We start from the raw sequence: 72,089 nt of genomic DNA on the forward strand, positions 1-72,089 counted from the left end.
ATCGGAGAACATGTATTGGTGGGGGGAAGAGAAAAAAATGTGTCTGTTCTGCAAGGAAGGAAGAGATAATTTGAAGCACCATGTAGAGGAGTGCAGCAGTATAAAGAATCGGTTTATAGAACTAGGGAGGGATAACAGGGAAAGAATAGATAGACTATGGAACGATAAACTAGATACAACCAAAGAAAGAATATTAAGGAAGTTGTATAGGGATAGGAAAAAGATAGAAGCGGAGATGAGAAAAGATAGGCGAGAGCAGTAGCGATAAATAATGGCGAATTTTAGCGTGAGAAAGATCCCGTCAAAAATTGTGATTGACGGGCGATGTGCGGATGGATGAATGTGTTAAGGAACCTATTGTAAACCAAGTCCACTTCTTGGCAGCAGCCGAAGTTAAATAAATATTATTATTAATATTACAAAGAATCATTTTAATCACAAAGAATTAAAGAGATAACAGTACAAAATAAAAATATTTAATTAAAATAAAATAAATAAATTTTTCTTGTAAAAAAACTTGGCGCTGCTAGACCTCGAAATTTAATACAATACTAAAATTTTGATTGAATTTAATAAAGTACCAAATTTTTGATTGAATAAAAAAGCAATAAACATAATTTAGGGAAGTATGCGGCGGGAGTAAAAAAGCAGCGCCAAGTTTTTTTACAAGAAGAATGTATTTATTTTATTTTAATTAAATATTTGACCGAAGTTGGTGGTCATTATAAGTTATAAACAAAAAAGTTATGAACAAAAAAGTTTGGTAATACTGAAGAAGAGCTCACTCCTCTGACTAATATATCTTATATAATATATCAAAGTACCTACATTGATATATTGACAATAACATATGTCAAGGTTAAGGTTATTGAGGGGGGGGGGGGGGGGCTCTGAAGTGCATAATTACGCAAATAGATGATAAATAAGTTATTTAAAATTTCTTTTCAGGAAATAAGAAATGATTCTGTGTAAAAATACTATGCAACATTTGTTTTTATTTAATTCTTTTACATTATAATAAAAAATATAGAAAAAATCCGCTTAACTACAATAAAGAATGTAGAGAAACGCATGAATTGTATGCTTACGTGTAACATATGATTATCAAGATATAAATATAAGTTAATAATATAAAGTTTTTGATCTACTAGATCTATTTCCTTCCATGTTTCTTGAAAGTATGCAAATTAGTGCACATTGTTTTCTCATCATTTTATTTCGCTCATAAAGCTTCCTCTATGAAGAAGCCATACTATTTTATGTTAATAATTATGTTGCTGTAATTTAAAAACAAATTGGGTTTGAAAAGGAGCAATGGTAGCGATTTGTAATGATGAGGAAGCAATGTGCTAGTTTTTAATTTGCACATTTTTTTACCAATTTTCCTTTAATGATACTCTATCCATCAAATAAAAATTATACATTTTTAAGCAGAAATCGGTGACTTCTTCACCGATTGTCGCCAAATTCAAAACAACCTTTCTTTAATAATACTCTACATAAGATTATATGTATAACTTGTACACTTTTTAGGCAAAAATTGGCAACCCTTTCACCAATCCTCGTCAAATTCAATACCAACCTACTTTTAATGATACTCTTTCCATAAAAAAATTTTTCAGTTGAATATCTCAAAATTTACGGAAATTAGAGCAATCACGTAGATTTCTGTCTAAAAATCGGTAATCCTTTTATTATTAACAATTTTTCTAATTTTATTATATTTTTTAGTCTTTTCAACTCCTATTTTACATATAATTCTTTAAGGGGTAACGCCACTCTAGAGTACCAAAAAAAAGCCAATTTTTGATAATTTTTTTCAGAAATACAATAATCATAAATAAAAATCGGTTTAATTCTATTTATTATCTATATATTAAAGTATAAAAAAAAATTTTTATTAATTTTTTATTGACAAAATGGCGGCGCCAGAGCCATTGATCCAAAGTGCCTTTTTGCGGAAGTCGTCCAACGGGCGGAATCGAAGCTCCTATAATTTCTGAGCTGGTATAAAAATTCAAAGATTTTTGAAAAATATATAAGATTTTCTATAGAAGTACGTATGGAAATTGCGAAATATCATTTTTTGTAAGAATGGTGCATGTTGAAAAAAAATGTTTCATTTTTCGCTAAAAAATTTCGCACAAAATTGTTTATAAAAAAAGTTTTGTTCAACTTATCGCAAAATCCATACGTATTTCTAAAGATAATGTTATTGTAAAGTTTCACTCAAAATTTCAAGTCAATCGGATAAAAGGTGTTCGAGTTCTGATTCCGCCCGATTTTAAAAAAGCGATTTCGAGAAAAACGCGTTTAAAGTTTCAGTTAACATTCACAGATGCATTCCGCGCCGGCAGACGGATTACGAAAAAGGGATAATAGAGATTTTTCTGAGCTTTGAAACCAACCTTATTTCTAAGACCTTAAAGCATCGTTTAAGCAAAAAGAAATCGATTTTTTGAAAATTCTAGAGTGGCGTTACCCCTTAAGATTTGATCTATTAGTTCTTGAGTTATAGATAAATCTGTACATAACACACACACACACACACACACACACACACACACACACACACACACACACACACACACACACACACACACACACACACACACACACACACACACACACACACACACACGCACGCACGCACGCACGCACACGCGCGCGCGCGCGGACATTTTTTTAATGCGATTTTGATGTTTTAGAACATTCTGAACACATTGGCATCAAAAACTAAAAAACAATTTTTTCTTTGATCTTTTCTACTAGCTCTTATTTCATATACATATAATTGTTTAAGATTTGGTTGATTAGACCTAATTTTATCCGTAATTAAAGGTCCATATGCGAGGTTTACAAAAACAAAGCTTTCTCTATGAGGAAGCAATACTTTAATTAAATTTAGATATTAATTATTTAGTAATCGATGCAACCACAGTTGCATCGATAATTCAATGTACTGGTTTCTTGTGATTTTACCTACATTTTACAACTTTTGATTTCAATCGTTAAGTAAAAAAAAATATTATTTTTAATGCATTTAAATAATCAGCAAGAGTCCTATCAATGTTTAAATTTAATATTTATATCTGTGGCTTACTTGTCACTTTATACATAAAAATGAAATTTATTGTAAAATTTATTCTATTTATAGATATAGTAGAAAAGAAATTCACGACCTGATTAATATGAGTAATGAAACGCTTAATACATGTGAATATTTTATATAACACGATATAGATTACACTTACATAGAACAAACAATGTCTAATTCATAAAATTCAATTACATGTAGTATGTAATAAATGCAGAGCAAGTTATTATTTGTTAAAAACTTGTTCCTTTACTTGTCTCTTTTTTTGTTCCTTCTATCTTTTTGTACATATTCTTAGATGATGCTTCTGAGTCCTCTTAACGTTTCGCTTCTCTCATAGGCGTATCCATCTCTGTATCATTGTCCGTCTGTATCATTGTCCATCTCTGTATCACTCGTATCACTGCTTGAACTTGGATCAGTTTTCCTACATTTATATGCAGAATGTAAAGATAAAGTAAGAAATGCAAGGATATTAGTTTTCATTATTCATGCTATGCCGTTGGAAGTTAAGACTATCGTTTTAAGAATCTAATTATTCATTTATTTAGAAGGTAGTACGTCCGTAAACTCATTTTCTTAGGAATCTTGTAAAATTTAAACAGTATATTAATGTAAACACATTTTATACACATGTGCAAATAGAAAAAGATTGACCGAAGTTGCAATAACGGAAGTCAAAGTTAGCACTTTTGACATGTATCGCAGGTATGAAAACAACTTCCGATAGCACACGTTTCTAATTGTAGCGATCAAACTATTCTTACGGTTTTAATGAAAAACAAGAAGAGACTTGCAAAAATATTCTTACAAAAATACAAGATCTTCGACCGTCTATACTCTATAGTTTCGAAGTAATTGATACGTAAAGTACACAATTTCTGATAGCGGTGGACGTATATGACAGCTAATCTATGAAGATCTAATAGTACACATTAGTATCTATGTATCTGTACATATGAGATTCTTATACACACATGCATAACGCAGATTCCAGCCAAATACTTTATGTCATATGTCTATCATTAGTTTTTGACAGCATTGTCACGGATGAACTACCTTAAGTGTCTAGACTTAAATATTACATAGAATTACAGACGGAATTGCGACTAAAAACACAATTTCGATCATAATACAAATAATTATTATATAAGAGTGCTTGTCATTTGTGTGTATAATATTTTCTTTAATTACCTATTGTACATTTTAACAATTTTATGTTAATGTGTACTTACTCATGAGTTTTCAAGTGATCGGTCAAAAATGCAGGTGTTAGTGCATAAAACTGTATATTACATTTGTGGCATTTTGCATACGCTTTGTCATTTATTGTGAAGTAATCCCAGAACCAATGGAAGTTTGTGTCATTTTTCTCTATTTCTGTTAATTTGTCTTTATGTTTACACTTCAAGTGTTCATGTAAAATATTATGTGCATTTTTGTAACAAATTACTATAAAGCAATAATTGCATTTTGCCGCATCTCCTTTTAATTTTGAATAATGCCCTCGTATGAAGCGACGTACTGGAATCTTCTTTTTATTTACGTCATATTCTATATCATGTACGAAATCTTGTTTTATATTATGTTCACAGACTAAATGCTCTTCTAATTTTGTTAATGTTTCTTTATATGATGAAGAACAAGTTTTATTATTCAAGAAAGGATCGTGACATTCTTGACACATTAATGTGGGAATATAATATTGCAACATCCACTCATCTCCTGCTTCCTGCTCTGCCATTATATCCGTTCTATGTCGCAGTTCTTTGTCTTCTTGATATATCGCTTCCTTTGTAGGCATATTCATGTCTGTATCGCTGTTCGTGTCATTGCTTGAACTTGGTACGGTTTTCCTACATTTATATTTAGAGTGATTATATAAAAGTAAGAAATGCGATAAAAAAATTAGTTTCAATAGTGCACACTATTCCGTTGGAAATCACTAGGTTGCCGTTTTAAGAATCTCATTATTTAACTATTTTGAAACGATTAGATGTCTAGACTTAAATATTACATAGAATCACTGACGGAATTGCGACTAAAAACACAATTTCGATCGTAATACGAATAATTGTTATACATATACACTACCGTTTATGTGCTAATACCTACTTTAAAAGAAAAATGTCATATGAGAAACTTTACTATCTGTTTTATCTATTCAACACAGTATTATTTGTTTCTAATCATTTTCCAGGGAAGTACTTTATTTAAAGAATTTTATCGAGTAAACGCGTTATTGTTCTGTTATAAGGAAAGAACAAGTTTTCATAGTTTAAGTGAAGTACAACAAATATGAAACTAAAAGTTATTATATTTTACTCAAACCATGAAAACTTGGTCTTTCTTCATAACGGAACAATGCCATAGCATATTCACTCGATAAAATTCTTTAAATAAAATATTTCCCTGGAAAATTATTAGAAACAAATAATACTGTATTGAATAGTTAAAACAGACAGTAAAGTTTCTCATGTAACATTTTTCTCTTAAAATATTAGTACCACTTTTTTTCTTAAAAAAGTAGTGCTTCCAAACTTTTGAACAGTAGTGTATGTGCTTTGATAACTTGTATCTGTTTCATTTTCTTTAGCTATTCAATATTTCATTACTATCTACTTTATATTCTTCAATGTTTTAATAAATTATTTTATGTATACTTACTCATGAGTTCTCACGTGATCAGTAAAAAATGCAGGTGTTAATGCATAAAATGTCAGGTTACAAATGTTGCATTTTGCGAGCGATGTGTCATTTATTGTGAAGTAATCCCAGAACCAAAGGAATTTTGTTTCATTCTTCTCTATTTCCGTTAATTTGTCTTTATGTTTACGTATTAAGTGTTCATGTAAAATACTATAATTCCTGTTTTTGTAACTAATTAGTGCAAAGCAATGATTGCATTCTGCCACATCTTCTTTTAATTTTGAATAATGTTCTTGTATGAAGCGACGTACTGGAATCTTCTCTTTATTTAGGTCATATTCTATATTATGTACGGAATCTTGTTTTATATTATGTTCACAGACTAAATGCTCTCCTAATTTTGTTAATGTTTCTTTAAACGATAAAGTACTAGCTTTATCATTCAAGAAATGATCGTGACATTCTTGACACATTAATGTGGGAATATAATATTTCAGCAGCCCCTCATCTTCTGCTTCTTGCTCTGCCATTATATCCGTTCTTAATGGCGGAGAGTTCGTGCCTTCTCGATGTTCCGCTTCTTTTGTAAGCGTATCCATGTCTGTATCACTGCACTGCAAATCCAAGTGTGTTATTTTAGCCAAAGCTCTTCTTATACATTTTTTGCCGTTTTAAATCACGTCATTTAACACGATTATTAAACGTATTAATTTTTAATTTAATACGATTAAACGTGTTAAATGACGTAATTTAATACATAAAAAACACTTTGAAAAGCTTTAAAAAAGAGCTTTTGTTTAATGTATCATTTTTATACATTTATACGTGTATAAATAACATACTTGGATTTGCAGTGCATTTGTATCATCCGTATCACTGTTCGCATCATCCGTATCACTGTTCGTATCATCCGTATCACTGTTCGCATCATCCGTATCACTGTTCGTACCATCCGGATCACTGCTTGAACTTGGAACTTCATGGGTTTCCCTACATTGATATAAAGTGATTAAAGAAGCAAGAAATGCTATGAAAAACTAGCTTTAATATTCAAGAAAGAATTGTGACATTATTCTTGACACATTAATGTGAGAATATAATATTGCAACACCTACTTATCTTCTGCTTCCTGCTCTACCATTACATCCGTTCTTGGTCGCGGAGAATGCGTGTCTTTTTGATGTTCTGCTTCTTTTGTAAGCGTATCCATGTTTGTACCATTGTTCTTATCATTTGTGTTACTGTTCGGATCATCCGTATCACTATTCGGATCATCGATATCACTGCTTGAATTTGGCACTTCATGGGTTTCCCTACATTGATATTTAGAGTGATTAAAGAAGCAAGAAATACGATGAAAAAATTAGTTCCTATAATACACGCTACTCCGTTGGGAGTCGAGGCTACCGTTTTAAAAATCTCATTATTTAGATATTTTTAAACGATTAAATATCTAGATTCAAATATTACACATGATACACATCTAATCTGATTACAGATCTAATTTTTATCTAACTATTCAAATATAATATTATTATTAATGACTATTATTATTTGGACATGAAACATGGTAATGGTAAATTTGTTTTTCTCGATGGATATATATTTACTATGTAACGTGAACACTTATAAGAATTGTATCACGTAAATGTTAAATATCTGCTTCTAATTTTTGAAACATGTAGGTACGTTAAGCAGGTTGTAAGAAGAATTATAAATGTTAAAAATTGCATAAGATTTAAATATAAACTCTTTTATAAATAATGTCACAATTTGAATCATTTTTTTTTGTTCTTTCAACGGTTATAGTTTTGAGCAAAAGTGTAGCAAAAATCATGATTTTGATAAAATGATTTTTTATGTTCCACAGTGTAGAAGTTATCTACAATTATATTTATATGATTGAATTTTTATTAAATTATATTTATGTATGATATGTAGGGGAGACCGGGGCTAAACCGCCAGTTTTTTTTCGGTGCCGATTTTTAACAACAAAATAAATAATTTTGGTTAAATGTGGTATACCACTGTAAAGAGTGAACCTTTAGCTACAAAATTTATATAGGAAATTTTTATCTATGTTGCTTTGTTTAACCGGTATAGAGCAAAAACGACAACGGTGGAAAAATTGAAATCTAAAAAATGCCGGGGTTGAACCGCCACCCCCCCGGAATAAATCAGTTTCAGGTTTGATCGCCCATGAAATATTAGATATCTACACTGGATTCGTGTTCAGCATGCATTACTCTTTATAATCAGCATGCATTTATAATCACGTACCTCGAGATTTGGAGAGCAAATATTATTGCAGATATTACAAAATTTCCACGCGCAGAAAATTTCATTTTTCACCACGAAAACACGTTTGCCTCCGTAAAAATCATAACACGGCAGGTAACCTGCCGAAACTCCGTTGGGGTCACATGGGTACCATAAGCAGCGTTTACAATGTTAATAGCGAGTTCGCACAATATACAGGTTCCGAGATATTTGATTTGGCGGTTCAACCCCGTTGGCGGTTTAGCCCCGGTCTCCCCTATGTGTATATTTACCTAAATGTGGGAAAAACCGATTTTGCACATATTTCGATAAGATTCATAAAACCATTCACAACCCAAATACTCAGACGGAATTGCGATTGGAGAATCGCAATTTCGATTATATAATATAAATAATTAACACAGTACAACAAATTTTCAAAAATTTGATTATTTCTCAAGTTTTTTACTAGAAGCGATACATGCAGCTCAGTCTTCTGAGTAACATATGACATACGTGATTTACTCAGGTCACCGTCATTTTTTTCTTTTTTTTTTTTAGTTATACTTGGTTGAAGCTTTGGAGTTCTATTAGGTTATAAAATAGAAAAAAATAAAAAAATTTTACTAAAAATATGTTTTATATATCGTTGGAAAAATATTTAAGTTTGAAAAAATTTGAAAAAAAAATGTAAACGCAATTTCTTCAGAAAGCATTTTTTTTATTAAATAAAAGGCTTAAAATTCTGAACTTAATGCTTAATTATAGTGTATTTTGCTTGCCGTTTATACTCATCTTCTTCGGTTTCTCTGCGATAATTAAGATTTCAGCAGTAATCAGTCAACATACTTGTTATTGACTTCTTTGAACTTTTCTTTGAACTTTTTTCGAATCTTTGGTGAAAACATTCATCACTCACAACTTCCAAGTTTTGTGGAAAGAAATTAAGATGTGAATGCAAAAAATGTGCTTTGAGAGACATCGCAACTTTTATAGTATGAAATGCATCTAATATTTCTTTAACAATAATCTCATAATTTGGAGATCGGGAATTCCCAAGGAATTATAACCGTTTAAGACTGTCCATGTTCCTTTTTCTTCGTCGTTGAGAAATTGATGAGTAGGGGAGACCGGGGCTAAAACGTCTACGGGGTAAATACGTCTAATCAAATATCTCGGAACCTGTTTATTGTGCGAACTCGCTATTAACATTGTAAACGCTGCTTATAGTACCCATGTGACCAACGGAGTTTCGGCAGGTTACCTGCCGTGTTATGATTTTTACGAAGGCAAACGTGTTTTCGGAAGGTGAAAGTTACATTTTCTGCGCGTGGAAATTTTGTAATATCTGCAATAATATTTGCTCTCCAAATCTCGAGGTACGTGATTATAAAGAGTAATGCATGCTGAACACAAATCCAGTGTAGTTTTTTCATTATCGTTGATGTCTAATATTTCGTGGGCGATCAAACCTGAAACTTGTGTTTGGGGCTAATCGGTCAGTAAGCAGTCCGGGTGCATTTCCAAGGCATTTTCGGGCTCACTGCATATGGAATATGGATGAGACGGGAATTACAACCGTTCAGACACCGAATAGAGTCATCGGACGTCGAGGAGTGAAACAAGTCGGGCGAGTGACTTCTGCGGAAAGAGGAACCCTCGTAACTATTTTTTAATAATGTTTCGCATAAAAATTTTAAATAAATTTTTATATTTTTCTCTTAAAAACAATTATTGCATGTATCCTATTATTTTTTAGGATTAGATGTACGTATATGTATTGAAAATGCAGTGCAGACTGTTATACCCCGGCATTTTTGAAATTTCAATTTTTCCACCGTTGTCGTTTTTGCTCTATACCGGTTAAACAAAGCGACGTAGACAAAAATTTCCTATATAAATTTTGTAGCTAAAGGTTCACTCTTTACAGTGGTATACCACATTTAACTACAATTATTTATTTTGTTGTTAAAAATCGGCACCGAAAAAAAACGGACTGTTTAGCCCCGGTCTCCCCTACAATTAGCAAGCAAAATAAACATTAAGTCCAGAATTTTGGATATAGTTTTATGTTATGGAGAACATTTAAGCCTTTCATTTAATTAAAAAAATCTCCCCCAAAAAATTTCGTTTATATTTTTTCAAATTCTACTCTTAAATATCTTTTCAGCGATACATATATTAAACATATTTTTAGCAGAATTTTTTCATTTAAAAATTTTTTTTCTATTTTATAACTTCATTGAACTTCAAATCTTTAATCAAGTATAACTCTAAAAAATGAGAGTAACTTGAATAAATCACGTATGTCACGTTACTCAGGAGAGTAGGAGACTGAGCTGAATAACTCCCACTAAAGAAACTTGAGAAATTATGAGGCATGTTGTAAGTTGTATACAGTGTAATTATTATATATATAAGTGCTTTGACACTTATATCCGTATTACATTTTCTTTAGCTATTGAATATTTTATTACTATTTTTTATATTCTTTTCATTAGAGAAGAAGGTGGTAATATGAAACGCCACTTTGTTTTTAAGCAATTTCTTGTAAACTATAAGCTTAATTCTTTCATTCCTGGTATGCTTAGGTTCCTTATTCTATTGGCAACCCCATTTTTAACATTCAATTTATTCTCCACTTATAAAAAAAGCTGTATAATGATATCGAAAAGTGAGCAATTGAGTCATAAGTCGTAACATGCTGGTAATATGAACCCCACTATTTTTTGGATGCATAAAATTAAAAAAAATCACAAAACGTTGAACGCCTTTAAAATAATCTGTTTTAAAAAAGTTATTGTAAAAGAAATACATAATAAAAAATATATTGTTTTATCAAAACAAATTTCTAATAAAAAAATAACTTAAAGAAAAAAATTTTTTTTTTCATTTATCGGCATAAATCACACACGTATTCTTCTTTCTCTGCTCTTGCACACTCAATGTGAGTCCAAAAACTACATTGGATTCACAGACATTGATCCAGCATCTTGGGGGTCCATAGTACAAACATTGCCATCAATAACAAATGAAAAACAATAGCAGTTACAGCAAAACGAAAAGAACTAAATATTCTTAAACACGTGGAAATGTTTATAGTGTTAGATAACATCATATACTGTATAAGTGTCTGGCTATAAACGTTAGCCGTTAATCACGAACAGTTACAAATAAATAAAGTTCTACCTACCTTTTAAACGTTCAGAAATCGACAAAAGAGAAATAGGTTTCTTACTTTATTTGTTATTGCCAACTAGTAAATCTAGCGCTCTTACGGCCCAAAGGGTAACCTAATAAACAAGTTCTAGCTGTCACCTATAAAATGCAGCTCAAAGTTTTTAAGATATTGAGGGGTTCCATATTATCACCTTCTACTCTACTATATTTTATATTCTTTAATATTTTAATAAATTTTCTAATGTATACTTACTTATGAGTTTTCATGTGATTAGCAATACCGCCCAAAGATATACCTCTGTTACAAATGGTGCATATCCCATTCCTTTCGCCCTTTTTGAAGTAATCCCAATACCAACTTATTTTTGTTTCATTCTTATCTATTACCGTTAATTTGTCTTCATGTTTACACAACAAGTGTTTATGTAAAAAATTATAATTCTTGTTTTTGAAACTAATTACTCCAAAGCAATAATTGCAACTTGCTAAATCTCCTTTTAATTTTAAATAACGCTTTCGTATGAAGCGACGTATTGGAATCTTCTCTTTTAAATTATATTCTATATTAGGTATGAAATCTTGTTTTATATTATGTTCTTCGAATAAATGCTCTCTTAACTTTGTTAATGTTTCTTTAAACGATGAAGAACTAGCTTTATCATTCAAGAAATGATCGTGACATTCTTGACACATTAATGTGGGAATATAATATTGCAACACCCACTTATCTTCTGCTTCCTGCTCTGCCATTATATCTGTTCTTGATCGCAGAGAATTTGTGTCTTCTTGATGCTTCATGCCTGTATTGCCGTCCGTATCATCTGTATCACTGTACGAACGTGGATCGGTTTTCCTAAATTTATATTTAGAGTGATTAAAGAAGTAAGAAATGCAACGATATTAGTTCTAATTTTGCACGCTATTCCATTGCAGGCTAAGGCTACATTTTAGGAATTTTATTATTCGGATATTTTAAAGCGATTAAATATCGAATCAAATGTTTTTTATAGATCTGATAATTTTTATCCGACTATTCAAATATAATATTTTCATTAATGACTAATTATTTGAATGTGGAACACGGTAAATTTGTTTCTCTCGATGCGTATATATATTTACCATATAACATGATCTTATAAGAATTGTATCACGCAAATGTTAAATATCTGATTCAAGTGCTTGTAATATGTACGTTAAGCAGACTGTAAGAAGAATTAGAAATATTAAGAATTGCATAAAATTTAAATAAAAACTCCTTTATAAGTAATGCCACAATGTAAACCTTTCTTTGGTTTTTTAACGGTTAGCTTTCAGAAAATATATGATAAAGTTCATGATTTTTTAATGTTCTACAGAGTAGAAGTTATCTACAATTATTGTAATATGATTGAATTTTCATTAAATATGGTACGGAATAATACGTATTGTTATATATACGTGTATTTTTGTGTCATATTTGCTGAAGCACGCAAAGAATTGATTTTGTACATAAAGATTTATAATATCCCGGTCAAAAGTAGGCGAAATTGCGACTGAAATCACAATTTCGATTATAATACAAATAATTATTATATAAGCCTTAATGAACACGTACTTGTATGCGCTACATTTTCTTTAGCTATTGAATATTTCACATTACTATCAGTTTTATATTCTTCAGTATTTTAGTCATTTTTTAAATGTATACTTACTTATGTACGCTTATGTGATGAGGTAAATTTCTAAGTGAATTTATTTTGTATGCTGCATTACAATAGTTGCATATCGCAAGCATTTCGTCCTTTATTGTCACGTAATCCCAGTACCAAAGCACTCTCTCTTCATTCCTCTCTGTTTCCGTTAATTTTTCTTTATGTTTATGTTTCAAGTGTTTATGTAAAACACTATGTAGTACTGTATAATTAATTACTCTAAAGCAATGATTGCATTTTGCCGCATATCCCTTTAATTTTGAATAATGTTTTCGTATAAAGCTACGTACTGGAATCATGTCTTTAATTACATCATGTTCTATATTATGTACAGAATCATGGTCTATCTTGTGTTCATGGATTAAATGTTCTTTTAACTTTGTTAATGTTTCTTTATACAATGAAGAACTAGCTTTATTATTCAAGATAGGTTCGTGACATTCTTGACACATTAATGTCGGAATATAATATTGCAACATCCACTCATCTTCTGAGGGACAATTCGCCTCTGCCATTATATCCATTCTATGTCGCGGAGAATCCGTGTCTTCTAGTTGTTTCGCTTCTTTTGTAGGCGTACCCATGTCTATATTGTTGTCCGTATCACTGATTGAATTTGGAACGGTTTTCCTACATTTATATTTAGAGTGATTAAAGAAATAAAAAATGCTACAATATTAGTTTTAATTTTAGCACGCTAATCCGTTGGGAGTCAAGGCTACCGTTTTAGGAATCTAATTATCCGTGGGGGTTATAGTAGATTTGATAATTTTTTCCGACTATACAAATATAATAACATTTCCATGCTATGTAACGTAAATACTTATAAGAATTACAGCATGAAAGTGTTAAATATCTGATTCAAAATTTTGTAATATGTAAAGGAATTAACGAGAATTAGAAATACTATAAGAATTGCATAAGATTTAAATATGAGCTTTTTTATAAATAATGTAAAAAGTTGGGGTAATTTGAAACACGTGGGCAAGTTGGACCATCATGATATCGAGATTATTAAGTGTTACAAGCGGACAGCAATGGAATTACAATTACTAGCTGCTGGTCCCCTAATCTAACGTACAAAGCGGCAGCGTGGCACAACGTGTCATAATGTTAAAAAATTAAAACTGAGGATTTGGTGTGTATCGCTTAGCGTAAGGTTTATTATATAAACCTTTATTTTACAGTCAATCTACTTCACAGCTTCTCAGTTTTTTGTTGCATGTAAAACTATAAAACTAAGATAGTACTTTAGTGTAGTCTATTTAGCAAGTATCATATGGTGTATATTTCTATTCTGTACGATAAAAAGGTGAAAATTGCGATATCGGATAATTTTGAGATAGTTTGTATGATGCTTTTTATAAGTAGGTATTGCATTTTATTTCTATTGTTTTTTTCTTTCAGGAGTAATATATTATGATGAGTATACGTTATAAGTATATATTACTGTGAGTAAAAGTTTTAAACATATATTTGTATGACATTGTTACAAGGAGCACAAGAATTAGAGTTTTAAATAAATTAGAATATAATAAATATGTAATATAATAATTATTATAGACTATTTTAATAATTAATATGCCTTAAAATACGATAAAAATAATTTTTTTGCAAAATTAATAAAGTGTTTTACCTTACCCAACATAGTTCAAATTACCCTACAAAAATCTACCTTCGAAAAATTTGTTATAACATTAAACTCACTATAAATAAACGAAATTTGTTAGGAACACGTTGTAAAAAACATTTGGCATTACAACTCAGCAAAAACAAAGTTCAGTTATTTTTAATAATTTTCAAGTTATCTTGAAAAAGGCTTGGGGTGGTTTAAATTACATCAACTTCTTCTATTATATGTGTATTGTAAGAATTGAAATCAAATGTTTTTTTTTTAATTGAAGTCAAGAAACTAGTAAAAGAAAATTATATATTTATATTTAATTCTTTGTAATCGTAACATGTTTAGACATGAGTATTTTGATTTAGATTGTGATGTTTAAATTCTAATATCTGCATTTACGTTCTTAATATTTTTAGACAATGTATGTAGATTTTAAAATACTAAACAAAATTATTAAAGTCACGAAAATTTGTATCTATGTTATGTAAAAAAAATAAAAAACAATTTTTTCTTTAAAAAAAGATAATTTTTGAATTACTGTAAATAGTTGCCATGCATCTTCTTAAGAACCACATAAAGCTATATGAAAAATACTATTTGGTTTAAATGTGGTTTCTAAAATAAGGACAAAGTTTTATCCTATGCAAATGTAATGCAAATATCTTTTGCATTTAAACGCTATTCAAAAACGAATCTTCGATTATGATAAACTAATTATTTAGGTATGTTAATGCATCGATATGAAAATGTATATAAGATGTCTATGGTGTATATGTACAGGGTGTCCGTGGACTCAATGCCAAAACTGATACAGCGACTTTCGCACATAAAAACAAGTTAAAAATGTCTAATAAACATATGTCTAAATCCAAACGGTTCTTTTTTCGGAACTATAGGGTATTGAAGTTGTTTTCATAAGAAAATATTGAATTGAAATATTGTTTAATAGTATATTGTGCACCAAGGGGCGAAAGTAGCGTTTTTCAGACGAGTGTGAAGTTTGCCGCCCGAGCCTTCGGCTCGGGCGGCAAATCACACGAGTCTGAAAAAGCTTTCAACCCGAGGTGCACACGATATTTTTCACAACACCTTTACGGAAATGTTCGACTTTTGAATGCCTGTAGAGTGTATGCGTTTGATGTTCCATTCGTACAGTTTGTACGCGCGTGTAGTTAAATAGAAAGAGAAAAAGAGAGTGATGCGGGGTCCAGGGGCAAAGCCCCTGGTAGGGGGTGTGAGGGGCGAAGCCCCCCACATAACACAAAATTAAAATGACAATAAAATTAAAAAAAAAATATAAATAATTTTAATTATTGCACTAAATCTGATTGATTTGGGATTTTATTTAAGGATATTATGTAAATAGTTATAATTAGTTATCTCATTATTTAGTGATATTATTAAGAAAAAACAATTCCAAATCAGTAGTTTTAATACAAGTAATTTTTGAAATAGTAATTATTTTTTTATTTACTGAAATTAATATCTATAATTTCTGCGTACGTTGTACGTTTCTCTCTCGCACAATGTTGGACTCGATGCTCAATTTCCCTTCCATTTATGAGAGCTTTCCAGCAAGCGACACAAGTCGACACAAATGTCGTTTTATCTTTCTTTTTTAGCAATGAGTAACAAAGACAAAACGACACTTGTGTCGACTTGTGTCATTTGCTGGAAAGCTCCCTATATATGTTCTAAGATTTGCCCGTTACTTTACTTTCTGCCCGCTATACGGAACAGAAAGTGCCAATTTTCTTCCCTAGGGAGGAAAGTAACAACTTTCCTCCCTGGCGTGAAATTGGCCACTTTCGCCCCTCTCTACAGGCATGGAAAGTCGGACTAATAAATTGTTTCGACCTTTTTGAAAAATATTTGGTTTCGCGGATAATATCGGCAGCATTAAGTGTCAGTTACCATAGTTGTTCTAAATTTTTTAGCACCTTTTGTATGGTTGTTTAATTTTTGTAAAACTTTAAACAGAATAAAGAAAAAAAGAGGTTTCTCCACCTTTTTCTCCCTATCAACTACACAATTAAACAAAGAAAGCTTCCCAGCAAGCATATATCTATGCCCTTCTGATCTTTCGGACAGCTCTCCAATGGCAAAGTTTAGTCTATTATATATGTACGTCCATGGTTGTTTAATGTTCTTTATTCTGTTTTGTCTCAAGTGTCGTTTTGTCTTTGTTATTCTTTGCCAAAAAAGAGAGATAGAACGACGTTTGTGTCGACTTGTGTCGCTTGCTGGAAAGCTCCCTATGTAAACAACATTTACTTCAATTTATCTTTTCTTACGAAAGCAACTTCAATACCCTATATTGCTCTATAACTTTGAAACCGTTCGGATTCGGACATATGTTTATTAGACATTTTCGACTTGTTTTCATGTGCTAAAGCCGCTGTACCAGTTTTGGCACTGACAATGCGTCCAGGGACACTATATTTTAGTGCTCTTAGTTCATGTTAGTAATAGATAATAAATAAGTTATCTAAAATTTCTTGTCAAGATACAAGAAATGATTCTATGCAAAAAAAACTATGCCATTTTTGTTTTTATTTCTTTTACATTATAATAAAAAATATAGAAAGAATCCGTTTAATATAATAAAAAATATAGAGAAATGCATGAACTGTATGCTTACGTGTAACATACGATAATCAAGATATAAATATAAGTTAATAATATTAAGATAAAATCACAAAACAGAACAAGGAATTGATACTTTAATTAAACTTATTGATTATTTAATAAGTTAATTATAGTCAATGCAATCGTAGGTACATCGATGATCTAATGTACTCGTCTTTTTGTAATTTTATTTAAATTTTACATTATTTTTAACTCGATTATTTTTAACTCGATTATTAAGCAAAAAATGTTATTTTAATGGATTTAAATGATCAATAACAGTCTCCCCGTGATGATCAAGAAACATTGCAGCAACGTTACACGTAAGCATACAGTTGAAATGTTCTTTTATGTTTCTTGCATACTGAGCCATTAATGTTTAAATTTAATATTTATACCTATGGTTTATTTGCCGCTTTATACATAAAAATAAATTTTTTTGTTAAATTTATTTCATTTATAGATATAGTAGAAGAGAATTTTGCGACCTAATTAATATATAGATTATAGATATAGTTAATGAAACGCTTACATATACAGATGCGAATACTTTATATAACGCGATATAGATTATACTTGTATAAAACATGCAATATCTAATCTAATTCATAAAATTCAATTACATGCACTGTGTATTAAATGCAAAGCGTGTAATTACTTATTAGAACTTGTTCCTTGACTTGTTCCTTGACTTGTTCCTTGACTTGTCCCTTGACTTGTTCCTTGACTTGTTTCTTGTGTCATTTCGTACATGTTCTTAGATGATGCTTCTTGACGTATCGCTTCTACTGCAGGTGTAACCATATCTATATCGCTGTCCATATCATCCATATCACTGCTTGAACTTCGACCGGTTATCCTATATTTATATTTAAAGTATGTATGTAAGGAAGTAAGAAATGCGATTATATATGTTATGGTCAAAGCCCGAAACGCGGGCATTTCTAGTATTGACTGGTCAATTCTGCGGAATGACTGTGGTCAATCCTGAGGAATAACCAAGCGTCTTGATTAAAGCAGTTAGGTATCAGGCTGGGAGTTTGATTAGTTTTATTATGCGGGGGAAGGGGCTCCGCCGCAGGTGGAGTCCCTTCCCCGCCTATTTGTGTACTGTTTATATACACATATCAACAAATTACTACAAAACTTTGACCAAGACGCTTGGCCACGTTGAAGGCCAAGGCTACCGTTTTAAAAATCTTATTATTTGGACATTTAGAATAAATCAACACTCAAATATTACAGATCTAATAATTTTTATTCCACTATTCAAACACACTATGCAAAACAATTAGGGGATCGCTTTAAAACTTGCAAATTTTGCCAATTTTTAAAAGGCCATATCTCAGCTTGTAGAGATCGTAGGACTATTTTTCTCGGCGCGTTTTAAAGGATAAAGCCTCGACTCTAAGATGGGGTGAGATAACATCGAACTGTCTTTTCTGTGAGGATCAAAATCAGGTCTCGAAAGAATCCTGGAAATATCATGACTTTGTTGTAGCCTTCCACAGAAAAAGCAGGGGAAGAGCAAAAAATATTATTACATAAGCTTTGAAGTGGAAAACTTTCCCTTTAAAATGGCGCAAAAAACATAGCTCTATCGTGACTAGAAGCTGAGCTATTGGCTTTCATATCACCTCTACATTTTGCAGATTTTGGATAGTATTTTATATGTGCATCATGGAAAGTTATTTGCTCAATCGGATTTTGCACATCACGTGTATGGTGTATGTGTGTGTCAGTGTGAACTGTGATGCGTGCATATGTGTGTTTGTAGAGTGTGTGATTTGTGTGAAATTATGTATTTAAGTGCTTTTTATTCTTTGGCATGTGGTGATCAATTAATGTTAAGGTGGATATCTGAAATGTGAGCTAACAACAATGCAATAAACCCTTTTGTTTTGTTTTTTGTTTGAAGTTAATAATTTTTTTATGTTCTATTGGCATAGAAGTTATTTATAATTATCATTATATAAATAAAATTTTATTAAATATGTAGAGGAAAGTCCCCTATATATATATATGTATATATATATATATATATATATATATATATATATATATATATATATATGAGATAAGTTCCTATAATATGCGATAGTGGGATTTCTGCTAAACTAATAGGTTATATTTGTTGATTCCACCATGAACTTATTGCCCTTGGTGTAAAACCTATTTAGTAGAAAATTCATTGTTCGATCGTGCATGCACTGATTACGAATATCGAAATTGTGAATTTGCATGTTGTCAAGTTCCATGAAGGTGAGACTTTGAACCTTGTTTATTATATCGATCCCAAGCTATCGATCAAGCCTAGTTAGTAGAACTTGATCCGTTCACTCGTTATTGAGATCTCAACATCTCGAGTACTCGCAACTCGTCGCGTCGCGTAAAAGAGTCACGGTGCGGTCTCGCTTCGCGTGTACTTGGCGCGAGACACTACCGTGATAATAAATAAATATTTGACAATGAGTTCTGTATGCAGCGATAGAGTAAGATCGTATTAATAGGAAAATACGGGATATGTTGAGTTGCTTAATTATAGAGGATAGATTTGCTGATCGCGAAACCGCAAGGCGTGGGGTCCGTAATATGAGATATTTAGGGTGACGATCGTTGCTAGAGTATGAAGGTTATTGTACAGTAATAAAAAGAGGGAAAATACTATGTTAAAGTTAAAAGAAGGTTCATACAAACTTATAAAAGTGTGCTGATGGTGATCGCATGCTCATGCTGGGCGCACACTGGCTGCACTGGAAATATATTGAGTATAAGTGGGTTTGCGATTATTGCAAATAAGTTTCTCCATTACATTTGTATTTCAGAGACATTAAATAAAGTTTTCTAATTGCAATACCAATGTATTTTGCACTTTATTAGTGATTTCTCGGGGTATCTCATATTAGAGTACACTTTTTCGATTTTGCATGAAGCTCATTTTTTACATTTTTCTAATTTTCAGAAAAATTAATATTTAAATTAGATTTTACATTTCAGTATCTTAAAGCTTATTAAATTCCCTTCAAAATAACTTACTACATTTTTCAATTTTGCCCATAAATTTCTGATAATCACACAAAATAGATGTGGTATCTCATAATAGGGGACTTTCCTCTATATATAGTACGGATAAGTATGTGTAGTTTTGTATCATATTTGCCGAGAAACGCGCGAAAAACCAATTTTACACATATTCAGATGGAATTGCGATTGAAATCGCTATTTCGATTTTAATACACATAATTATTATATAAATGCCGTGATAAACACGTACTTGTATGCATGTATTTTCTTTATCTATTGAGTATTTCATTACTATCAATTTTATATTCTTTGTTATTTTAATTATTTTTCTTAAATGTATACTTACCTATTATGAATTTTCAAGTGCATGGTCAAATATCCAACTGAATATGCGATTAATATTTTTTTACAAATGTTGCATTTCACTCGCATTTTTTCATTTATTGTGAAATTTTTTATTGTGTAATAATCCCAACACCAATGTAGTCTTTCTTCATTCTTCTCTGTTTTCGTTAATTTATCTTTATGTTTACTTATCAAGTGGTTATGTAACAAATTATAATTCATGTTTGAGTAATTAATTACTACAAAGCAATAGTTGCATTTTGCCATGTCTCCTATTAATTTTGAATAATGTTCTCGTATAAAGCGACGTACTGGAATCTTTTCTTTATTTACATCACGTTGTATATTATGTACGAAATCATGTTCTATATTGTGATCATGGAGTAAATGTTCTTTTAATTTTATTAATGTTTCTTTATACGATAAAATATTATCTGTATCACTCCAGAAAGATACGTTACATTTGTGACACATTAAGGTAGGAACATAATATAGCAACACCCATTCATTTCCTGCTTCCTCCTCTGCCATTATAATCGTTCTATTCCTCGGAGAATTCCTTATAATATTAATATCTTCTTGACGTTTCGCTCTCTTTAAAGACGTACCCATGTCTGTATCGCTGTCCGGATCATCCCTATCGCTGTCCCAATCACTTGGATCGGATTTCCTACATTTATATTTAGAGTGATTAAAGAAGTAAAAAATGTGATTATATTAGATTTTATTATGCACGCTACTCCGTTGGAGGCCAAGGTTACCGTTTTAAGGATCTTATTATTTGAACATTTAGTAGCGATTAAGTGCCTAGATTCAAACATTATATAGATCTAATAATTTTTACCCGACAATTTAAATATAATAATATTTTCATTAATAAATAATTATTTGGATATATATGGGACATGGTAATGGAAAATTTGTGTCTCTCGACGGATATAGATTTGCTATGTAACGTGAAAACGTACACTGAGAAAAAAATGTTCTGTATTTTAAAAATGTTCTGTAAATATTAATTTGCATACAACTGTGACTCCATTTACTAAAATAAAGAAAATTTTCCTTTTTATTAGTATATGTGTATTCATTGAGAAAGAAATATACTAATAAAAAGGAAAATTTTCTTCATTTTAACAAATGGAGTTACAGTTGTATGCAAACTAATATTTACTAAAATGCAGAACATTTTTTTTCCAGTGTATAAGAATTATATCACGCAAATGTTCTTATTAAAATTTCTGTAATATGTACGTTAAGGAAATAAAGAGAATTGAAAATGTTAAGAATTGCATAAAATTTATACATAAACTCTTTTATAAATAATGTCAGCATGTAAAACTTTTTTTGGTTTTTTCAATGGTTAGTTTTTGAGAACATTTATACAAAAAGGAAAATTTTTTTCATTTTAGTAAATGGAGTCACAATTGTATGCAAATTAATATTTACAGAACATTTTTTTCTCAGTGTACGTTTTCACGTTACGTAGCAAATCTATATCCGTTGAGAGACACAAAAATTTTCCATTACCATGTTCCATATATATCCAAATAATTATTTATTAATGAAAAGTCACTATAAGTATGACTCTTTTAAAGAATTTAAAATACTGGGGATACCACTAAAAAAACGCGTTAATAATATATAGTACCTCATAGGTGATGTGGAAAGTTATTAAAAATATGTGTTTATGGATCATATATTGGTGGATATAAGATTAGCTAGAACACAAATGTAATAACACAAATAAAGTCGTTTAAAAAAAAAGACGCCCGGGCGAAGCCCCGGGTAACCAGCTAGTGTACATATATTTTTGTGTCATATTTGCCAAAACATTAAAAAAAATCTGTATTACACATATTTCGATTGGATTCATAATAACCCAAAAACTCAGACTCTATTGCGACTAGAATTGCAATTTCATAATATAAATAAACATTATATATTATGTGCCTTGACGAACATTTATGTGCGTTACATTTTCTTTAGCTATTAAATATTTTACTATTAATTTTATATTCTTCAATATTTTAGTCATTTTTCAAATGTATACTTACTTATGAATTTTCAAGTGGTATCTCACACTTGAAATTGGATATATACCTATTGTTCTGTTACAAATGTTGCATTTTGCATGTGCTTTGTCCTTTCTTGTGACGTAATCCCAATACCATTGTATCTTTTTATCATTTTTCTCTATTTCCGTTAATTTGTCTTCATGCTTACATATCAAGTGTTCATGTAAAAATCTATAATTCCCGGTTTTGTAACTAATTATTGCAAAGCAACAGTTGCATTTTGCCAGATCTCCTTTTAATTTTGTATAACATTTTCGTATGAAGCGACGTACTGGGATTTTCTTTTCATTTACATCACATTCTATATTATGTACGGAATTATGGTCTATCTTGTGTTCATGGAGTAAATGCTCTTTTAATTTTGTTAACGTTTCGTTATACGATATTGGTCTATCTTTATAATTCAAGAAATATCGGTGACATTCTTGACACTTTTCTGTAGGAATATAATATCGCAACATCCACTGATCTTCTGCTTCCTGCTCTGCCATTATAACCGTTCTGTATTGTGGAAAATTAGTTACTGAACACACAGAAGGTACGTGTAGACTTGAAGAGGCATTTGCAAATATTGCTCGCAGGATGTCAAGAGCAGAGGTATGATTCTTTGTCCGACTGTAAATATTGATATCCGTTAGACTGTGCCTGATTACCAGATCATACAGCTTTACTTTATATATTATATTAATCGATGACTTATTCTAGATTTATATTAAAACACGCAATGCTTATACATGATGGTTAAAAAAACAAAGGGGTCTACTCCGCTTTCAAAACTTTGTGAAAAGCTTTATTTCGGATTAAGATAAAAGCCTTTAAAGGGAATTTTGGCGACTTTCATGACAAAGCCATTAAGATAAAATGATAAAAAGAAAGAGATTTTAACAATTCTACAGAATGTTATAAATCAACATTATATATTATAAACTCTTCTCCCCACTTTACTTCAACGTGATCTTTCTGTTCAAGTCAACAATTATACTTTAGGAGTTTTCATGTTCATTCAAAAGGCATTGAAAACATGTTCCACATGGGTTTCCAACTTTTCACGTGAAGCGAGGTCCACTCCACCGCACCCCTTGCTTACAGGACAAAACGAGGTCTATTATTGTACGGTTCAGGCTTTCAACTTTCCACGCGAAGCGATGTGCACCCCACACCCCCATGTGTAGCAGGGCGAAACAAGGTCCAAGCTAGTATGATTCTAAATCGGTTTCAACTTAATACGTGAAGCGAGGTTTACCCCACCCCACCTTTGCCGCAGGGGGAAGGACTACCGCCCCTCCCCCGCCTACATGTGTGCTGTCTATACACACATATCAGCAAATTACTTCCTTTAGAACTGACACAAACTGTTATATTTCTTAAACTTTATTGTTAATAACTTCTTAATAAATAACAAACGACGGTTAAAACCTTTAGAAGGTTACTCATGAGAATGCTCTCTGTAATATATGTCAAGGTCAAGGTCGCAGGAGGTTGCTTGCCCAAACTAAATAATTACCAAACTTACCATTCTTTTTACTATTTTATCTTAAAAAGTAGCTCTCTTGTAGGAGTCGCCAAAATTCGCTTTAAGGACTTTTATTTTAAGCCAAAATAAAGCTTTTTATAAAGTTTCATCGAAATCGGAGGTAGACCGTTTTCGGAACTTTATCCAAACGAAGTTAGCTGTGTGAGTGAGCAGGGTTGGTTGTAACACTTTGTGTGTGTGTGTGTGTGTGTGTGTGTGTGTGTGTGTGTGTGTGTGGAAATTGTGTATATCTACTAATTGTAAGTAATACTCAAGTGTCACACACCGATTCTTTTGAAACTGTGCACACATGTAGAATTTCGAAAAATATTTGTGTCGTGTTTTTTTATTTTTGCTCATAAAGCGTTTTAAGAGTAAAAATTACTCTCGAAATATTGACTTTCTCAACCCTATCGTTATGTCGAATGGTTTTTAAGATGGTTTTGACGAGAATACTATCTCTAGGAGTTTTCAGGGTTTTTCTGGTTGTTTTTTTTTTTAATTGATCAGCAATGTACATGGCCTTATTATTACGTATAGGATTGAAAAGTCAATATTTCGAGGGTAGTTTCTACTCTTAAGACGCTTTATAAGCAAAAATAAAAAAATACGACACAAATATTTTTGTGTGCACAGTTAAAACTGTGTTAAAACTGTGTTAAAACTGTACACAGCTTCAAAAAAAATCGGTGTGTGAGACTTGAGTAGTGTTACTTGTAAGTTATTAATCCCACTGCTCTTAGGTGATGGTATTACCCATACAGCACAACATGTTTTCAAAAAATAATTTTGAATATTTCTATAAAAATATTGCAAGAAACATTTTAAAATGGTTTTAGAAATATTTTAAAATAATTTAAAAATCTTTTGCGGTAACATTTTAAATATATTTTAAGAATCTTTTAAAAATATTTATAAAAATGTTCTTCTTTATCACTCATAATATTTTCTTAAATATTTAAAATATATTTTTGAAATATTAATCCAAATCTACATATTTATTGTTTTATAATCTCGTTTCAAAATATTTAAAAAGTATTTTATTTATTAGGGGAAAGTCCCCTATTATGGGATAGTATCCTAATATAAGATAGCGAGGTTTCTGCTAAACTAATAGGTTCCACAGAGACATATTATGAGATTCTATCACATAATATCCCATATTAGGATCCTATCCCATAATAGGGGACTTTCCTCTATTGGTTTTATAATCCTTTTTCAAATATTTTTGAAATATTATGAAATATTCTTAAGAGCCGGTTATAGGCCACCTTGAAACTTTCAAAAAATCAATTTTTTTTTTACTTAAAACATTCTTTAGGATGTCAAAAATACTTAATATGCAATTGTTCCCAATGCTTAAACAATTCGTTTTTATTCAAAAAATATTGTTACTTAAAACTTTAAATGCGTTTTTCTTAAAATGCATTTTTCAAATTGGCGAGCAGTAGAACTCGAACAATTTTTGACCGATTTACTTGAAATTTTGACATCTTTAAAATTAAATTATCTAAAGAAGTACATACAGATTTTACGATTCATTAACAATATTCTAAGTTATAGAGCATTTTATAGTTCTTTTACCTAAAAATAAATTTTTTTGTTCAAATGCTCACCATTTCTTCAAAAATCCATATATTGAAAAATACATATGTACTCTAGCAAATTTCATGTAAATAATAAAATTTTTTTTGTTTTGCCTTACGATTAAATGGTGACCACTTCTACTGCTCTCCCCGAAGCGAGTCAAATCAAGCAAATGCTGCTTTAGAGCCGCTATTTGGGAAAAAATATTAACTTAAAAAAATTTTTGATATACTTCGAAATATGTATAATAAAGTGTATAAATTGGATTTTGTAGTTACTTTATTGTTTCTCCAAAAAAATTTCTAACAATCACACGATTTTTGAAAATTCAAGGTGGCCTAACCCCTTAATTAAGAAAAATGCATGATAGCGCATCTTTCCGTGCTAATTCACAACGGCGCCGCTAAGTGGCGCATAATGGTAAAACTAACTCGTAAGTAAATTTCAGTTGGGAGCTAATATAAGCAGGCCTCCGGCGAAGTAAAATCATAACATTCGCAAGATATATCTTTGCCAGCAATATAATGCAAGGCTCACCCAACTATGGCACGCCGTTTTACTTTTTAATAGCATAAATAATATTCTACACGATATAAAAGTTTCAAAAAATAATTGTCTTAAGAAAAATGGCGATTCTTACTAATAAATTAAAATTATGTCGAACATAATAAAAATTGGATAAATTAAAATTATGTTGGAACATAAAAATAATTCCGAATTTTTATTATGTCCCGACATAATTGTAATTCGTCCAATTAAAATTATGTTGGAACATAATAAAAATTGTACAGCAAGCCGTTCTACTTTTTAATAGCATAAAAAATATTTTATTCAATACAAAAGATAAAAAAATAATAGTCTTAAGGTGGTTCTTGCATTTAGGTCAAATTTAGATAGCCCGGAAAATATGATATTAAATGAAAGGTTAACGTTCCTAGAGTGTGTCTGAAAAATTTCGAATTTTTTTACCGCTTGGTTCCGGAGATATATGTCCGTAAACTTTGCCAATTTTACATGGTGATAATAGGGAAAGGAGGGTCAGATCGCACATTTATGGAATACGTTCATACTTCTCGAATAGATGAACGAATAAAAAACTGTTTAATCAATGCAACAAACATTTCTAAAGATCGATACTGACGCGACACCAAACTGATTGACCGTACCGTATATAAATAAAGCGGAACTTTCGATAAACTTTCGGCAACTTTCGACGTTTTGATACGACACGAGAGTCATGGCGGCCGTCTTGAGTGGCTGCTTAGCAACATCGCACGCGTCAGCTGACGCACAAGACGCGTGTCCTACCATTCTCCCACCGTTGAATGGAGGTTATAAAGATAACATATCTTTTTCGGCAGTTGTATGAATATATTCACTATCGCGGAATTGTAGAAATTGTGACGTATATTTTTTCTATTTTAGTATATTTTATTCTTTACCGGCGTGATCATATTTATGGTTATATCACCAACTCTAGTCAAATTTGTGACTTTGCTCTGATATTTTCAGTTTATAGCAACGGTTAAATGAGAAAAAACCTTAAGGAATAATTAATTTTAATGTATGCTGATTTTTACATACTAAATCATTCATATTTGTCACTAGTAACAATAGTTGTTTTTGTGACTTCAAAGTACTGCAAGAACCACCTTAAGGGGATCCTATAGCGGCAGTGCACTTTATGCACTAAGTGCACACTTTAACTCGTATTTTATTTATTATAAATGTTTAAGAGCAAAAATGCAAAATCGGGCTGTGTAGGGAACTACATATGAGCTTACTGATTAAAAATATCCTAAATGGAATAAGATTCATTCGATATTTTGGCTAAATGGTACTAATTCGTAATTTTTTTACGGGGTACCTAAGTCGTCTACAGACGATTCCGAGTCTCGACATCGAACTCGCGAAACTCATGTTCGACCGTTAGACGCCGTGCCGTCGTAAGCGGTGAGATCCCAACGACGGGCAGAGGCGCCGTACGGCAAACCGGGCTCGTGCGACGACCGGACCGCGAGGACCGGCCGCCTAGTAGTGTGTCACATTGTTTTGAGCCTTTCGACTCACGAGACTCCTAGAGATATCATTGCCACCTTTGACTAGAGAGGATACGGCCTTAGAGGCGTTCAGGCATAATCCCACGGATGGTAGCTTCGCACCACCGGCCGCTCGACCGAGTGCGTGAACCAAATGTCCGAACCTGCGGTTCCTCTCGTACTGAGCAGGATTACTATCGCAATGACTGGTCATCAGTAGGGTAAAACTAACCTGTCTCACGACGGTCTAATCCCAGCTCACGTTCCCTGTTGGCGGGTGAACAATCCGACGCTTGGCGAATTCTGCTTCGCAATGATAGGAAGAGCCGACATAAGGCCCGTGGTTCTAAGCAGCTGCTTAGAAACGGTTTTTCCCAAATTTTAGCCAAATTAATTAACGAATCTCATTAAACTTATGCTCGTTTTAATCAGTAAGATCAGCCGCAACCCGGTACATAGCCGGATTTTCCATTTTGGCTCTTAAAAAATTTATAATAAATAAAATACGGACTCGCAGCTAAGCAACCCGACAGAGGTCGGTAGTGTTACTCCTGTCGACCCTTAAGAAAAATCACGATTTTATTAATTGTTGCGTATAAAGTCAGTTCATTAATCGCCACACATTTGGGGATATCGACATATTCGATATATCGCGTATATCTATCGATCTTGAGTCTTTGTGTATGCCATGTTTCCTTTCTATATATCGGATGTAAAGTCAGTCGTTGCAAAACCGCTGTTGAGTATCCTCGTATTAAACAGAGTATGTAAACTATTATCGTCATTTTTACTTATCCATCCCTGTATAACTCTGCTGTAAACAACAGGTTATGGGCCCAGGGAGATCGAGAAAAGTAAAAACGGGCTGTGTATCGACGCGAATACGTGCAGTGAGTCACGAGCGGTTGTTGTGTGCGTAACTACCGAGAGAGACGACGTGAATACGTAAAAAGTACAAAGATGCACGCGGTAGGCACGCAACATATTGATAAGTTATGCGATAATAATTACGAGGTGTGGAGGATGCAGATGAAAAGTGTCCTCGTGTACAACGACTTGTGGGGTTATGTCTCCGGCACATTGGTCAAACCGGAAGATGCTGCAGCCGCGACGGCATGGATAACCAAAGACGAAAAGGCGCTTGCGTTGATAGTGCTCGGTGTTTCGAAGACGGAGATTGGCCATATTAGGAAGCAAACAACATCCAAGGGAGCATGGGATGAGTTAGAGAAAATTCATAAATCGCAAGGACCGGTCAGAAAGGCAGTACTTTATAGAGAGTTATACCAATCGAAGAAAAAGCCTGACCAATCAATGGCTCAGTTTGTTAACGAGTTTCAACAACGAGCTGACATGCTTGCCGACGTTGGAGTTGTTGTCCCGCAGGAGCTTCTATCGATTATGCTGTTGAGCTGTCTCCCAGAAGAGTTCGAGAATTTTCGCGTCGCGATCGAGTCCCGTGATGATATTCCTGAGGTAGGTGTCATCAAAGCCAAGCTGATCGAGGAAGATGCTCGAAGACGAAGTAACGCTGGTGAAAATAGTACAGCATTGTATTCTCGTATTCCGAGTACAAACAAGAAGGAAATCCACGCGAAAAGCACAAATAGTGGCAAGTTCCTTGGAAAATGCTTCAAGTGTGGCAAGGTTGGCCACCGTGCATCGGTCTGTAAAACAAAATTACCACAAAATAAAGCAAATCGTGCAGACACTTCTGAGAAGAGCAACAGCGAAAATGAAGACGTGTTGATAGCTACAACTGCAATGGCATGCGAAGTGGAAAAGGAAGAATGGTGCATCGACAGCGGCGCAACGATGCATATGTGCAAAGACAAAAAGTTATTTGAAAGTTTAAGCGGCGATCCGCCATGTAGTATTCGGCGGGGAAATCTGTAGTGATGGCCTACGGAAGCGGGAGAGTGAGTCTCAATGTACCATCACGAGATGCCGCGAGTCGAATTGTTCTTTCAAACGTGTTATATGCTCCGGGCTTGCGAAATAATCTGATATCGGTATCAGCTATTACGAATCGTGGTTATTCGGTAACGTTCGGGAAAGAAAATGCAATCGTATCGCGAAAAGACGGTTCAATCGTATTAACGGCCGCGAAGAAAGATCGAATGTATGTTGTGAAAACGCAGCAGCACAGCGTTATGATCGCGGACGGATCAGTGGCGACTTTGAGGTTATGGCACGAGAGATACGGTTATCTGAACTTCAATGATTTGCGCAAACTGAAGATAAATAATATGGTAACTGGACTTAACATCCCGTCAAGAGTGATCGAGATTCCATGTGAGATTTGCAACCGAGCGAAGATACATGCATTGCCACACCGAGTTTCAGAGACAAGGGCAAAGAACACGCTGGAGTTGATCCATACGGATATATGTGGACCGATGAATGTTACATCGATGGGAGGTGCACGGTACTTTGTTACCTTTATTGATGACAGAACACGGTATACTGAAGTAGTCATGCTGAAGAAGAGAAGTGATGTCTTCGTCGCGTTTAAGAAATATGTAGCAAGAGTAGAAACAGAACATGGTCGAAAAATAATAAAAGTGCGCTCTGATAATGCCAAAGAATACGTTTCAAAGGAGTTCAACCAGTTCCTCGAGAATGAAGGAATCAAGAGAGAGTTCTCAGTCGAATACACGCCAGAGCAGAACGGCGTGGCCGAACGAGCAAACAGAACAATTGAAGAGATGGCACGATGCATGTTATTGCAATCTGGAGCGCCGACGTCGTTATGGGCCGAAGCTGTAAATACAGCAGTATTCCTGCGAAATAGATGTCCATCGAGAGCTACGGAAGAAAAGACACCGCTGGAGCTATGGAGCGGGAAGAAACCGGACGTGAGAAAGTTTAAAACATTTGGTTCTCATGTAACCGCTTTGAGGAAGGGCCCTGGTGTGTCAAAATGGGATGCGAAAGGCGAAGATTTCGTGTTTGTCGGATACAGTACAGAATCGAAGGCTTATCGGCTATGGCGCAGAGGTACTGCAAGTGTGATAAAAAGTTATGACGTCCGTTTTATTGAAGATCCAGTTTTTGTAACCCAAAAGTCACCAGAGAGCGTAGAGTTACCTCTTAAATCAGAAAACACGAGAGTAAAGCAAATAAGAAATGGACCACCAAACGATGAGGACCGTGAGCCTACAACTGAAGATGAGCAAACAGAGGTAGACGAAGATGAGCCAGAAGAGTTGACTCAGGTCGAAGAAATTATACAACCTTCATTGGAAAATCCACGAAGAGGGCCTGGTAGGCCGAAGATTATACGTACGGGTCAGCCAGGAAGACCGAAAAAGGAGTATCAGATGGCAAACATCGCAGAAGTGGAAAACGACCCGACAACCGTAGAAGAAGCTATGTCCAGTGTTCACAAAAACGAATGGCTAGAGGCGATGCAAAGTGAGTACAATTCACTAATGGAGTGTGGAACCTGGGAGCTTACCGACCTACCTCCAGGCAAGAAAGCAATAAGTTGCAAGTGGGTGTTTCACACGAAGAGAAATCAAGATGGTGAGGTGGAAAGATACAAGCCGAGGTTGGTGGCTCGCGGATGTGAACAACGCTACGGGATAGACTTTGATGAAGTCTACGCCCCTGTCGCAAGGATGGAAACCATACGCACTTTGTTTGCGTTAAGCGTCGAGGAGGAACTGCATGTCCACCAAATGGACGTTGTTACAGCTTACGTCCAAGGTGATCTATCATCGGAGATCTACATGGAGCAGCCATTCATATACGGAGTTCCCGGAAAGGAGGATAAGGTGTTGAAGTTATTACGCCCCCTATATGGTTTGAAGCAATCCGGCAGAAAATGGTATGAAAAGTTACGTACGCGTTTGAACGATATTGGTTTACATCATACAAAAACTGAACCATGTGTGTTTGTAGGACTAATAGACGGTGAGATTGTAATTGTGATTGTTTATGTGGATCCACTTATAGCATCACGAAATTTGAAGGTACTAAATATAGTAAAATCGAGACTATGTGAAAAATTCAAAATGAAAGACTTAGGAGAAGTGAGCGAAGTTCTGGGGATGCGCGTTGAACGTGAAGGAGCCACAGAAAGCATACGTGGTGTTTCTCAAGAGGCATATGTAAGGAGAATCATCGAAAGATTTGGCATGACATGTGCTAATCCGGTTTCAACTCCCATCGAAGCTGGTGTAAAATTATCTCGCGAAGATGAAGCAACATCAAAGGAAGAGAAGGATGAGATGAAACAAATGCCATACCGAGAACTAGTCGGGAGTCTAATCTATCTAGCGAACACTACAAGACCCGATCTAGCATTTGTAGCGAATGCTCTGAGCCGTTTTAATGCCAACCCAGGAAGAATTCATTGGAAAGCAGCGAAACATGCATTAAGATATCTAATAGGCACGTCTAGTCTTGGAATCACCTACACCAAATCTGGGAAACCGCTCCGGCCTATGTTGATTCCGACTGGGGAGGAAATGTTGACAATCGACGTTCCTGTACCGGCCTTGTGCTAACGCTAGCAGAGGGTCCCATCAGCTGGAAGTCCAAGCAACAAAAGTCAGTTGCCCTTTCAACCATGGAGGCTGAATACGTGGCACTTTCTGAAGTAGTAAAGGAGGTGATATATACACGGCGCCTCCTTGATCATATGAATGGTGGAGCCTACGTGGACGGACCAACGTGCATAAATTGCGACAACCAAAGCGCAATAAAATTCAGCAAGGACAGTATATATCATCAGCGGAGCAAACATGTGGACATCCGTTTCCACTTTACAAGAGAAGCTCAGGAGGAAGGAGAAGTTATCGTAAAGTACATCCCAGGCGACGAAAACCCAGCGGATCTGTTGACTAAGTCCCTACTGAAAAATAAAATATCAAACTGCAAGGACATATTAAAACTAACTAATTGATTATAAAGTATATATTTTTTGTTGTTGTGTGTCGATAGGGGGAGTGTTGCGTATAAAGTCAGTTCATTAATCGCCAGACATTTGGGGATATCGACATATTCGATATATCGCGTATATCTATCGATCTTGAGTCTTTGTGTATGCCATGTTTCCTTTCTATATATCGGATGTAAAGTCAGTCGTGGCAAAACCGCTGTTGAGTATCCTCGTATTAAACAGAGTATGTAAACTATTATCGTCATTTTTACTTATCCATCCCTGTATAACTCTGCTGTAAACAACATTAATGAATTAAAATTATGTCGGAAACATAATAAAAATTTGCAATTATTTTTATGTCCAGACATCATTTTAATTCATTAAATTATTATTATGGCGCGACATAATTTTAATTCGATGAATTAAAATTTGATAAACATAATAAAAATTGGATGTCACCATTTTACTTTTCAATAGCATAAAAAATATTCCATTCAACATAAAAATTTCAAAAAATAATTATCTTGAGAAAAATGGCGATTCTTACTAATGAATTAAATTTATGTCAAACATAATAAAAATTGGAGGAATTAAAATTATGTCAGGACATAATAAAAATTCAGAATTATTTTTATGTCCCGACATAATTTTAATTTCACGAATTAAAATTATGTCTAGACATAAAAATAATTCCGAATAATTTTTATCATATCCCGATATAATTTTAATTCATGATCAACGAATATTGTTAAAGTATTTATAATTTTATAATTTACAATAGGTTAATAGATTTATAGGTTGTTAGGAGATATGTGTGTATGAAGATGGTATGCAGGTATGTGTGATTAAGGAGTTACTGTAAACCAAGTCCACTTTCTGGCTGTATTGCTAAAGTTAATAAACTATATATATAATTTTAATTCATCCAATTTTTATTACATTGGACATAATTTTAATTTGATGAATTAAAATTATGTCGAGACATCATAAAAATTCGGAATTATTTTTATGTATCGACATAATTTTAATTCTAATTATTATTATGTCGTGACATAATTTTAATTCATCCAATTATTATGTCGCGACATAATTTTAATTCATCAAATTAAAATTATGTCTAATATAATAAAAATTGGATGAATTAAAATTATGTCGGGACATGATAAAAATTCGAAATTACTTTTATATTTTATATATGTCCAGACATAATTTTAATTCGAAATTAAAATTATGTCAGGCCATAAAAATAATTCCGAATTTATATTATGTCCCGACATAATTGTAATTCATCCAATTTTTATTATGTTCGACATAATTTTAATTCATTAGTAAGAATCGCCATTTTTCTTAAGACAATTATTTTTGGAAACTTTTATATCGTGTAGAATATTATTTATGCTATTAAAAAGTAAAACGGCGTGCCATACCCAACACTGCTGCGATGATATATGTAGATATACAAAATAATATTTTTCAAAGTAAGATATAAAAATGTATATTTTTCAAATATTAAAAAAAATCTTTCAAACGTAAGACAATTATTGCTGAGTTAAACATATTTTATTTTTTTAAGCAATATTTCTAAAAGATTTTACAAATATTATTGAATATATTTATTTGCAATTTTTTAAAAATATATTTCTTTACATGATCTGGCGGACATAGAAGCATTCTAAAAATATTTTGGTAAACCTGGCGTTAAGGGGACCTACTTCCGATGACCTTGAATTTGACATATATTGTTAAGGACACCCTCCCGAGTAACATGCAAGTGATTTTAGTCGGGGGTCGCTTTTTATTAAAAAGTTATTAACAAATAAAGTTTGAAAAATATAGCAGCTATTTTGAGTATTGGAAGGCATAAATGACTAATATATATATGTTGAAATAGTTCACGCATACACTTTTCACGCGAGACGAGTTGTCACAGGTTCGTGGCGCGCTTTACAAGCTCGTTTATTGTATATCGCCACAAATATTCACACAGATGATCGACTAACTTATCTTGTTTAATACCACCTCTATCTAAACGAGCTTGTAAAGCGCGCCACGAACCCATGTGGTAAGTGCGGCAGTCCCTGTTTGTTTACGTTTAAAATTCTTCATATATTTCCAACACAGAATATTTTCGTTAAAGCAGGGCACACACGTGTGTATGCCCTGCTTTATAAAAGTTGTGATTTTCGTTAAAGCAGGGCACACACACACGTGTGTATGCCCTGCTTTATAGAAGTTGTGATTTTCGTTAAAGCAGGGCACACACACGTGTGTATGCCCTGCTTTATAGAAATTGTGATTTTCGTTAAAGCAGGGCACACACACACGTGTGTATGCTCTGCTTTATAAAAGTTGTGATTTTCGTTAAAGCAGGGCACACACACGTGTGTATGCCCTGCTTTATAGAAATTGTGATTTTCGTTAAAGCAGGGCACACACACACGTGTGTATGCCCTGCTTTATAGAAGTTGTGATTTTCGTTAAAGCAGGGCACACACACGTGTGTATGCCCTGCTTTATAGAAATTGTGATTTTCGTTAAAGCAGGGCACACACACGTGTGTATATTAGTCATTTATATATATATATATTAGTCATTTATGCCTTCCAATACTCAAAATAGCTGCTATATTTTTCAAACTTTATTTGTTAATAACTTTTTAATAAAAAGCGACCCCCGACTAAAATCACTTGCATGTTATTCGAGAGGGTGTCCTTGACAATATATGTCAAATTCAAGGTCATCGGAAGTGGGTCCCCTTAACGCCAGGTTTACCAATATTTTTCTAAATTATTTTAACCTTCCTAAAAAATATTTTAAAAATATTTTGTGCTGTATGGGTATTCGAAAAAGCAGTTTTTTTTTCAGAAATCCTGCGTTTTTTTGCTTTGTTCATGTGCAACTATACAAATACTTGAACAAAGGAATAAAAATGTCACAACTGACCCACCCATGGAGCCTGTAGTGACATGGAAAAATTTACTGAAAAATAGTATTCAAAAGCCATATACAAAGTCATCGGTTGAAGGGGATGTGTTTTACATAAAAAAAAGCGCACGCTGCAAATAAAAAATTTATTTTTCATATGTTACAAAACAATAAAAGTTTTTGGTAACATAGCACAAAGTATTGCAAGTGCCAAAAAGAAAAAAAATAATATTGTTGCACCCACGCTGAGCTCGAGCGAGATGCCCGGTACACAAGAGTCGCGAAGCGTCCTTAGGCCGGTTCTACAATCAGTCGTATATCGGAGTTGGATGTCGAAACGCAGCCGATAATCCAATGAGGAAAATTCGTTTTTGAAAAAGAAATTCTCTCATTGGACCATCGGCTGCGTTCCGACATCCGACTCCGAAATACAACTAATTGTAGAACCGGCCGTTTAGCAACAAGCCGGATTGATCTAACAACGACTGTGAGATTTGTTCTCGAGCGGCTGGACCGTTCGGACGTGTGTCCGCGCTCTTCTTGTAACGAGACTTTAATAAACGTTAAGACTGTTTTCCTTTTTCACCATGTTCCCTTTATTTCCGCGAGCTTCGAGAGTGCGAGCGCGCGAGTGTGAGTGCGGAAGAGAGACGCGGCGAGTGCAACAATATGTTAAATCTTTGATTATAGTCTGCGATTCTTAGGAAACTAATGACTATAACCTACTTAATCTGTGTAAATTAACGAAATTAACGATTGATTATTGATATAACGATTAATGATTGATAATTGATTTAATTAACAAAATTAATTAAATCAAATAAATGAATAATTAACGATACTGAAAAGTTACCGAATAATCATTATTTTTTCAAAATTATTATATATTTTCAGTCTGCATCGCATTCAAATCAATGGATGCATTCAGCACTATAACCACTGACTAAGTAGCTAAATAACAATTAAATGAGATTTGTTAGATTTAAAGATAAGAGCCATTCACATTTTATTGTTACTTATTGTTAGCCGCTCAGTGAACGGTTGTAGTACTAAATTCATTAATTCACGAGATTTAAAAGTGTCACAATCAACCCCATCAAATATTGTCACATCCAACCCGTAAGGGCCGTATTTATAGTCGCGACTCAACCTGAGAATCAGGTTTTAAGCCAAGTTTAAATCAATTTTTCATCTTTCATCTTTCATGTTTCATCTTTCTTTCTTTCTGAGGATCAATTGCGGATCAATCAACAGCTATATAAATACGACCCTAAGTCTCTAACTTATACTCATAAAATTCCAAAATTGGGCTAAATAAATGCGCGACAGTACCACGGACACTATAAGCCAATAGCTAAGAGACATCGCAATCCTCTACTAGACTATAACCCGGATAGATTACAACAGAAAAATCTGATTCTTACCTGTTTTTGGAGAGATCTCACATATAACACCTTCTGCCGCCGAACAAATAAAACACACCACACTTGCTATGCTTGATTCTTACATTTTTTTCATCCATATCTCTTCTTCTCAAGTTTTATGATTGGGGGACCACTCGATATTCAAGATATTGAAATGTTACAACTACCCCGTGTCACAATCAACTCCGCTCTCCCCTACACATAAGAAAAACTAACATTATTATACAATTTTCTTAATCTCCATAAAGTGATAGATACATAACTGAATACAGGTTTAAAAGTTCAAAGTTTGATCAAAAACAATCGTTGCATGATATGGACTTTGCCGAATTATCCATTTTAGCGTTTGTTTAGATGCATATAATATTTAATATTATGTATTTATGATATTATATACAGCTTCCTGCTTATATAGAAATTTGGACCATCGGAAAATACTTTCAAGAGACACGGTAATATTTCGCGCCAAGTTCACGCACAGCGCAGTTCGCGTGGAACGGCGGCGTTTTATTTACGCGAACCGCTCATTGTCAGATAAACGGAGTTCAAATTTTCATTAAATAAGAATAATGAAAGAGGCAATACGATTAAGGTTAATTTAATACCATTTCATTTAATTTGTCTATTTGATAATATAATATATTGCGCATTAATTACCGCGTCTTATTGTTTCTTTCATTATTCTTATTTGAGTTATTCAAGAGATCTTTTATATATTTTTATTTTATTCATATTTTCATATTTCAGCGGTTGAAGTGATCAAATTGTAATTAGTCTCAATCAATAGCTAGTGGTAAATTAGGTAATAAATATGTTTTAAGTATTTTCTTAACGAGTTATAAGGGAATATTACCATTTGCATCAAGAGGAAAGTCCTCGGAGGGTTGCGGCGCAAAAATCGCAATCTTAAAATAATAGCACATAATTCGCGTAAGTATTGTGCATAGTTAGGTAATCGAATTTTGGTATTTTTAACGAGTTATAAGGCAATATTACTATTTGCACCAAGAGGAAAATCCCTTAAGAAATGCGGTGCAAAAATTGAAATTACTCTGATGAGAGAGTGTATAATTAGCGCATAAATCCTGTGTATTTGTTTTTTAGATTTGCTTATGATTAACATGTGGGGGGAGGCGGCTCACTGATAGCCTACTCAGCTCCCATTAAAAAAATTTTTTTTTGGCTAAACAAAATTAGCGAAAAAATTTTTTCTCATGAACTTGAAGAACACATAAATAGCGCATTATCATATAATTTAGTCATTAAATTTTAATCAAGTGAGGGGGCCAGCTAGGCAGACGTAGGTAGTGTTGTCCTTTAGTTCGGCCGTATGTGAGTGAGCCGCGCGCCTGGTAGTATGAGTGAGCGCACTACCAGGCGTGCGGCTCACTGACATTGGCCCGACTAAAAGACAGTGCTGATTGGATTGAGTTTACTCAATAATTACTGCTTTACTGAGCATTATAGAAAAAAATGGCTCAGGACTTTATGACTCAATTTTGATAAGAAATATCGCTGTATAAATAGTGGGCGCGACACCCTGTCGCGCGACATACTTGTTAATGTTATTTAAAAAGAGGTGTGATATCTGTACAAAATTACATTTTCAAAGAAGGTAAAAGCATTACGTCAAGTACAAGCACTCCTTGCACCTAATTATTCTGTGCAAATATCTATTTTATGATTCTATAAAAAAAGAACTTTACAAAGGTAAAAGAGACTTTATATTCATATCTCCATATTAGTGAATAAACAATTTAATTATTTGTATAAAAAATTTAATATCAAAAATAGACGCCAACTTATAATTCCGTAAAAAAAAGAACGTTACAAAGATAAAAGACATGCCAAGTAGGACATAAAATATGCAATAAAATATACAATAAAAGTATACAAAAGTACATGTCACAAATGTTGAAAAGAATTGAATTATTCATAAACTGTTCTAAAATAGATATGAAATTAACCAATGCAATTTGCCAAGTATTACTAAAAAAAAACAATCTTGAAAAAGCTTATTTGTAAAAAATCTTGTAATAATGCGCTTCCCGAATATGTATCACCTCTGACACCGAGCGGTGTCAGAAACGATCAAACGCCACCGAGCGCGATCGCAGCGGCGGGGTGCCCGTAATACCGAATCGTCTCGGCCGACTCACCCCAGCAGCCCCGGCTCTCGCGAGTCTCGCGTCCTCCGACGCCACTACCCCCGACGCGACACCATGTTAATAGGGGGTATAAAATCTCGCAATTTTCCCCGAAAGACAAATTCTGCCGTGAGCCAGCCTCTGATCCGTCTGATCATCCGCTGTTCTCACACTCAGAAAAAAGTGTAGCATCAGATAGTACAATTGTGAAGATCTCTTCTACAAATAATAGTACAAATAGGGACAGGGATAAATTGTAGTAAATGAGTCTAAAAAATTGTTCTAAAAAATTATTCTCAGATTGGTGTGTGTGAAGCTAGCGTCTCATTTTGCGGAAACTCACAAATTATTGAGAGTTCTGACTTCCTTTTCAATAGTTCTAGAGTTCCTGATAGTTTAAACAAATAGTTCTGGCCTTTAAAGCCAAAAAACGCGTCAGTACAAACTGAGACGCTAGGTTCACGCAGCGTCTCACTTTGTCCTACACAAGTTCCACCACTGTATCTCATCAGATTTTGCGAGATCTATAGTTCTATAACAGTTCTATAAAGAGTTCTGCCATATAAAAGCAAAAAAATTAATTATAAGGTACTAAAAAAAAAATTACAATGTAACGAGTATACCGAGTTAAGACGCCAGTTGAAATCTCGGAGTTCCGGTTTATGTAAAATATTTTTCAAGTAGTCCTGAACGTATAGGAGCATTTTCTAAAGAGTTCCCGGCATTAGCAACGTTGTATAATTTTAAATAAATTAATAACGCTTGAAAGTCAGGAATTTATCGAAAATAGGGTGAGACGCTGGCCGTATTTCGACAGTTCTGCGAGTTTTATTACAATTTTCGTGTAGTTCTGAACGTGTTCTAACGTTTTCTAAAGAGTTCTGGTGATAAGCATTATTTAATCATTTTTTAAATAATTTTTATCGCCCGAGAAATCTCAGATTGTCTGAAATCAATTGACAAACTGTTTAAGACTGTAAAATATTATAATATTAATTCGCGCGTTTGTTTCACAGAATCACAGTTTTTGTGTTTGCATGTGACAAAATAAATTTGCTACAAAATTGTAGTTAATCGGTGTATTTCATATTTTCTATTACATTACAATTTAAAGTTACTTATCTGACAAAATAAGGTCTACAATATTGTGTTAACTTTTTCCGAGAGATTTTTCTCAGTGCACGTTCCGAAATCCTAGCCGACACAACCGAGTCAAACACCGCAGTAGAGAGTACTCTGTCTCCGCCGAGTGATTCTCGGCCACAATTCGATCCCGCGCCAACGCAACCACGGAGTAAAGAGTTTTCTGTCTCCGTCGAGCGATTCTCGACAGACGACGCCGCTTTTTTACGATCCGGGGTGGAGAGTCTTCCGCCTTTAAGGGTGCGTTCCACTTAACGCTCGCAACGCTCGTGGAATCATTTCATCCTTATTGTCTGTCAAATGTTAAACAAAGACGAATGATACGAGCGTTGTGAGCGTTAAGTGGAACGCACCCTAAGGGGCTCTACCAGTTTAAAAGTAATGCTGTTCGACCTGCACTCCGTCCCCGCCACGTTTTAGCGGGCCCGAATTAGAGCCACATGTTTTCGTATACCTCGACGACATAATTATCATAAGCGAAACGTTCGAACAACACTTATTGGGCGAGGTATTCCGACGCCTTCGCGAAGCAAATCTCACTAATCTCGGACAAATGCCGATTTGTGTGAACTCCTACAATATTTTGGGCACATAGTCGACCGTGAAGGGATCCGCATCCCAGAAGGGATCCCAGAAAAAGTACGGGCGATTACTCACTGGTCGTAGTCGCAAACGATGAAATAGATCAGGCAGTATTTGGGGGTCGCCTCGTAGTATCGGCAGTTCATACAAGACTTCGCGACCGTCGCCGCGCTGCTCACCGCATTGACTCGCAAGCCCGCTGGAACTGGGGGCCGGAAGAAAACACCGCGTTTGAAAAATTGAAAGTCACCCTGACTATCGTATCGGTACTCGCCCAGACTTCTCTCGCCGTTTTGTGTTGTAAACCGATGCCAGCACTACTGAACTCGGGGGATCATGTTAACACAGAATTTCCCGGTGGGCGAGCGAGTCATCGCGTATGCGAGCTGTACCCTCAACCAGGCCGAAAAGAATTACCATAGACATAGTATATATCTAGATCGAGTGTTGAGAAGTGGAGGTAGAGGTGCACGTAGAAATCGTTGTGGGACCGTTCGTTCTCTCTCGTTCGCGTACGAACGAGAGAGAACACGCACGCGAGCGAGAGAGAACGAACGGTACCACAATAGAGTGCCTCCTTTTCTATGTGCACCTCTACCCCCACTCCTCAAATAAAGGCAAATGCTCGGTCTAGATATACTATGTCTATGGGAATTACAGCGCGATGGAGCTCGAATGCCTAGCCGTAATATGGGGTATCTGCCGTATGCACGACTACATGGGGGAATGACCTTTTTACCGTCATAACCGACCACCACTCTCTCCGGTGGCTGCAGAAGTTAGATGCATACACTGGGAGGCTGGGACGATGGGCATTCGAGCTCCAACAGTACGATCTCGAGATCAAATATCGGAAGGGGACTTAGGGGACTCTTAACCGGGTCGCGGACGCCCTATCACGACAGTCCACGCTTCCCGTCGTTACCCATCCGATCCGCTGCTCCATCCGAATCGCCGAATGCTCCACGCCGTGCAGAATGTCCCCCGCGATCATCTGAACTACGACGTTAGGGACGGAAAATTATATCGGCATGTGCTCCATGACCACGATTTTAAAGAAGTACCCGTCGAAAACCAGTGGAAGGAATGCGTGGCCAAAGACTAACGCCCCGAGATCCTCCATCGAAATTACGACACCCCCACCGATGGACATCTTATATAATAGCAAAAACGATCTCCCGCATTGCTCAGTTATATTATTGGCATGTAGCGCAATCTACGCAATCCGTAGCTGCCAGAAGCTAGTGTCTTAAGGCACATAAGTAGCCCAGATCCGACCGGCGGCCACGTTACACGCCACCTCCGTCATATGCCCGTGGCAGCAGGTTACGCTCGACTTAATCGGACTTTTGCCACGATTTAAAAAGGGACATAACTGGTTCTTGATCATGCAATTTCAAAATGGCTCGAAATGCGACTCTTACGCCGTACTACCACCTCTGCCGTCACTATACAAACATCGCGGAAGCAATAATATTTCGCCCCGACGTAATTCTGTCCGATAACGGGATGCAGCTCCGTTCCGGAAAACTCGAGAAAATGCTCGCTGCACATAACGTATGGCACGCATACACTCTGATACATGCGCCATTGTAACCCGATCGAGCGAACCAATCGAACAGTGAGGACGAAGTTCGCGCAACACGTGGACAAAAATCATCGGAACTAGGACGAGCGCATCCCCGAGTTGCAATTCGCGTATAATTCCGCGCGGCACGAGGCCACGAGGTATAGTATACCCCCGTATATCTGATCTTCGGTCGCGATGAACCAGGATTGCTCATCCCCGCTCAACCGAGACGCTGCTCCGAATACTGTCGTCGCACCCCTTTCCGACGAAACACGCCGACACCTCGAGGAGCCTTCGAACTCGTGCGCGTACACCTCGCGTGTGAATTCCAGCGACATTAATCTGCCATGCCGCCTGTGGAAACCGAAAATTGGAAAGTGGGTATGGAAACGCGAGGTGCGCCGTATCGTATCGTCGGTGATCGTAGATCTCTGCGACTGTAGCGGAAAGTGGGTTAGCCACATTCATATCCAGAACCTCAACCTGCACCGAACATTCACCCGCCCGATAATGAGGTGACCGACACTGACGGATCCGACAGCGAAGATAACCAGGGGACAGAATAGTGCCCAATTCACGCCAAATTCGCGCATCCTAAAAGGAAGTGTAACAATGTAACAATGCGCCCCCCCCCCCCCCCGAATACGCACCATCCCCGGCCGAACACCCGCCAAACGAGAAAAGCATGGCGTGCCCATCTATTCTTGCGAGATTCGAAGCACGGTGCCGGAAACGACCGAACGCCGCCGAGCGCGATCGCGGCGTCAGGGCGCCCATAATACCTAACCGTCTCGATTGACTCACCCCGGCGTTCGCATCCGCCGACTCCGCAATTTTTCCTGGAAGACAGATTCCGCCGTGAGCCAGCTTCTGATTCGTCCGATCACTCGTTCTCACGTTCCGAAATCTTAGTCGACCCGAGTCAAACACCAGGGAATCGATTGTGTATCTCTGTCGAACATTCTCACTTTTTGCACTTTCATCTCACGTGAAGGAATACGCGCGATTGGCTATGATCCAAGTGAAAATTTGACATCCCTATGCTCACGGGAGCATTACTCGTGAGACATGAATTATATTCTAGAGTATTCTAGACAGTTATATGCATATAAGTTTCTTTTCTAGCATTTCTAATAACGAGATTTTCTTTTCAGACGGGACTGTAGTGTTTGTATGACATTAGTGAATTAATGTTGCATCATTCTTTTATATTATTATTATTCGATTTTGGCATTGGCCATATCAAACCCTGTGAGGAATCAGGCGCCATTTGATTTATTAAAAAGAAGAAGGGAACGTTGTGTACCTATATATTTACGTTTAACTGGTTTAACGTAAATAATGCGAATGTCACGGAAAAACAGAAGGAAATTATGTATTAACATAATTTAACATAATAACATAATTTAAGATTTGTATTATTTTATAAGTATATATAATAACATAATTTAACATTATATAACTATAAATAATAAATACACAACACATGTAAAAATATATTTATAATGTACTGTACTTTTGTTTATTTTAAGTATTATACCGTAAAAGCCGTCGTCCTAAATTTGGATATATGTATACACGACGGTCCCTTCTTCTTCTTAATAAATCAAGTGGCACCCGATCCCTCACAGGATTCGATATGGCCAATGTCAAAATTGAATAATAATAATAATACAAAAGAATAATGCAACGCTAATTTATTAGTGTCATACAAGACGGTCCTGTCTAAAAAGAGAATCTCGATCATATTTGATGATCATGTAAAAGATCCGAGATGATCATCGATCATTTGAACACACTGATTGTGTTTAAACAGACATTTCGACACAATTTGGCGTTATTTGACACAAAATTTCTTGTCGAGTAATCTCACGTGAAATATCTCGTATTTTCACTATAGTGAAACTTACACAATCAAGAAAATGCTCACTTTTGTCATTTTCACTAGGGTTCACGATACACAATCGACCTCCAGGGTAAAGAGTACTCTGTCTCCGTCAAGCGATTCTCGACAGTCGACGCTGCTTTCCTACCGCACCACCACGACCTGGGGTGGAGAGTCCTCCGCTTCTATCGAACGTCCTCAGCCGTCGGCACCGCTCTCCTTATTATATCGACATGACCCGAGTGTAGAGTGTTCTCCACGCCGATACCGCTTTCCGCATGATTCTACGCAACCCGCGAGTGTGCTCTATTTCCACCGAGCGTTCTCGGCTAACCGCATATTTAGTACGACCGCGCTATTGATATGCCGTGTCTTGCAATTTCCGTATTGTATTCGCCGGAACGCCCGGATATACCGGTTTTACCCCATGCGAACCACGAATACCGATCGACCGCTTTGTTCTCACCCGTTGATCTCCGCTCTATCGATCGCCTGCGATCTCGCGCGCCAACAGTCATCGCAGGGTGATGTCCCATGGCACGTATTTTCCGCGTAACGCGTAACCGTGTAACCAATCAGAAGCGTTTTGGATTTTCGGTTACGCATATTCGCGCTTCTGATTGGTTACGCGGTTACGAATTACGCGGAAATACGTCTCATGTAATGGCGCCAAGTGTTTTTAAATCTCGATTTCATACTCTATGCTTTAATATTTTAACTTTTAATATTACTTTTCTGTAACCTCAAGCCTATTTTTTGTAAATACAATTTTCTATTGTCAGTTGGTGCAATTTTTTTATTTCATTACTTTTGTTGAATTTTTTAAGTAGGATATAATTTTACATTAAACATTTAACATTCTTTATACAAGTTTTTTGGCAGATTAAAATAACATTTTTTTGTGGAACCCTTTTTACGTATACACTTGCGCCTTTTTCCCCTTTTTTAAAAGTTAACTTTTACTAATATTGAAGATTACTGAAGATGTTTTTTGTACAAAATTGTACATACACCTCAGTAAATATTAAATTTATACCTATCCTAAAAGCAGTGAAAAATTCATTATCCTTACTTTTATCTTATTTAAAAATAAAAACTTTTTACTTATTTAAATATCAAAATCAGCATTGCATACATAGCAAAGTTCTCAATTCTTATTTTTTATCAATGCTTCGCTGTATAAAAAGTATACATTTAATGCATACTGATTAATGTGAATAGACATTAAATATTATGTTAAATATAATAAAAAAGTTTATAATTATTATTTTCCATTTTTTATTTATAATAAATATGAGTTAATATGAGTAAATTTATTTGAGCAAATAAAAAATAAGAATTGGAAACTTTGTTTAACAGAAAGTAAATAAATTTTGAATACAGTGGAAAAGCTTATAATTCTTATTCTTTGTTGCTTAATTTAATATATTTGTTGACAGAAAATATTTTATTATTCATGTTATTTGTCAGTAAATATAAGGTATTTGTACATACATTAATATGAATAAATCTGCATAAATTAATATGGACTAAGTTAAATAAATAAGAATTAAGGGCCTTCTCACTTGTATTCTTTACTTTATCACCACTTTACAATAAAAAACAGACACATATTGCTTTATTTATTAATTACACAGTACAACAAAATCAAACCTTTTTATAATTATTAAGTTCCGTTAGTGGATTTGATAGGTGGGTGTATTAACACATCAGTACCATTCGTTTCCTTTATATCGAAATTTTTTTTATTTAAATTTAAACGTTGGCCACTTTGAGCTATTTTTAGGGCCAAACCCGGCTTTATTTTAAAATATAACGAAAATTCAACGCTTCTGAACATTTTTATTTTAAAGTAATAAAATAATATCAATTACATTTGGCAAAAATACTGGTAAGAAATAGTTGAAAATTATTTTTGTCTTAGCTGGCGGCAGTTCAACATCGTCGTCTCAATCAGGGATCAACACAAGTCATCCAGCATAGAATCTAGTTTTTTCCTTCATATCGTGTGTCTACAGGCTTAGTTACTTGGTGAAATAAAATCTCTCTCCTTGTTTATCTAATTCTGGATATAGGTAATTGCCGCTAGAAATAATCTAACAAGAGAACCCGAAAATTGGGTGACCTTCGTTTGGACATGTAACGATTGGACACCGCTCGATTATGCACGAACTATTGAACATATTTTATTGGAGACGGTTGGACACCGCATCTGGAAACGAGATTTCTTATAAAATACATGCATTTTATGTTTTGTGTTTATTTAATTATTATCAATCTTCGAAAATAAATATACTATTAACTATAATAAGGTCGCATTAACGTTACCACACAACATCAATCCAAAAGTGTGCCACACTTTATTATAAGAGTGGACTCCACGATACAACTGATACAAGTTGTGCAGAGTTCCGTGATTTATATATCGTTCTTATATTTCACCACCGTTCGTCATATTTTAAATACGAGAAACAGATCCTATCGAATGCCATCTATCGGATAATCCAACATTTGCATATTTGCATATTATTGCAAGAAACGTTTTTTATTTTTTTCTGTTACTTTGTAGCAATATATTGGCAAGATGAAAGCAAGAAAGTATTTGATAGAGCAACTCTTGTCCGTGTCTTGCTATAATCAACTTACTGAAATGTTCATGTGTATTACAAAGACTATGTCCGAAAAGGTAATTATTTAGAATAGGGCCTTTTCCGAATTTTGATATTTTTTTGTGACTCCGTTAGTGATAATAATCAATCATTTCGGTTTGTGTCAATATTAAGAGAAGTAATTTGCTAATATGTGTGTACTTTCAAATAAAAGAAAATTGAACGTTTGCGTGGAAAGTTAAACTATACTTAAAAAAAAAGAAAAAAAATAGGTAGGTTACATATTTTTCGGGCTCCCCGCCCCGATTGATTTATCACTGTCGGAGTCACAACAAAGATTTTTACCAAGGAGCCGCAAAAAAATATCAAAATTCGGAAAAGGCCTTATTATAAATAATTACTCCCGAAAATTGCTATTGTATTAAATAAAAAATTGTTGCTATTACTTTGCCTTTTGTTTGATGACAATTCTTTGGGAATATTTGTTCACTTATTGGTAGTTTTAAGTTATATACAATTAAATATTGACAAAAACGCAGCAAAGAAAAAGTAACTCTATTTACAATTATATGATTTATATTTGTCATGGTATGCTCTGTTATCTGAGGGACGACAATGTTGAACTGCCGCGAGCTAAGAAAAAAAAATAATTTTCAACTATTTCTTATTAATTTTTTTGCAAAATGTAATTACTATTATTTTATTACTTTAAAATAAAAATGTTCAAAACCGTTTAATTTTTGTTATTAAAAAATTTTAAAACAAAACTGGATTTGGCTAAAAATGGCTTAAAGTGGCCAACCTTTAAATTTAAATAAAAAAAATTTTTATGTAATAGAAATAAACGATTGGTATTGTTGTGTACTATGGAGGAACCCAACTATTATAATCCACTAGCGGAACTCAATAATTATTTTGGCTGTTCTACTGTGTTATTTATATTTATTAATTAATTAATTAATTAATAACACATGAGGAAAATCATGTGTTATTATAATTACTATATTCACTACTATCAACACTATCATTGAGGTTACGTTACTTATTTTCAATATATATTTTGCCACTATAATATTAAAATCCCTTACATAACGTGAACAAATCAGTACTTGCAATATGTTTGTTTCCTATGTTGAACTAATGCTGCACTAGAACTGAACTAGTGCAAGCGAGAACTGACTAGTGTAAGAGTGCAGTCGGGCAATAAAGCGCTGTAGTGTACAAAGAACATGGCGCCCCACGAGATTTTATATGTTTATACTTATTTCTCAGGTAACAGTGTTTAGTCGTTCACATGCTGTTGATAAAAACAAGAGGCTCTATCGTTTGTCTGAAAGCGCACACTAATTTGATTTCTGATTCTTCATCTATTTCTGCAAGTCTCTAATTTTCAGCTGACTTTTATAGGAATGCCGATATATTACCCTTTAACGCGAATTACATTAAAACATTAAATGTTAATTTTTTAGTATTATCTATCTTATAAATCATGGACTAACATATTTGATCAAGTGGATCACAATTCACACATTTCCAGGATCTTTCTTGACTTAATTTTACCACTTCGATTTAAGGTAGGCGACTTGCTACGTGCTAGTCATATGACTGCTTGTTGATTATCATCACGTTTAGAAAGACACTTGGGATAATTTTCCTATGTGAAAAATAGTTTTATGAATAAGGTGTAAAAGTTTACACGTAAAAAAAAATATCTTACTTTATATCGCAGAAATAAATTCTGTTATATTTTTCGTTTGACTCGGTTTTGATCGGCTGTGCATCCGAGCTGTCAGAGAGGAGTATGGGTGAAAAAAATACTTGTGCTAATTACTCCAAAAAGAGTATCGAAATGCAAGAAAAGAATGACAGTTACTATTTTTAGCCGGCCAAGGAAAGCGTATCGCATAACTATCAGTACAGTCATTAGGCAGTGACGTTGCCAAGTCTACCTAACCTCACCTCGACAAAAATGTCTGCTCGGTTGCCTCATTTTCACGAATATTAACTAACAAATTCTAAATAAAATTTCCGGTGAACTAGGGGAGATCGGGGCTATTTTTTCAAGTTTACTAAAAAACTAATAAAGATATTTGGCTAAAATTTTAATGGTATAACCCTTCAACCTTGCTATAAAAAAAAACATAATTAGAATCGTTAATCTTTTAACATTTTAAAGAGGCGAATTTTTTAAGTGGGCAAGTCAAACGTAGATACATATAGCCCCATATGCGGGGCTATCCGTCCACATAATAAAAAACACATTATTTATATTAATTTTTATAATTATTTATAATATTATTTATTATTAATATATAATATTGAAAAAACTGCCTAGTCGTTGGAGTCAGAGCAGTAGTAGGCACTTTGTGTAGATTTTTTGACAGGATTTCTGCGTAGAGCTGACTTTTGCTTATATACGGTGGCATCAAACTGATTTTGAGTCCGTTGCAAAATCAATGTGATGAGTTTCTTTTGTCCCCTCAATTCTTTAATCTTTTTTTGTATTTAGGGTCTTTACTTTATCCTCGGCAGCGTTTGAAATAGAAAATACTCAATAATTTAAGATAAACTCATATATTTAACTTAACGTGTATTTTTAAAATAAAAATTTGGTGACGATTCTTGAATCGCAGGATCAAGTAGCTGCTCGTAGGTCACTTTTTTACAGTAGCAAGTGAGAGCCTGAACACTTATTCCAAAGTCTAACGCTGTATTTGTGAAAAGATTCTCGCTCGATTTTTATTCTTTTAATCGCTCTAAGTATAATTTTATTGGATATGTCTACCTTATCCGTCTTAAGGAAAGTCTTTCTTTTGTAGTTACGCACCATTATCTATTTATAAAAGAACAATTCGTTATGAAGTGTGGACACATTGCCCCATCAAAAATAGAACAGATAGCCCCGACCACGTTTTTCAGACTTTAACATGTTGCCAATTTTAGATTATGCGGAATTAAGATTTGACGCTTCTCACACCTGATAACTATACAGGGTGTATCAGAATGTTTGGTACTTTTTTCATATTTAGATAGAGCGAGCCAAACTGAGTCGAAAAGTCATGTACCATTTTGCAATTTTCGCAATAGTTGATGAGTTATTAATGATTAAAAATCGCCGTATTGGCCCGGCCCACCGCCAAATCCAAGCGCGCGGCGAGATGCGGCCGCCCCGCGGTCGGCGCGCGGGCAGTTGTTTACTTCAAGCGGCACGAGCGGCGCGTAACGCCGGGCCCTCGTCCTGAGCGATGATAGTTTCTCGCCTTTTTTAAATAGAAATAAAATTTTCTAACAACATAGAAAAATTTTTTGTGCGTACTTATGTACATACGTGTGTACATGCATACACAGTAAAATATCAATTGTACTGCTTAAAAAAGCGATTACTCAATTTACTTTTTTTCTGTTAGTAAGTAACGGTTGTCTTTAAGAAAGAATATTTTCTTGATAATAGTCTTAAAATGTACAAATTTTAGAAAGAGTCTTTATCATGTACTCGAAAGAAGAATTTATACTCCTTCAAAGAACATAATAAAATTTTATTAAAGAAAAGTCAAAATAATAAATAAAGTAATATGAGGACCCTCGAGATTAAAATAGGAGAAGTCAAGGCTATGACGGTCAGACGCAGATCACAGTGCGTAATATCAGAAATAACTGATTTATTCGTCGTTTTGATACATTACATCGATCCGTACGTTTCGGCTCAGCTTTGAGCCATCTTCAGCGGTAGTTACAGAAGTTAAGTTACACGTTCTCCGTACCGTATGGTGAGTTTACTGATTCAAAGTATCAGAAACATAGACCAATTGATCCATATCTGTAAATTTGTTCAATTAATGTTGAGATATTAAAAAGATCTCTTAGAAAACTCACCATTCGGTCTGAAAAACGTGGAATACAGAGCCATGTACATAATGAATACTCTCTGCGAGAAGACTTGACGATCTTGTCGACACGACACATAATGATATGAAAGGTCTTGCAAGAAGAGGCATGTCGTAGGTCAACACACCGGCGAGGATTATAACATAGCACGATTTGACACCGTCTCAAAATGACACGGATTTTTTGCATCATGCATATGTCACGGTTTTGAGCAAATTGTAATCCATGCTCATGAACTTGGTCGTTGGCAAATCGGGGTTTTACTATTGGTACATGCAATATTGTGACGGTGTCAAATCGTGCTTTGTTATAATCCTCGCCGATGTGTTGACCTACGACATGCCTCTTCTTGCAAGACCTTTCATATCATTGTGTGTCGTGTCGACAAGATCGTCAAGTCTTCTCGCAGAGAGTATTCATTATGTACATGGCTCTGTATTCCACGGTTTTCAGACCGAATGGTGAGTTTCCTAAGGGATCTTTTTAATATCTCAACATTATTTGAACAAATTTACAGATATGGATCAATTGATCTATGTTTCTGATACTTTGAATCAGTAAACTCACCATACGGTACGGAGAACGTGTAACATAACTTGTGTAACTACCGCTGAAGATGGCTCAAAGCTGAGCCGAAACGTACGGATCGATGTAATGTATCAAAACGACGAATAAATCAGTTATTTCTGATATTACGTAATATAGCGTACGCACTGTGATCTGCGTCTGACCCTCATAGCCTTGACTTCTCCTATCAAAATAATTAGCAAATCGAATTTTTGTTTTAATTTTATATTCTTAACTGAAGAACTGAATAATTAGAATTTAGAATATTATTTATTTTAAGTAATATTATCAAGAAAACATTTTTTGTAAAGATCATCGTTACTTAAAGGAAGAGAAAATTGAGTAATTGGTTTTTTTAGCACTAGAATGATATTTTTTTGCGTGTGCGTATACGGCACGCCGTTTTGCTATTTAATATCATCATAAAAATTCTACCAAATTAAATTGATACTCAAAGAAAAGAAATTATTATTATGTCTAGATACTTATAATTCATCGAATTATTATTAAGCTATAATTGAAAATGCAGAATTAAAATTATGTCTAGACAAAATATTAATTCTGAATTTATTTTACGTTATGACATAAAAATTTTTCGGGAATTAAAATTATGTACATAATTGTAATTCACGAATTTTACTTATGTACACAATTTTAATTCTTAAATTTTTATTACGTACATAATTGTAATTCTCGAATTACTCTTTTTCTTTTAGTAAGTAACGGTTATCTTTAACAAAGAATATTTTCTTGATAATAATCTTAAAATGTACTTATCACAAATTTTAGAAAAAGTCTTTGTCATGTACTTTGTCATGTACTTTGTATGAAAAAAGAATTTATACTCCTTCAAAGAACATTATAAAATATTATCAAAGAAAAGTCAAAATAATAAGTAAATCGAATTTTTGTTTTAATTTTATATTCTTAATTGAAGAATTAAACAATTAGATGCCTCTTCTTGCAAGACCTTTCATATCATTGTGTGTCGTGTCGACAAGATCGTCAAGTCTTCTCGCAGAGAGTATTCATTATGTACATGGCTCTGTATTCCACGTTTTTCAGACCGAATGGTGAGTTTCCTAAGAGATCTTTTTAATATCTCAACATTAATTAAACAAATTTACAGATATGGATCAATTGGTCTATGTTTCTGATACTTTGAATCAGTAAACTCACCATACGGTACGGAGAACGTGTAACTTAACTTCTGTAACTACCGCTGAAGATGGCTCAAAGCTGAGCCGAAACGTACGGATCGATGTAATGTATCAAAACGACGAATAAATCAGTTATTTCTGATATTACGCACTGTGATCTGCGTCTGACCGTCATAGCCTTGACTTCTCCTATTTTAATCTCGAGGGTCCTCATATTACTTTATTTATTATTTTGACTTTTCTTTAATAAAATTTTATTATGTTCTTTGAAGGAGTATAAATTATTCTTTCGAGTACATGATAAAGACTCTTTCTAAAATTTGTACATTTTAAGACTATTATCAAGAAAATATTCTTTCTTAAAGACAACCGTTACTTACTAACAGAAAAAAAAGTAAATTGAGTAATCGCTTTTTTAAGCAGTACAATTGATATTTTACTGTGTATGCATGTACACACGTATGTACATAAGTACGCACAAAAAATTTTTCTATGTTGTTAGAAAATTTTATTTTTATTTAAAAAAGGCGAGAAACTATCATCGCTCAGGACGGGGGCCCGGCGTTACGCGCCGCTCGTGCCGCTTGAAGTAAACAACTGCCCGCGCGCCGACCGCGAAGCGGCCGCATCTCGCCGCGCGCTTGGATTTGGCGGTGGGCCGGGCCAATACGGCGATTTTTAATCATTAATAACTCATCAACTATTGCGAAAATTGCAAAATGGTACATGACTTTTCGACTCAGTTTGGCTCGCTCTATCTAAATATGAAAAAAGTACCAAACATTCTGATACACCCTGTATATTACTTGATAATATTATGCATTGCTTACTTTAATTTAAGTTAAACTACTGTCGTACAGCAAATTTTTCGACCGTCGAAAAATGTGAATAATTGTTTTCGCTTTTCTTTTAACGTATAAAAAAGCGTCTGCGAGAGGCATCGCAAGAAAACAAACATCTCTTACGTAGGGGATTTTTCAACTACTTGTTACAATGTTAGAGACATCTGTCTTTTAAAACTTGAGATAGCAGTACTGTGGACACATAGCCCCCGTAAACGGATAGCCCCGGTCTCCCCTATATATTTTATAGTGGCGTTAGATTCCTTGGAATCTAATCTACAAAAAGAAATGTTTTTTTTCATTTCGTCTAATAGAAAAATGTGAAAATTTTGTGATTAAAACCGTGACAGAGGCATTTTTATTTGGGGTCCCATATAAACTAGTATAGTAATTTTACGATTTTTGCGACTCATTTTCTAGTCTAATTAGTCGATAAAGAGCCGTATCTACAAAAATTTGGTGTAAAGCTGATCGCATATTTTTATATAATATCCGGAATCTAGCACTTTATCTAATACATGCTCTAATAAGACGAGTACCTTAGTATTTTCTCGCTTCTGAACAAAGAATATTTATTATAGACATTTTTTAATCTTTTTATTTATTGATTTTATTTACAGTTTTCTGTTTCTCGTTTTATTAATTTTTATTTTTTTTACTTCACCTGGATATATTAACTGGTTTTTCTGTTAATATCTATAATATTATTATTCATTCTATTTATTTACTTGTTTTTCAATTTTATATTTTGTTTTTCTACTTGTATTTTCAATTTTTATATGTGGTCTCTTGATAGACTATTTGTAGCTCAGTTTTAGTTTCTAGTCTTTTATATGGCATTTTTTATTTTTATTTGTATGTTCAATTATTTTAATTTTTAATTTTAATAATTATAACTTAGAGGAAGGGTGGGTAAAGTGAAATACTCTTATAAATAGAACCACCGCGATATCTAGAATATTAAGTGTTACAATTTAGCGGACAGCAGTGGAATTACTAGCTGCCGGCTCTATAACATAACATACAAAGTGGTAGCATGGTACAACGTGTCGTTAAATAACAAATTAAAATTGAAAATTTGGCGTGTATCGCATACAGCGTAAGGTGAGTAAAGTAAAGGTACCAATACCCGGACACTTAAGCGTAGAAAATGTACCTGGACAATACCTGGACACGTACCTGTGTCTGGATACCTTTAAAAAAATATAAATTTATGGAAATAAACGTTTGAATATTATAATTGAAGTTTCAAATTACAAGAAAAAATACTTTTATCTTTGATTTTAATTCGCGTTATACTTATAAATAATAAAGGATATAGGTACATGTCCGGGTATTGGTACCTTTACCTTATATAAACTTTTATTTTGCAGTTAATCTACTTACAAATTCTTAATTGCTTTTTGTTGCATGTAAAACTAAGATAGAACTTTAGTGTGGCATACTTAGCAAGTGTCATATGGTGTACATTTCTATTATTTATATGAAAAGGTAAAAATAGTGATGTCAAACAAGTCGAGATAGTGGAAGCAAAATTCTACGGCTTAACAAGACGAGACTTGATCCATAGCTTATCAACTCGTTATATATCCGGAATAAGCTAAAAAATCCATTTTATGAAAAAAGCTGGTGAAGATTGTAATAAATTACAATTAAAAAAATGTATAATATAATAATTATTATAGACTATTTTATTATTAACACTTTAAATACTTATTATTAATGCCTTAAAACACGACAAAAATTATTTTTTTGCAAGATTAATAAAGTGGTTTACCTTGCCCGACACGGTTCAAATTACCCGACAAAAATCTACCTTCGAAAATTTTGCTACAACATTAAACTCACTTTAAATAAACGAAATTGGTTAGGAACACGTTGTAACAAACATTTGGCATTACAACTCAGCGTAAACAAAGTTCAGCTATCTTTAACATGTAGTTTGAAAAGTTATATTGAAAAAGACTTAGGGTGGTTTAAAATACCCAAACTTCCTCTAATTCTTTTTATATTATTTTGTATCCGGTAAAGAAGGAGTTGTCAGTGAAGTTCGAAACGGTCTGTCAATTTTATTTAGTTGATAATAAATTATATTTTACGTTATTGATATCTTGATTGTTCATTGTTTCTCGATTTTTTAACTTTAGTAAATAAAGGAAAGTGGCACAGCATTTTAATGAAAATGTTATGAAAATAAGTTAAAAAAATGTATAGGTTTATACACGGATTTCAGTGCTTATATTTTCAATTCATGGAAAAAATAAAAATTACTTGTAAAATAAAAATGGAATTAAATTACTTGTAAAAATATGTAAGTGTAATGTATTGTTATAAATCAGCATAAAATTTTATAGCCTTTCAAATTTGACATTATTCTTCCAACAACAAATATAGCGACGATTGTATAGTTTATATATAAAATTTATATATAATTTGTTACGTATTACAATAATATTAATAAAGTATGTTCAATCTAGGAAATCCCTTATTTCTATACTTATTGCTTAACTTGTTGTTATTGTATGACGTACTTTTCGATTTTGACGGCCATTCGTAGTTCTTGCACTGTTTGCACTGGCTCCAGACCTAATAAAGGCCTGTTCTTTTCAGCTGAACTTCTTGCACGGTTCGTCTTTTCTCTTTTTCTTTCCAACATGAAAAGAAAAAGAAGAAAGATGAACCGTGCAGAGAAGTTTGCTGAAAAGAACAGGCCTCTACTATACTAGTGCAGTCAATTCAGTGAACTGTTGCACTGAGTTTCGCTGCACTGCAATAATGAACAGCGCTGTTGACACTAGTTCCGCAATAGAAAACGCTCTAGTGTACACTTCTTGAACTAGTGCAGCCAGTTCAGTAATAGAAAACAAACCTAATATTGGAATACACAACTGTTATAACTTTATAATAAATAAGACTATTCTTAGATACGATGCAGAAAAACTGTTACCCACGTGTTAAAAAGATTTACAGTACCAGAGAGAAGCCTGTTTCTCTCTGACATTACTAATCAATATCAGAGCGAAACCTACTGAGAGCGGCCACTGGAAGTCATATCCTGATGCGCCTCCTGAGAAAGCGCAACTCAACTATGTCCGTTTCGCTCGGTAACAGCCATATTTCGTGTCTGTGCTATATGGTTCATGTCCGAACTACTCAGATAAAAAATAGTCGAGATGAGATAAATAGATGAGTAGACCGACAATCATCTCGACTATCTTTCATCTGACAATGAGTAGTTCGGACATGAACCATAGCACGGACACGAAATATGTACACTCGCGGACAGAAAGGTTGTCCGACTTATACACCCGTATTCATACTATGAATACGGCTCAAAGTCGGACAACCTTTCGGACAACCTTTCTGTCCGCGAGCATACATACATACTGTTACCGAGCAAAACGGACATAGTTGAGTTGCATTTTCTCAGAGGGCGCATCAGAACATGACTTCCGGTGGTCGCTCTCAGATTCAATACTGTCGACAAGTCAATAATCAGTTAATTGTGAGCGACATTTAACAATGTGAGCGACATTTAACATCACATGGTGGGATTGGAGAATTTTCTAGGTGACGACGACGATCATAAAAATCACGAATTTTTTTCTTTGCGCTGCAATATCTCCGCTTATAATGCATATATGACAAAAATAAAGACCGTGTTCTTATATATGTATTTTGCCCATCAGCTTTCGATTGAGCCTACTCAGAATCCAATCCAATCAGCCGTTATAACGCTACGATAATCGCGTGCAATTTCAACTATTAGCTGTGTAAACATACATGTCCGGTCCTGCTGCTCGTTCGCTCACGCGTACGCGTGTACACATTGCACTTGGCGTGAGACACTAAAAAATAATTATATAAGACTAAAAGGTGTATTCACAGTCGGATATTATTTCAAGACCGTCTTAAGGTAGTCCTTTCGTGAGAACAAGTATTAAATAGGTACCTATAATGTTGCAACACCCACTTATCTTCGGATTCCGGCTCTGCCATTATAACCGTTCTATATTGAGGAGAATCATTACTAAATACAAAAGGTACCGATAGACGTGAAAAGCATGTGCAGAAGTGTTTGCAAATATTGCTCGCAGGAGGTCAAGAGCAGTGCTATATGATTTCTTTTTCTGATTATAAATATTAATATCAGTTTGAAATGTCTGATGATTCATATCAATCACATCATACAGCTCTTATTTTTATATTATGTTAATCAATCACTTATTCTAGATTTAAGCACCCGGAATATGTTTATACATGACGGTTAAAGAGAGAAAATTGATAACAGTGTTGCCAGATGGCTGAAGCTAAATTTCCCCAACTTGTTCATGAATATTCCGTAAATTCATCATAATTTGGAAAAATTTCCCCGAAACGTAATAATGTATATGTATATAATATATATTATGTATAATATATATATAAAACATGTCATTAATGGGTGTCACACGCTTGCTTCGGGACCTTTACACACATCTTTTTATACACACATTTATATATATATTTGGAAGCTTTCCATTTAGGGTACTTACCATTTACTTGACACAAGTCGACACAAACGACGTTCTATCTTTCTTTGCATTCAACGAGTAACAAACACAGAACAACACTTGTGTCGACTTGTGTCAGTAAATGGAAAGCACCCTTAGTGACAAATCGACACAAACGTCATTCTATCTTTCTTGGCATTTAATAAGTAACAAAGACAGAACGAGACAGTTGTGTCGAATGGATCAATAAATGGAAAACACTCTATTTATATTATTGGATATCGCATGACAAGTCGTCGCACTCGTTTCAATTAGTTTGTATCAGGGGGTCGATTGTGCATCTGAGAATCGATTATGTATTTTGAAACAAGGTAAAAATTTCAAAAGTGGGGAAATTCACTAAAGTATCTACGATTTTATTGGTCGAAATCTAGTAAATCTGTTCACTTTTGTAAATGATTTTCACCTCGTTTCAAGATACACAATCGACCTTCAGGGGGTTGATCATGTATCTTTTCCCCTAGGGCGGAAACGTGAAAAGTGAAAAGATTTATGTGACTGTCTCTTCAAAACTAATATATAAGAGAAAAGATACATCATCGACCCCAAGATAGTCCTACGTTTATATGTCTACATTAGGGTATTATTATCCTCTAATGTAGACATTTTATTCACAAAATGCTGTAAACATACTAATACAAATTAATAGTCGCCCACTTGTATATATGTTCGTCTACACAGAAAAAATTTGTAGTATATTTGTAGTCTACTTGTTATATTTTTATAGATTAGAATGATTAGATACATGTGACTGAATATGTTCTGGGGATCGATCATGTATCTTTTCTCCTAGGAGGGCGGAAACGTGAAAAGTAAAAAGTTTCATATAACTATCTTTTTCTATTGGTGTTGAATAGAAAGAGATATAGTCATATAAAACTTTTCACTTTTCACGTTTCCGCCCTATATAGGAGAAATGTACATGATCGATCCCCTGACAGAAAAAAAACATTATACCATAAATTCCCTTAAAATACTCCTACGTTCAAAAGTTCCCCACATTTTTCCCCACAAATTTTTGTTCCCCAAAATTTTCCCTATTGGCATAAAAATTCCCTATTTTGGGGAAGAAACCCCCAATCAATACTGACAAGAAAAATTAATGGAGACAAGAAAAATTAAAAACAGGATATTAAAAACGTAAAAAAAGTCAAGAACATTTAAATAGTGCTTTTACGCAAAATTACTTTATAAATGACACTAAGGTAAAAGAAAGAAATATTTATTCAGAAAACACAAAAAATCAAATATAATGCATGAAAAAGAAATGAAATCAAAGTATTATTTCAAGTATATTTATTAGAATAAGTAATATCTCGTAAAATATATTTTGTGCACAAAATTGAATTTAAAGAAATATGTAGGGGAGACCAGGGACAAAAATAACACGGGATATACATAACAAACGCGATTACTAAAAAAATAACATTTATATACAAATCTATCCGCTGTTATAAAATATCTTTTGACCATCCCTCTCATCTGAGTAGCGCTCAAAGCTCTGTCATGAGAGGTTGTGTGTCTATTGCGTCGATGCCATAAAAACACGGTTAAAGAAAGTATTTTGTATAATAGTAAAGGCTCATAAGATTATAAATCAATCAAAGAAAGATGGAGCGTGGAGCCGTAACAAGGTGTTGGTGTTCATATATTCTATACTTCCGTAAAGAATTAACGAATTGTAATGTACATACTGTACATATACATATATTCCAATTTAACAAACTGCGCGCCGCAAATTTGTCGGACTTGAAACACAGCTATCTTGGAAAATTAATACCCTTCCCTACCCCGGAATTAAATCTAAACGATTTAATTGTTTTAAAAAACGTAAAGAATTTATTGCGAAAAATATTACCTCAGCCAGGATTCGAACCTGGAACCTCCCTCATTCCGTGAAGCAATAAATTATTTACGTTTTTTTTAAACAATTAAATCGTTTAGATTTAATTCCGGGGTAGGAAAGGGTATTAATTTTCCAAGATAGCTGTGTTTCAAGTCCGACAAATTTGCGGCGCGCAGTTTATTAAATTGGAATATATATATATATGTATATGTACAGTATGTACATTACAATTCGTTAATTCTTTACGGAAGTATAAAGTATTTTGTGTTTTCTTATTTTATTGGAAATTTGGTTTACCTCCTTATTTATTGTTTATTATAAATAAGTCACTATTCCTTTAAGTAGTTTGATAGGGGAGACCGGGGCTAAACAGTCTGTTTTTTTTCGGTGCCGATTTTTAACAACAAAATAAATAATTTTAGTCAAATGTGGTATACTGGTATACTGTGGTATACTAATTTTGTAGCTAAAGGTTCACTGTAAAGAGTGAACCTTTAGCTACAAAATTTATTTAGGAAATTTTTATCTATGTCGCTTTGTTTAACCGGTATAGAGCAAAAATCATTGCGATAGTAATCCTGCTCAGTACGAGAGGAACCGCAGGTTCGGACATTTGGTTCACGCACTCGGTCGAGCGGCCGGTGGTGCGAAGCTACCATCTGTGGGATTATGCCTGAACGCCTCTAAGGCCGTATCCTCTCTAGTCAAAGGTGGCAATGATATCTCTAGGAGTCTCGTGAGTCGAAAGGCTCAAAACAATGTGACACACTACTAGGCGGCCGGTCCTCGCGGGCCGGTCGTCGCACGAGCCCGGTTTGCCGTACGGCGCCTCTGCCCGTCGTCGGGATCTCGCATTTTAACAAAGGTAAAATAAAATAAAAATAAACATATATATAATCAATGTAGCAAAACGTTTTATTTCTTAAAAACTTTTTTCAAATAGTTCTGGACATTTTTAATTATTTTAAACAGACGTTGCTAAACCTCTATTTGTTTTTCTTTCTCGTATATATTCGACATTCTAAAATAATAATAAAAATATTTTTGTAAAAGGAATAAATAAATCAAAAAATCAACACCAATAACAATTATTACTTTCAAGACAAAATTAAGTAACAGACTATTTACTTTTGTCCCGACTTTATATTTTTGCCACAATTGGTCAAATATTGATTGTTATAAAATAAACTAACCTCTAAATATGTAGGGGAGACCGGGGCTAAAAGGTCTACGGGGTAAATACGTCAAATCAAATATCAAACCTGTATATTGGAACCTGTATATTGTGCGAACTCGCTATTAACATTGTAAACGCTGCTTATAGTACCCATGTGACCAACGGAGTTTCGGCAGGTTACCTGCCGTGTTATGATTTTTACGAAGGCAAACGTGTTTTCGGAAGGTGAAAGTTACATTTTCTGCGCGTGGAAATTTTGTAATATCCGTAATAATATTTGCTCTCCAAATCTCGAAGTACGTGATTATAAAGAGTAATGCATGCTGAACACGAATCCAGTGTAGTTTTTTCATTATCGTTGATGTCTAATATTTCATGGGCGATCAAACCTGAAACTTGTGTTTGGGGCTAATCGGGCTACAAGCACCCGGGGCTAATCGGGCTAATCTCGTCACTGTGGCGCGCCGGGCGCACGACTTCAGCTCACGGCGATTTCAGGTTAGGTTTCCCTCGAGCGTGATTCTGTCTTCCCTTGCACGTGCGTCAGTTTGTATAGGAGGGAAATGGTACGCACGTATCGTCGCAAAACGGGTGTTTTGGCCGACCGAAAAGATGGCGGACCGTTGTTTTCGAGATCGCTCGCGCTCACGGCACGTCGGCGAGGTACGGCGAGGCACGGCACGGGTCTGAGATCCCGCGATTTCCGCGCGAGAGTTGACATGCCGCACGCGCGATAGATCGTCGTTGTTGGTCGTTGTCGTTGTGTCAGTGACAGTCGCGCGTGCGACCGCATCGTCTCGGCGTCATTGTCGCCGCCGTTGTAGTGGTGGTGGTGTCGGTGGTGGTCATCGTCGTCGTCGTCGTCGTCGTCGTGGTGGTCGTGGCCGTCGTCGTTGTGGTGGTCGTGGCCGTTGTCGTCGTGGTGGTCGTGGCCGTCGTCGTCGTCGTCGTCGTCGTCGTCGTCGTCGAGGAATCGGCGCGAGAACGCCGTCGAGTCGGTAAAATGGTCGCGCTCCACCGCGAGCTTTTCTAACCCCCCTGTCGCTATTTATCGCTCCCCCGCGAGAAACGCGGCTTGGCTAGGTTGCTCGAGGGTCCGCGCTGATCCTATGGCACCGGAACGCCGTCACGCGTGTTCCCCGTGGTTGCCCGCGTTGACAATGTGACGTGCCGTTGGGGAGTTTACGATTTGGTTAACCTCTGTATTCACGTGCCTAAATTGTTTTATGGAATAGGTAAAACAATTATTTTTTAATAATGTTTCGCATAAACATTTTAAATAAATTTTTATATTTTTCTCTTAAAAAACAATTATTAAAATGTATCCTATCATTTTTCAGGATTAGACTGTACGTATATGTATTGAAAATGCAGTGTGACCGATTAGCCCCGGCATTTTTGAGATTTCAATTTTTCCACCGTTGTCGTTTTTGCTCTATACCGGTTAAACAAAGCGACGTAGATAAAAATTTCCTTAATAAATTTTGTAGCTAAAGGTTCACTCTTTACATTGGTATACCACCTTTAACTAAAATTATTTATTTTGTTGTTAAAAATCGGCACCGAAAAAAACCAGACTGTTTAGCCCCGGTCTCCCCTACTATGGCAAATACTGTATATATTAAATGTGTATTATAAGAATTGAGATTAAATGTTCTTCTTTTAATTAAAATTGAAAAGCTGGTAAAAGAAAATTATGTTTTTATATTTAACTCTATATGTAATCGTAGTATGCTTAAACATGAGTATTATGTCTTGAATTGTGATATTTAAATTCTAATATCTGTGTATACATTCCTAAATTTTTGAACACTGTATGCAGATTTTAAAATACTAAACAAAATTACTAAAGCTATGAAACGTTTCATCTAAGTTATGAAAAAGAATAAGAAATGTTTTTTTTCTTAAAAAAAAAGGTAATTTTTATATTGCTGTAAAATTTCCATGCTTCTGTTTAAGAGTTATATGAAACTAATACGAAAAAATACTACTTGGGTTAAACGTGGTTTTCAAAATAAGGACAAAGTTTAATCCTACGCAACTGTTGTATTGCAATGTCTTATATTTAAACATATTATTAGAAAATAAATCTTCGATTATAATAAATTAAACGTCTTGGGTATATTAATGCATTGAAATGAAAATGGAATGCATGATTTGAATACATATGCATTACGATAATGTTTAAGAGGCAACTTTTCTATCTATGTAAAACGAGATGCATCTGAATTTCTCATAGCTGTTTGTGAAAAATATAATAGAAAATGTCTAGTCGGACTTTAAGTGTGTTCTACTACACTACACGGTGTAAAACTTAATTGTGATAATAATAAATGTAATTACTAATAATTAATTATTTCATTATAAATTCTTATTTCATTATAAATTTAAAAGAGAACAGCTATGGTCTTAAAGGGATGCTGGAGTGACGGCCGAACTTCCTCGATGTCGATAATGTCAACATTTCTAATTTTGTTTTTCCTATATCTGTCTTTGTCTAACGAAATGACGTCTGTCTTTGTTCGATTGCTGCGCCATCTCTGCTTACTAGCCTGCGTGTATATTTTTGTGGAAAATATACACGATTTCTCTTCGAAGCTCTAATTTTTTTTCCAGGCTTTCAATCTCAATTTCAACGGTACGTTATTGTTCGTGCACGTATTCTGAAGAGTGGGAACATTTTATTTCGTACATATAACTTATACAAATGTTTATATTAGAAAATATGGTTATGAGGTGACAGCATTTTTACATTTTTTTTCAATTATCATTAATTTTTTATATTCCCACTCTTCATTAGTACCTATACTTTACTCCTGTAAAAGGATTTTGCGATCTATAAAGCCGTTTCAAAGAACGAGCTCTGACTGTTTTTGTCGGTAATTGTCCCCTGTCCAGGATCCCCTTAACCATTTACTAAATGTTAATTTTTTAAATTGGTATCAGTGTTGTTTTTGGTTTCTTTGTAATGATTAAATTATCGTTTATATTTGAACGCTTCTCGTATATAAGTCATGAACCACATAATTTTTTAAAATTCTAAAAAATATATTAATATATAAAAATAATGATAATTATCTTATATCAAGTGCAGTCTATGAGTGTCATAATTTGCGTATAGTATTTGCTGATTATCTTTTTCATTAATCTGAAATTCAAAATAAAGTAGCAATTTTAACTAATATTTACAATTATTTTATTATTTAGGCTGTTTGCAGATCTCAAGTGGAAGGCATCTCGAGATTATATATGGAGGTATTTATATTATTTTATATTATCTTATGCATTAAATTATCTTTTAAGTAGAATGATGTTATCATAACATAATTATCAAAATTTATGATAGGCATGATATTTGAATTTGTACTTGCTACATATTTAGTTTGCAATTTTATTAAATATAATAACTTTTTGTTATTTTGTGAGCAAAAAATTATGCAATGTTAGTTTTTATTTCTTTTACGATATAATAAAGAAAATTGAAAGATAAAATAGAAATCCGCTTAATATAATAACAAAAAATGTAAGAAAACGTATCAATTGTATGCTTACATGTAACATATGATAATTAAAATATTGTTGCACTTCTCACGCGACTCGCTCCCACGTTTACCCACTCGTGCTCGCGTCCGCGAATTCCTGAGCAAATGAGAACACCGATTTAGTAACACGAAGAACGTTATTTATTCACAAGCAGATACAGTATTGATCAAAGGCGCGAGCGCGTTCGTACATACGAGTCAAAGGCTCGGCAGACAATCCCTAAAACAATCAATCGACTAATCAATAAGCTCGTCGTCAAGGGCGCTTTGCAACTTCTTTGCGAGGGCGACTAGATTCAGCTCGAATTTAACGGGAGTCTCGGCACGGGCGCAACAATATTGTTACGCCCGCGCTGAAACGGCCCTTAACTTCGAGCTGAAGCGAGCGGTTATTCCGCAGAAGTCGCGAAGCGTCCCCTTGACAACGGGCCGCTGTTTAATAACGGAGCCTTGGGATTTGAGATTCGAATCTCGATCGGCTTTCAAACTGTTCTGACGTGTTCTCTTGTATTCTCTCTAATAAAAAGATACGTTATCTTATAAACGTGTCGTTATTTCCGCGGGTGCGCGAGTGCGAGTGAGTGCGTGTGAGAGCTATTTGAGGAGTCACGGACTCAACGCCGGCCCGGGCACAACAATATGTATAAATATAAATTAATGATATAAAGATAAAATTACAAAACAGAACAAAGATTTAAGGTAATTATAATCTATATATATACTATATATATATATATATATATATACATATATATATATATATATATATATATATATATACCCAACGAGAAAAGACCCATCGAATCGACGTCTAATTGACGTCGAAATCATCGATATTACATCATATCGAAATAATGCTCGAAATTTGAAGCTTATTTCAATGTTTGTGCTTTATGACATTTTTTAAAAGAAGAGATTATTTGTGACATACATTCATCGTGCCAGACTGTAAACAGGCAAATTATGTATTTTCTGTTAAGACATCGATATTTCATCATTTCGATATCGATTCGAAGCTATTTTGATTTGCCTGTCAAATATATAATAACATTGCCATTATATAGAATGCAATATGAATAAAAAAATGTAAATATTTTATGATTTGAGCATTATAATAATTGCGTTACAATATTAATTTTTTTATGCTTCCATTTCCATTAAATAATTACTTTATAACTGTAAAAGTTACGACAAAATTCCTGTTTGTAATTTGACAATTTTGAAAATTAAAATATTATACAATAATAGGTACATTTTCAGTACATCTTATTTATTAAACAAGAAGTTAAATTAAGCAACTAATTAAATTATTAATATTAAATATTAATACAATAAGATATTTGTATTTACATTTGTCAAAATAAAAAATAAGTTTAATTATGAAAATAAATATTAATAATTGGACTTATTAAAAATTAAATAATTAAATTAAATGAAGAAATTAAATAATTAAAAATAAATATTAAAGACAGAAAGTAAAAAAGTTTTTATATATAGGCACCTATATACAGGCATTATACTAATTATAATTGTGTTCAGCAGAAAGCTGCTTTGCAACTGCAGTTGTAAAATTTGTGAATTTGATTGGTGTATTACTCTTAGTTTCGGCCAAAATTAAAAGCATACACCAATCACATTCACAAATTTTACAACAATTGCAAAGTATAAATTAAATGTAGGCTCTCATAAATAATCAAGTAGTGGAAATAAGGGCAATAGGAGCCAAGCGCTGTAAATAATGCGCAATCAAATTATCGTAACGATATATATTATTATAATAAAACGGACGTTTCGACACTTTTTTTGTGTCCTCTTCAGCGTAAATACATAAATTCGACGAAGTTGATCTGTGAAAGACAGTCAAGCGCAATCAAAACTCACGACCGTAAAACATAAATTTGAAAAATCGGAGCAGTAAACGCGTGAACACATTGAAAATAAACGTTATGAGCCATACAGGTGCAGTCAACAAGTAATAAACTGTAAGTCAGGCGCAGTCAACAGATAGAACAATAAATATAAAATGAAACCATACAGAAGTTCGGTATATAGTTGTACCGATCTGCAAGTGCTCCATGTCAATCGCATCTTAGACAAAGGACTCCCAGGTTGGAAGACCAGGTAGAGCGGTAAGATCGATTATCCTTACAACCAAAAACGGAGTTATAACATGTTAAAACTGCGATTTATCGGTGTTAAATATAAATTACTTACTTACGGAGCAATTGCCGACCGGTGTGGTAAAACGTTAAAACGAGCCTGTCACTTTGACTTGTCGAGAGAGAGTGAGGCGTTGGAAAAACACAGAAGGTTAACATAATAAAGAGGTATGTATATGTATTACTGGTGGGGATAAAAATTCGCAAACGGATATACTAAATTTTAGATAACTTCTCGATAACGCTCAGATAAGAATCCGGTAAACCTTCCGTGTCCGTCTGCAAGTTCAATCCATTTACTTGTCTCTTAATGCACAGCATCTCAGAGATTAGACGTTTGTAATAATACGGTTCATTATCTAAAATTTCGGCATTGCTCCAATCAAAGTTGTGATTAAATGCTATTCTGTGGTCAGTTAAGACAGAATGATTAGATGTATTCCTATTTATGTGGTTCTGATGTTCCTTGATTCTAGTTTGCATTTGTCTACTAGTTTGGCCTACATATGAGGCGTCACATTCAATACAATTAATTTTGTATACCACATTGCTTTGTTTCGAACGAGGGAGACAATCTTTATGGGCTTTAATAAATGTACTCATTTTATTCCAACTATTATACGATAATCTCATATTAAGACCCCTTGTGACGTTCTTAAAATGTTCTGTGATCTTAGGGATGTACGGTATAGTGAAAAAAACGGAATAACATCATCATCATTAAAGAATTCTTTATTCTGATTAAATTTCAATCCAATCTCAATCCCAATCCGTAATCTGATACGGGCTTAAGGTGATGCTGGAGCCGTCTGTTTTACCGGCATTTTTTGTCGGCACGTAGCGTCGTATTAATTTGACAGAATTAAAAATCCTTCTCCAGAATTGCAGTACATACATTAATAATTCAGGGAAACTCCGATTTTATATATTGGGTATGGGAATAAGTTTTAATCGTTTTTTATGTAGAAAAAAAAGCATAGTTTGAATATGATGATATTAAATGATTTTATTCAAAATAGTTTCCATCTGAAGCGACGACCTTCGCCCATCTTTCAGGCAATAAACGGATTCCTCGAGCGAAGAATTCTATTTCTTTCGATGCGATTCAGTCATCGACCCATTTTTGTATGCTGTCATTTGAAGTGAAGCGCACTCCAGTAAGTGCCGACTGCATCGACCGGAACAAATGATAGTCTGAAGGGGCAATGTCCGGTGAATACGGCGGGTGGGGTAGGACCTCCCATTTCACCCCTTCTAAGTATATTCGGACGGGTTGACCAACATGTGGCCTAGCGTTGTCGTGCTGCAGAATCAGCTTCTCGTGTCTATCGTGCCATTCCGGCCGTTTTGTTTGAATAGCTTGTTTCAAACGCATTAGTTAAAGTCGGTAACGTTGGGAATTGATAGTTTCGGACGGTTTCAGTAGCTCATAGTAGACTACACCCCGCATGTCCCACCAGATACAGAGCATTACCTTTGACCCGTAAATATTGCGTTTTGGTGTTGATGGACCTGGTTCACCTGGCATCACCCATGCTAGTTTGCGTTTAGGATTGTCATAATGAATCCATTTTTCATCGCCAGTGATGATCCGATGCAAAAAAACCCTTTTTTTGTTGTCGTTGAAGCAACATTTCGCACATGACCAAACGCCTTTCAATGTCCCTTTCCTTCAACTCGTGTGGTACCCAATTTCCTACCCTGTGAACCATTCCTAGCGCATGTAGGCGTTTTCCAACGGTGGACCGATCAACACCCAATGCTTCAGATAATTCTTCAAGTGTCTGACATGGATCAATATCAAACAATTCCTCAAGTTCCTCATTTTGGAACTTTTTTGGGGTACCTTCGCGTTCTTTGTCGTTGACATCGAAATTACCACTTTTGAAGCGTTGGAACCAATATCTGCAAGTTGGCTCCGATGGAGCATGGTCGCCGTAAACATCCACAAGCAAACGGCACGTTTCCGCAGCACTTTTCTTCAAAAAATAGTAGTGGAGAAGAACTTCCCGCAAATGCTGCTTTTTTGGAACAAATTCCGACATTTTCGATGCGATATGATACTTGTTGTTTACACTTCAAACAGAAGTCTTATACTGCGTTACACAGCTGACATACACAGCTGTTAATCCATCTATCGAAAGAAAAGTATGCAAGCGATACTATTAATGCCATCTATGGAAAACGATTAAAACTTATTCCCATTGAACGAGAAAAAATTACGAAAGTATAGATTTCCTTATCCTACTTTTATCCCAATATGGCGTCTCGAGTTGCGGCGAGCTGTCAGCTCGTCACAAGATGTATTTCATATAAGAGATATACCATTGGTACGAACGCGAAAACCAAGTCTCCCTGAATTGCACAACAATAAAAACATCGATAAACCCCCCAAATCAAGATTTGGAAGCGTAATATAAAAGTATAATGTCGATGTGTATCGTGCGTATGTGTGCGTGCAATGTAGCGTGCTATCCTTGTCTATATCTTTGTCTATACAAGGACAGATATAGTCGATAACATAGAAAATGGTAATTTTGTCGGTTATACAGACGGCTCCAGCATCACCTTAAGGGGATCCTGCAGCCGTATGATTTACCGACATTATCGTTTTTCGATGGATCTTTTAATTGGCTTTATAGAATTGCAAAAATCTTTTACAGAATTAAAGTCCACACAAAAATCTAGGGTAACAAACGCGATTTTACATCAAAAACACCAAAAAATTAAAAATATTACTTATTTGGACACATACGCAGCTGTCACCTGACGACAATATTTGCTTAAAACAAAAATTCTGCAGTTTATACATACATAATGTTTATCATCTGCCCTTGGGAAAACATGTAGGAATAATATCGTGCAAGTAGAAGTAAGATTCAATGCGTACAAAAAAAGATCCATCGAAAAATTATTTTAGTAATGCAAATACGGATGCAGAATGACAAGAAGAGCAGCAACAGTAGTTGCCGGATCTTGCGAGAGATGGCGAGCAATCGAAAAAAGGACAGATGTCATTTCGTTAGACAAAGACAGATATAGGGAAAACAAAATTAGAAAGGTTGACATTATCGACATCGAGGAAGTTCGCTTGTCACTGCAGGATCCCCTTAAGGATCACAATATCACTAATGACGTTATGATAAAGAAGACGTTAATATGATTTATAATCTCAAGTTAATTAATTTTTTTATTTTTGTTTTAAGTTTTAGAACTAGAAAAAGATAAAAGTATTATAAGTTAATCTACATTGATTATAGAAATAGACAATAAATGCTCTTTCATAGATCCATTATCATAGATAGCACGAATTAGAGCCGCAAATATATTTAGCACGCAAAACTTACTTGATAAGTAACTGCAGTTCGTCGATTTGAACGGTCGCTACTATCTGACGATGCGAAAGAATGTCAAACCGAAGCGCGCGATTCTTCCGAAAGAGGTCTCGCCGATGCCCTCTACCATAGAGACCCTTTACTAGAGACTGGCCATTCGAGGATTCCGCGTGATTGGTGCACGTGACTTGGGCCCACAAGATGGCAGCGCCAATAAGGAACGCTGCTGACCGAGCGCGAACGGGTATAAAATTTGGATTGAAATACGATTGTACTGTGAATGTATAGTGCTATCACTGATGAATGATGTATAAACTAGTGTATAAATAATGATGTAAATATATATGAATATAGTGATGTATAAATGTATGTCCTGAAAAATGTTTCGTAAGTGAAATAACATTGTTAAATAATAGGGAATCAATGGATAGTAATTACAAATAATATAATGCCAAAAGAAAAAATATTGTTTGGTAATTATTTTTATTTTTGTTTTTATTATTTTTATTTTTAACGCAGGTACAATATATATGTAAAATAAAATATAATGCAGTAAATAATTATATGAATTAAACACATTAAATAAAAGAATACAAGTTTAATTTTTTAAATGACTTACACAAAGTTAAATTAAATATTTAATTAAACTCTTTTATAAATTTATTTTCTTTTGTATATAGCTATAAATAGTTAATTGAACTACCGTACTATCGCATGCATAGCCATGGTTTTACTATTGTAAACTTTGTTCGGTAATTGGACTTTGGAATTATTTATTCGAAGTCGAAACCTAATGAAACGCATCATTATTTTAGATTTTATGTTATGGCAGTTTTTCAACGCATCGCATTAAATGCACTGCATTTTTTCTTTAAAAAAATTTACCATATCATATTTTTTTGCATCAACATTTTTCTTTAAGTATGGAAGATATTGCCTGATAACAATTTCCATCTCATAAAAGTATTCAAATGTTCTGTTATTGACAAAAAAAAGCGTATTACGTCGAAAACATTTTAACTGAACGAATTTTGTACATTCTGAAATCGGTTTATATGTGACAGATCCAGCGGAATTTAAACACAATTCACACACAACGTTATATTTTGAAATACGGGAGATAATATATCCGGCAATGTAGTATAACACATTTATTTCAATGTTTCCTAAGTTTATGACCTTGGTGGAAAAATCAGGGACAAGTGGCATTTTTTTGTAATTTCTTTTGTTTTGGGCTTACTTAAAAAATACATACCTAATTATAATTGATTTATTTTTGAAGACATACCTTTACGTGTACAAAATGATGCAATTCCACAATACGACTGTGTTGATGAGTCAAATTGTTGTCCTGGTGCAATAGCCATTTCATCTAGTGCAAGCATACAATCTCTTTCTCTAACGTCCTTAAACAAAGCTATCTTATCTTCTAACAATTTGAAAATATCGTCACAAATCCCTTCTTTGAACTGGATACTTTCCAGTTTCCTCCGGAGTGTACGTTCGGCCGGTAAAGGCATTTTTTGATTCCGTAACTCCTGATAGCCATAAATTGAGCAGGGAAAATTGTGGGCACAACGTTGCATTTTAGTTTTTTCTTTCCGTCAACTCGTGGTTTCTCCCACATTTCATTTGCAAAATGTATCTATAAAAATTTTTTATATAGTCAGTATTTTTATTTTTATAACACAGAAGAAACGATATTGATTACTTACTTCACTTACATATAAGTACTCAGATTTCGAACTAATTTCGCCTATACTGCTTATCCATAATTCTTTTCTTTCCGGATCACTTGAAAACCTTGCCATAAAAATTATTTTTCCTTTTTTGGTGCTATTAAAGCACTTAGGAACATTGCAACTTGGCATATTTATATCTACAAAATTAATTATTTACATAATAAGAGAAAACACGACCATTATACAATCAAATACGAATAACACGCCACATTCGGTCCGAGCTTAGATCTTTTATTCTTTTTGTGGCTCAATATTAATTACCGTGTACATATATATATATATATATATATATATATATATATATATATATATATAACACATCGTATCTAATTATTAATGTTATTTTATTTTTTATATTTATTATATACAGATTAGTTTTTCCAAAATAAATATT

At 34.2% G+C, this 72,089-nt stretch overlaps 1 protein-coding gene and 1 long non-coding RNA gene across 6 annotated transcripts; both read right to left on the reverse strand.

Annotated features, from left to right (window-relative positions):
* Window positions 1-975: 975 nt before the first annotated feature.
* On the reverse strand, window positions 976-56,425 carry LOC139779250 (uncharacterized). Of its 5 annotated transcripts, none has more exons than XM_071717542.1 (13): window positions 56,293-56,425; window positions 55,873-56,210; window positions 36,952-37,146; window positions 22,598-23,187; window positions 20,499-21,167; window positions 17,787-17,987; window positions 12,877-13,506; window positions 11,439-12,038; window positions 6,862-7,059; window positions 6,589-6,736; window positions 5,765-6,360; window positions 4,333-4,953; window positions 976-3,524 (listed from the first exon to the last, which is right to left on the reverse strand). In XM_071717542.1, the coding sequence occupies exons 5-13, from the start codon at window positions 21,107-21,109 to the stop codon at window positions 3,455-3,457; spliced, it is 3,675 nt and encodes a 1,224-aa protein (XP_071573643.1). In that variant the 5' UTR covers window positions 21,110-21,167; window positions 22,598-23,187; window positions 36,952-37,146; window positions 55,873-56,210; window positions 56,293-56,425; the 3' UTR covers window positions 976-3,454. The 5 variants fall into 5 exon arrangements, with proteins under 5 accessions (XP_071573643.1, XP_071573645.1, XP_071573641.1 ...); XM_071717544.1 differs by having other exon boundaries at window positions 21,106-21,167; window positions 22,552-23,187; XM_071717540.1 differs by having other exon boundaries at window positions 22,552-23,187.
* Window positions 56,426-66,210: 9,785 nt separating this feature from the next.
* Window positions 66,211-66,991, reverse strand: LOC139779245 (uncharacterized). The gene is made up of 2 exons (XR_011719833.1): window positions 66,674-66,991; window positions 66,211-66,603 (listed from the first exon to the last, which is right to left on the reverse strand). It is a non-coding gene; the product is annotated as an uncharacterized lncRNA (long non-coding RNA).
* Window positions 66,992-72,089: the final 5,098 nt, after the last annotated feature.

The sequence above is a fragment of the Temnothorax nylanderi genome, unplaced genomic scaffold (genome assembly GCF_030848795.1).
Source record: "Temnothorax nylanderi isolate EJ_2023f unplaced genomic scaffold, tnyl_v1.0 TNYL_tig0216_pilon, whole genome shotgun sequence".
Taxonomy (NCBI): Eukaryota; Metazoa; Arthropoda; class Insecta; order Hymenoptera; family Formicidae; genus Temnothorax; species Temnothorax nylanderi.

What these genes read in the sequence shown, in the direction of transcription:
- LOC139779250 (XM_071717540.1), bottom strand. Translation starts at nt 23,063, where the DNA reads ATGGCAGAGCAGGAAGCAGAAGATCAGTGGATGTTGCGATATTATATT. An exon ending in CACTTGAAAATTCATAATAG is followed by an intron (nt 17,988 to 20,498) that starts GTAAGTATACAT and finishes ATATAAATATAG; the next exon opens with GATAACCGGTCGAAGTTCAA. An exon ending in GATCACTTGAAAACTCATGA is followed by an intron (nt 3,525 to 4,332) that starts GTAAGTACACAT and finishes ATATAAATGTAG; the next exon opens with GAAAACTGATCCAAGTTCAA.